We start from the raw sequence: 72,089 nt of genomic DNA, 5'->3' as shown, positions 1-72,089 counted from the left end.
GAGTTGAAAACCAAGACTACATAGATAGACTCGATCACCTTAAAGAAACCATAACAAACAGGAACCACCCAAAGAGTGACATTCAAACAGCCTACACCGCTGCAACCAAACTTGATCGAGCCGAGTTCCTCAAGTCCCGCCCGAGGATCACAAGAACAACAATGCCTCTTCTTACTACTAAATCCTCAAACGCGCTCCTAAACGTGAATAACATCCTCAGTAAATACTACCCAATTCTCACCAGCAACAAGAAACTTAATAAGATTTTTGCCGACCCTCCCAGAGTAGCTTACAGACGCAACACTAATTTTAAAGATCTTCTTGTGCACGCCAAACTAAAGACAAAGAGGAAGTTGGGAAACAGTCCCTGTGGCTGCCCCAGGTGCTCTACACATAAACATATTCAATCTACTACTACAGTAAGAAGTACAGTGTCGAATTACGTACACAAGGTAACTTCGGCTTTCACCTGCACATCAAGCAGCGTAGTCTACTGTCTAGAATGCGCCGCTTGTAGCAAACAATTCATAAATGAGACTTGACAACAAATTCATACAAGACTCAACAGTTACCGAGCGGACACAAAACACAATTTACCTAAAGCAGTAGCCAGCCACATTAATGAACATGGTCATATATTTGACAAAGCAAGACTCTGTATAGTACAAACAAATTTCCGCTGCCCTAGCGAAAGGAAATATACGGAATCATACCTCATACACAAGTTTAATTGCCTACACCCAACGAAAAATAATTTGGCTCGTGGAAACTTAGAATATTTAAAAGCGGTAACTTAAATATGAAATTCTCATATCATCAACCAAGACACAAAACACGTTATGCCACCAGCTAACCTTAATTCTTAACCTCACCTACTCTTGCATTTCGAAAATTTTTTCCTGCCTACTACTCAATTTAATATACTCTATCAGGTTTTTGCTTTTATATCAACTGTACGACTTGCTTCTCCTGTTTGCACTTTCCCCCGCCCACTTCTGCGTACGTCGACCTCCTATTTGTTATTTTGGTTTCGGTCCCCCCCCCCTCTCTTTTCCCTTTTTTATATATATTTTTTGAAACGCCCTCACCAACACATTCTGAAGTCAGTATGCCTTTTTCGGTGCCTCAACCAAGGGTATCACCATTTCTGGATGCCGCCGTAACGACACCTACGTTGAGCGACTGGGCCAATGTCCCTTGAAATACCATGCCGCTGCCTTTCAGTCACCCCATACACTGCACCGCAGACTCCTCGTCACCATCTTAACAAATTCAAAATTACTCGACGTATTGCTGTTATGCTACTCAAGTCACTCTTACAACTCATGTTGTTTTTGTCTTTTGTGTTACTCGCGCACTGACCGCCTGACCGACTCCTCTAATGCCACAAGAACATGCCGCCAAAGGCACCCCTGAATGCTTCCTAAACTCTCGCCTCCCCAACGCGCTCCCAGCCCCCATCTTTCTTGATTTTTTTTCTCTTTCTTGTTCTTTCTCTCCTTATTTTTTTTTTGTCTTGATGTCGCCCTGGGTTGTTCTTTTTCTTTGTTGTTTTCCTCTGCCTTTCTTTCTTTTCTTTTCTCCCCGCGTTCCCACTCTCCCGCTCTTGTCCCCTCATCTTGGGAACGAAGCTCACAGATGTCGGACGACAGCGCTCGTTACCTCTGAAGTCTCTCCCTTTAAAACCAGCCGCCAGCGACAACACCTGCACGTGACGTCACTGCACTAACACTTTAAAACTAACATGCCGAGGACGACGAGGCTGCCTTTGACGAAGAGAGGTCCTCCTATCGAAACGTTGGCCAGCCTTGCTGACGCACCTTATCCCTGTTTACAAACTTTGTACCCTAGTGTGCTATTCCATCTGTCAGCCCCTTTCTTGATTTTTGAAATTTAATTTAGTCTTTTTTCACGATCTTTACCGACATACGTTTGACACCGCTCTGACCACCTAAATCTTTATACTTAAGCAACCTACCGCAAGCTCACTGGTGGTTCTAGTGCTCTGAGGAGAAGGCCACGGGCAATTGAATGAAGTTAACGAGAAGCCGGCTCTTGCCGGTCTTGCGAATACCCATGCTTCACGAGATGAAGGAAAACATTCCGTTTCCGCGACTGAATGCAGCGTAACGTCACCGAAGGGCGCCAACAAAGTGTACTACTTTTTTTTTCTCCAACTTTCTACCTGCACAACGGAGCTTTGCGCTGCATTCATGTCATCAAGTTGGACCAACATACCAAAAATCACTATTACAATTTAACCCGCGTCATGTTGCAACACAGCTGCGCCACATGAATAAAGTTACTCTCACTTACCGGTCACAGGTTTTCTTTTGTGTGTGTGTGAAATCATAGACGCAACTAAGCATAACTGTCTCGCACCTACACCAACTTCGTTTTCAGTTACATTTGATAGTTTTTGATGAACGAGAAAAACAGCGAAGCTTCAAGGACTTTATCCTACCGGCGTTGCTTTGCTTGCTTCCGTACGTGGAGCGGTTGTATGCGTCTACATTTATATGAGGCCGATGGAGTCGGGGCGCCATTTCGTACACGCGAATCTCGACGTTCCTATATCGTCCCGCGCGCCTGGACTGTCGCGACAACATCGGCGGCTTGCGGTTGAGTTCACCTTGAGAGGGATTAGCGGACGGGCGGAGCAGCTGCACCCACGAAACTTAGCGCAGCGAGGTACGATGTCTCTTTTCAGACCACGCTTCCCAACCTCGAGCAAACGAGAATTGCAGAAAGGTTGTTTCCCCGGATATTATATGTCCCAAGTTATGTCTCCTGCCTGGATGCTAACGAATTCAAGCTGATTGAGATATCTCGTCGAGGCGCAACGTTATACAGGTAATCCTTAATGAAACGCTGAGGCGTGGCAATAGCTTTTATGCCCGTTAAGACCGTCGCAGACACTTGGTGGCGCCGTCGGCAGTCAAGAATGGTCAACGTGACATTACAGTACCACACCCCACCATGCGTGTGGTGGGAAAAAAAACGAGATGAAGCGAGTCGCTTCTAGAAGGAACAACCGCTGTCGGTTATGGTAGCAACAGAACGCACGCCGTTGCTGTTCAGCGGACCGTGAATGCCTAAATCTGGCTCAAGCGTAGCGGAAGCCAAGGCGTCACTGCAGTAGTGCGTAAGAGGGAGTTGCCTGTGGAGAGTGTTGATAAGTGTGGTGTGTATTGTCCTCCTTCGTGGACGAAGGACATTTATTCTAAATGAAGCAGAAGCGTGGGCCTAAACCTATTGCAGGGAGATGCATTAAGACGCAAGCAGTTTGTCAGGCGTTGATTGCGTCATTGCATTTTTAGAAGTGGCAATGTTCACTCAGTTCTGATGTCTAGACGTATATAATAAGCAAGTGAATTAGGAAATTATGAATAATCAGTGATTTGGTAAGTGAGTGTAGCGGCCCAATGTATGGTAGTAATAGAGAAAAGGAAATTTATTAATAAAGCGATGGCTTAATGTACAAGGGAATAAAGAGTTAGTGAATAAGTGAGCGACAGAGCCGGCGACATTCTCGCACTTTCACTACAGGGCTAATTTCAATGTCCCGTAACTCATACAAGTGCTCACATTAGTTTGTCACCAGACTGCAATACTGCACTTCACGTACTCGGCAACTAGAAACTGGCGCCAAATTTTATTTGTCGCACTGAAGCATGTTGTCCTTGGCACTGATCAATGTAAAAACTAGGGGTGTTCGAATATTCGTAATTTCGAATGTGGATTGACTAGTTTCTGCTACTTGACTCAAGAATTCAGCATTCGAAAATGTCATATGTTGGTTTCTTTCAGATATTGTGGCTGGAAGGTAGACAGCACGATGAAAGAGAGGGCCCGTCGCCAATGACTCCGATGTAACGGAGCTGCGGCTGCTGAGAGGAGACATCAGTGCCTGGCCATAGAACTTCTACTCAAACATTACCCGTCAGACAGTGAGAATGTCTTACTTCTAGTCAGCCTATGCACCATTTAGATATTTAAGATAATTACTTTGCAAGCTGTATTATTTCTTTTTCATTCACTTAGGAGAATGTGCGGCCACTGTAGTACCGTATTTATCACGGACAATGTTGTGGTGCCCTAGGTAACCCAAAACAGTCGACATTCATTTGCAAGCTTCCGAGTTCAGCGAATGTCGTGCAGCGAACGGCATTACACACGAATGCTAAATAATTCCATGTATGCTAAATACGCTGTGTTGCGTGACGGCTCAGTGGCTATCGCCACAACTCAGACCATTGCTGACGCTTATAGAAACAGAGCCTGTCCGTCGACAACAACTAAATTTGTTGCCCACCAGAAATGCTAATGCCTTCCACAGCAGTGCAAGCCCGGCACAATTACGCGCTAAAACTTCTCAATACGCTTTCATCTGAACAATTAAAGCGGACCACTATGACGAAATCACCCGCCATTCTCGGCTATCAGTTGTGGCTACTGGCGAACTGGCAGCAAGAGCACGTTCGGTCGCCTTTCAGTGACAGCTCGAGTGGCACAAATAGTATACAGACTGGCATAATTATATTCATGAGGTCGCTAATTAACCGGCTGTCGTAAACTTGTTTCTTCCCGAAACAGGTAATATTGCGCCACATGTCTCACGCATTTTTAATCTTTGTTTCTCGACTGAAACAAACGTATTGCGGCTCGCTGATCTCTTGCACATTCGCAAAGCACAAGCTAAAGCACACTAACGTGCGCAGCTGGCCACTCTGCTTGGGCACCGTGCTAAATTTACTAGTGCTTCTGAAGTTCTGCGCTATCACTTTGTGTTTGCGTGTCATTCAACTTGACCCCGCCGGGAACGAAACAATTATCCTTTCAGTAGCTAATGCTAAGGGATAAATGAGAATAAGAGACCGCTTCGTTCGTATTCTTAACTTGTACACGCGTAATATATTATACGCATTTCAAGTTAGAAAAAAAAACAACAACACTGATGATGCAGCAGAAGAGCAGATTATTTTGAATGCCAGCCAGCGTTTCCTAATAGTGGACGAAGGATGCAATGAGCCAACGATTCGGAAAAAGAATGCCCTCATTTGCAATTCGGTCGGTATGGCGTGACCAGAATAATTGGTTTCGGAAAAGCTGGCAAGCTAATGGGCCGTGTGGTCTGGTTAAAAACTAAGAAAAAATGAGTAGCTTGTTTGCGTGAAGCCGGAAGCTAAACTAAAACACAGGAGATCAGCGATATTTCTCGCTAAGTTTCGTGCTAAACTAAACTATGGCCGACAGGTAAGCCTGCTTTCTGCCGAGTTTCCGGGGTTAAACAAAAACGACAAGCAGACGCCTCGTCGCACTGGCCTGCTTTCCCGAAAAAAAACTTCTTGAACGTTCCGCAAATTGCCGATGCTGTTTGCAGGCTACGAGAAGGACCAGGTGAGCGATGCTTCGTTTCCGGCGAAATGAAAATACGTGCCACAAATGGCCTGCTTTCATCTAGTGAGTTCAAGATATCGCATGTTGCGCAATAAAAAAGCGGCGCCGTGGCATACATAATCATTACGGCTGAAACCGCCGGCTTTATTATCACTTTTTTTTTTACAGGCTGCGATTTTGCGTGGTGGTTGCATTCGGCGCGGTTGATGCAAATGAATTCGACGCTTTGGGACGTGTGTTACTCGGCTACGTAAACAAAAATAAAGCACAGATGCTCAACGTCGTTTGTCGCAACAATAAAAGAAGAGGAAGATCCAATGGAACGTTGGAATCTAATTGACATGAAGGTTGTTTGAGTTAGCCAGGCCGCAGCCGTGGTGGATGACGCGAGCACGGCACCTACGATTGTAGCATGTTAGCTGTCAGCATCATGAGGAACAAGGCGACGCGTGATGCTTGGCCGAGAAAGCCGCATCATCTACACGTCTAGGGTAGCAAACTGCGTAAAGTACAGCAAAGTATAGTAGAGTTTTCTGTATTTGCTTTCTCCTCCCACTTCTATAAGACCACACATGTCAGCGAACTCACCGCAATTTCCTTCTTTCCTTCCCTTCTCTCTCTCCCTGTTACTTTGTGTTTCCCCTTTCCCGTTCCCCGGTGTAGGGTAGCGAACCGGACGTTATTCTGATTAACCTCCCTGCCTTCTGCTTAACTCTTTCCCTCCTTTCTCTCTTCGAAAGAAAATAATGTCCGTGAGAGGTGCAAGTGCACACATAGGTATGACATACATTAAGATACGTGTAATGCGTCAAACACCCCCGTGATCACAGTGGTACATCGGTTAAGGGGGGGCACATATCCACTAGCTCACGAAAACAAGTCACACAAGTCGTTCTTACTACAGGTCAAGCAGCAGCCCGTAGCAAGCCGTCAATTTGGTCACACAGCGAACGACTCCAGTTGTCTACTCGGCCAGCCAGCAGACAGCAGATACCCGGTGGCCAAAGTTGTCTACATAGATATCCAGAAATGTATCCGACAAGGAAACGGCGACGAAAGCCAAACCTCTGAATTAGAAAGCTTCGCTAAAAAAAAAAAAAGAACATCTGACGGCACCGAAGCAAGTATATTTGTGAATGCAAAAGCATTAATGTCCAATCGAACGCTGCTGGGGGGTCCTTCGTTTTATGAACTCTTAGCGGGGAGCGAGCGTGTTGAGACGCCTGGCACGTTTTAGTTTGGCTTTACCGACGCACAGTTACAGCGCAGGCGAGAGCTCGCGCAGACAAGGAACGCGCGGATAGCACAGGCTTCACAGAGTGAGGATGACGTGGCGTCGTGACGCTACCCTCTCCCCTCACCCAACACCTGGTGCGCCATCGCCCTTTCGCCCGCTCTGCTCTGTCGAGGCGCGGTCGTTCTGTGGCGTCGCAGCCAATGGGAATGTAGGCGCTGTTTTTCGCTCAATGGGCCATTTGATGGTTTCGCGTGAAAAAAGTGCAGATGCGTGCTATTGCTCTAGTGCTAGACTCAGCATTACTCGGCTTGGTATTAAATATTCGTTATGGCTGTTAGGTATGTCTCAGTACTTCAGATCATGCATGTGTTAAAGACGTTTGGGTTTCTTGTATGCACTTACGTACACACATATCCGCTTTCAATATGTAACACAAAGACTATTCAAGCTGGATGTCTTGTTTTAATTCCTTGAACCTACTAAGGTACACTAGCTTCGGTGCCACTTTAAGTGATTCGCACATTTGCTATTTGTTTACGGAGCACACCACCAACGCAATGTTCGGTCAAACTAATGCTCATAGTGTCACGTTGTAGTGACGACGAAGAAAACCGTCGCAGAACTGTGAACGACGAAACCAACTTTTTATTTGACCGCACCTGTGCCGAAGATAGCACGTTACACTCAAAGCACAACGATAACCACGAATACAGTCGGCGATAGTCGAATTCCGATCTGCGAGCTAAGCGCGTCGTCCTTTGTACACGGAGTCATCGAAGCTTCCAGAGTAATCCCTGGGACCCGCGTGTCTTCTAGAAAGTTCTACACAATTCGCGTCGCACGCATACGTGCAATAAGATTACGCAACGTTCGGCGACAACTGACTGGGCATAGAACCATCGATAACATTCGACAAACTTCCGATACATGCAGGCGCGTCCTGCACTGAGCGATAATCTTTGTTAGACGGTGAAAAGCGCTCACCGGAGAAAGATAAACAAGTACACGTGGCATTCTGGGATCATTAGTTGTTAGTATAATAATATAATATTTGGGGTTTTACGTGCCAAAACCACTTTCTGATTATGAGGCACGCCGTAGTGGAGGACTCCGGAAATTTTGACCGCCTGGGGTTCTTTAACGTGCACCTAAATCTAAGCACACGGGTGTTTTCGCATTTCGCCCCCATCGAAATGCGGCCGCCGTGGCCGGGATTCGATCCCGCGACCTCGTGCTCAGCAGCCCAACACCATAGCCACTGAGCAACCACGGCGGGTATTAGTTGTTAGTGAGCAAGAATAAACTGAGGGGTGACAACAAGATATCGTGACCTGACGCAAGGTCGCGCCTGAATTACAGCAACGCTTTGCTATGCGTTTATGCAGACCAAGGCAGTTCTTGCAGTTCATTGAACATGATATCTAATATTGATTTTATTGCTTTTAGCTTAACTAGGTTCCATAGCATGCCAAAAGTCATTACCCAAGGAAACGGGCACCTTCTATCTTGTCTCCAACTGAGAAAGAAACTTGATGGATCGTAGGATGGAGAACTTCAATATAAGTGTCCTGGGCTCCTTCTATTATTTTTTTTTTTGCTCCATTTCATCGTTCTCAATTTATGCATCCAAGTCGCTCCCCCCTCCAAAAATAAAGAAACAGCAGATACAAGAAAGCACCGCGGGAAGGCGCAATTAGGAAATCGTCTCTCAGTCTAATTTCCTTTAGATTAAACGATGTGTCATTATGCAAGTTCCCGAATTATCTATTTCAATATAGGTCAATTGCTACAATGGTTCCCTTTCCTTGGCATCTGCTCTTTTTTGTTTCGCTTCCCGTGGGTTCGTCCGTGCCCACGAAGAAATCAGGCACGAACACTTTGTCACGCTTAGAGTCGCTTATTAATCTAGATGCGTCCTTCATATTCTTTTCGGCGCCCAATAACACAGTGACATCGCAGCTGTTTCTCTTTGCCTGATAAATGCGTTAGCATAGGAGTACAGACGAGGTCCCATTTCAATCTATTTGCATAAAATCACATGACAGTGACGCGTGCTTGAGCAATGCAGATAAGAGGTTTATTGCCCATTTACCACGGGGTTTCCTTGCAACTCACCATATGCAATCACTGAAACATGATACTCCCTATATTTTAAATGAAGGCCGCTATACTGTAGACTTTACAAAGTACGGTGTTTAGTGAATTTGAACTCATAACGAGTCTGTCTACCGTTTATAACATTTGATATGGTATGTGTACACGTATGGTAGGTAATACGAGATCATAGGTATCGGTTACACAATTTGCGATATGCAAGTCTCTTTAATGGAATATGCATTTTGTACGTTACTTTTATAACACACCTTCATGTCCATATTTGCTGTTCTGTATTCTGTTCTGTTCTGTATTTCCTGTAGCTTTCGTTGGACAGCGTACATAGATTTTCTGGATCGTGTTAATCTGCAGGGAGCAGGTTTCAGTGCACTAAAACGTGCTGGCTCAGGCACATAGAGGTACACTGAGTTAAATATAACTTCAAAGATTGCAATTGGGAGGATAAAGTTTAAAAAAAATTGCTGAAACTCACTCAAAGTGAAAGATAAAGAGCATAATTTTTTTTATAGTGCTCTGTCCTTAAGACGAATTAGGGGATCCCGTTGCACTCAATGGCTGTTAAACAGACATATACTGCACCTAAGGAACTGGTGAACTGAAATATTAGATGCATTAGATTGCGTCGAACATAACCATGACAGCGTTTATAGCAAGAGTAGAAAATATGTGTGGCGCTACTTATCAACCATTCTAGTTAACAATGTAAACAGATAAGTTAGATTACAGTGGAAACATATTGATGTAGTTAAACAAATAGCTAGATAAGTGTAAACAGAATTGAAACTCTGACATCAGAATTGAGAAATTGCCAAACGGCCTTTGAAGAATAGGTGGTATATTGGTTTAAACTTGAATGTTCACTGCACCCATTCTTTTCGGGCAAAAACTCGGTGTTCGACTCGTAACAATATTCACTCGCCAAATGTACCTGCTAATGCTAATACACAATGAGTGCTCTTTCTTTCATTTCAATATAAAATTCACTTGTACGTACATAAATGAAGTAACTGACGCTAACAATTTTCCTATTTAATAAAGAACTGCTACATTCAGGCAAGGTTTTTTTAGCTGTCTGTGTTGTTGATGACATTTATGCCCATCGGTCATAATGTTCATTGCTACTTTTCCCCTGTTAACTTCATCGTTTAAATCTTTATGATCTATACACCGTATTGCTTCTTACTGCATTATGCCACGAAAATCTACAAATTGGATTTCCAACTTGTCGACCTCCTCCAGCGACCAACTCCTCCTCCTAACGTTACTCGTAATTAGGAACGATTGACTGCATTTCAAATTAGGCCCAATACCACAAAAACTTTCCAGTTTTGATATTCACGTGTGAAATTATTCCATTTATTTCGCTCCTCTTTTTTTCTTTTTTCACAGGACAGATATAGCCGGGCTGCGATTGGCGCAGGCTGCAATGCGCAGACGTCGTCTCCTCTTCCAAGGAACAGCCGCCGAGAAAGATACCGGAATAAGCAGGTCTTTCCATTTATCTTTTTTCTTTTCCTCTACACGGCAACCACGACCGCAGCACTTGCAGCGCTTCTGCTTCAGTCACTTGGGATTGAGGCTGGACATACCCTACACCAGAGCCGACGAAGCGGAAGACCCAGGCATCTGGCTTGGAAGATGCATGCCGTCGCGGCTTGGCTAATTTATGTGGTGTCATCACGCACTCACACCACGACAGCGAGTCGGGGCTGCCAGTGGTTGCTGCAATTTATATCCTTTCTTTCTTTTTCTGATCGATTATCGCAACCTGCATCTGACGCCACCCTTTTGTTCTGATCGACACGCATCCGTGTCGATAGGCAACTAGAAATTACCTTTTCAAACAACCATTACAACGGCTGAACAATGTGGTTACGACTCCGACAGCGAGTCGTAAGGCGAGGGTTGTCCCTTTACTTTTATTTCTTTTCAAGTTGGACAAGTGGTCCCACTTCTCCCTACATCATCCTTTTCTCATAAAAATTGCGCAAAAGGTTTTATCATTGACGTGTGTATGCAATAATCAGAATGCGTTTATGCTACGCAGTCTCCTGCGCAAAGCACTAAGAGATATTTATACGCGCATGATTTATGCCTGCGCGCATTGGATGCATTCTGCTCTTAGTTCCAACAAAGCGGGGTCGGCTTCTTTCTGTTAGCAGAAAGTTGCGGTGCTCTAGTTGCCTATGCTTCCTGCGGCAGCACGAAACATTCCGAGACGAACTAACGACCCTTCAAAGGCTCTTTGTCGGCATGCTCATCGTTCCAAAGGTGTCATTACCGCAAGCATGACTGAATCTCTGGATAAGCTCGTTGCGAGTCTCCTCAGCTGAGCGGAAGACGTCCGCGAAGGAGCAGCGTATAAGCAAGGCGCATTCCACAAGCAGCAGCAACCGCTGGGTATCGCACGTACAGATATTATTATTAAAGAGCGGCGTGCACGAGTGGACAGAGATTCGGCCTCGGGAAAGTAGGTCACAAGACTTTGGCCCGAGTACGACGGCTTTCGTCGGCCGTATCTCGTGCCACGTTGGCCCGCCGCTGGGCCACATTTCCTTTCGCTTTGAGAGGGGAGGGGATACGTACACGAGTGTTGCATAGAAATGGCCTGATCTGTTTGAAGCGTAACGCAGTGAGCGCTGCCTTTAAGGGGAAAAAAAAGCTTTTCATTTCTGTCCGTGAGGTATTTTTTGAGTGCGATTCTTTCGTATTCTATTTTTTCTTCTTTTTTTATTGCGATTTACGCTGGAATGACCATAAGCTGGCGCGCGAAATGTGCTGGTGTTCTTCTTTTATTTTGCGCCAACGAGGAGGCAATCTGGCGTAGCAATCGAATGTCCAGTTTAAATGTACTTTTCTTTTTTTCGTTTTCGCAACGCAAGGAGTAAGGATGCATGGTTGCACGAGTGAAGATTGAAGCTTATTTTTCACAATGAAGAATAAAAATGAATAAAAGCGTTGTTGTAACCACATTGTTCAGCCGTTGTAATGGTTGTTTGAAAAGGTAATTTCTAGTTGCCTAGCAGCGTCTCTTCTCAATAACACCAGCTCAGAGTCAGATGAGTGGCTGAAGTACGCTGAGACTGCTAACAATTTCATTTTTTCTCTGATATCTAGTGTGTGTTCTATTATTAGACAACTGGCGCTTAGTCGGGGCTGTTTAGCCGATGGCGTAAGATTTATTGTGTAAATACGAAATTTCGTCTTGGTGTTCGGTACGGCAGACTCCACACCACGAAGAATGCAGAAAGACTGTGCAGTAGCGCAGGCCTTGCAAGGGCCTTGGCCTTGCGTGCTTGCTATTCCTGCAATCGCTTCTACATCCGAGCGAAGGGCTTAATAATAAGAGTCTGTGCGCATATATAGTATACATTTCTAAGTGCGCAGCAAAACTGCCACCGCTTCGTAGAACACGCGTTCTTCTTTCGTGTCATGACCGATTCCCTCTACTTTTTAAGTACGACTATATATATATATATATATATGTGGGGTTGGGCTTCTGAGCATGAGGACGCAGGACGCAGGGCCACGGCGGCCGCTTTTCTATGGGTCGAAATGCGAAAACACCCGCGCGCTTAGATTTATGCGCACGTTAAGGAAACCCAGGGAGCCCGAATTTCCGGAGTCCCCCACTACGGCGTGCCTCGTAATCGGATCGCGGTTCCTGCACGTAAAGCCCCATAATTTAATTTCATTTATCTGGCCGCAATTGGAGCGCTGGCCGTTTTCATGGGCCTGTTGTCATCGCGGTTGACGGCAACCTTTCATCGCACTGAGTATCCCCGCAAGCTATCGAATGCCATACGTATCCGTTTCGGCGAATAAACTTTCGTGGCTGACTAGTTTATTTCGTCTTCCCAATCATCGCTTCCTGACGGTACTTTTGTAAATAGAGCTTCATAATGTACCACGCATTGTTTTAGCCAAATAAAGCAGCTTTCAGAGCCACCACTGGTGTAAATATGAAACCCATCGCCGGACACAATGCCGCAGAAGTAATCTCGACAGAGAAGCCGCGCCCGCCACAAAGTTCGGCGCCTCTAGCTTATCGCGCCGCCGGGAAGGAGTGCCCCCTAAAGTAGCCGCCGTTGCGGCTACTTGCGTGGCGTTGCCTAAAATTGAGAAGTGGTGGACGCAGGGTACATGTACTACTACGAAAGATAAGGTGAACGTTAGCAAAACAGCAATCTGGAACCAGTGTTCGTTCCCTTCGCAGTGCCGCGGTTTCATGCCCTGCGGCCATCCGCTGTTGTGCGCGACAGCGCCACGTTCTGCACTATCGGCGATGCACGTCAGCAGCAGGGCAACCGAAGGTGCACTAGAAGTTCAACATGCATGACAAGACCCCACGGGAGAGCGAGAGTGAAGTGTGACGTCACCCAGGGCACTGTCGCGGTCAGCGCGCCGAACTTGCGAGGCGAGATGCCATCGCCGGGGCGTGGCCCCGCAGCTGCTCCGGCCACCTAAGCCGTGGTCTGTTTACTTCTTTGACCGACAGTGTATCTTCAACCCGTGTTTGCGATTAATTTCAACGTCCTGCACCAGTTGCCAGCCACAGATTCTGCGCTCGCGTAGTTTGGTTGAGATCTTAGAATAGCCCTATTTCTGCTGAATTTTCGGTTAAAATGTCGCTTTCATAATCTACTTAAATTTATCTGAAGGTAAGATTCTCCCGATAAGAATAAACGGCGCGAGAGAAGTTATTTTACGAGTAAATGAAAGCACACTCCTATTAGTGCATCGCATTCAGAGAGGAAGCTTCATTGCCTTTGCGAGCTGAGAAATAAAGAAGTGCATTTTGTCAAGGTCGATGACTGGACCTGTTGGTATAACATGTTATAGGTTGGATTACGCAACATTTATATTTAAACCTGCATTTTGTCATCACGTTGCTGACAGTGAGTTCCGAAACTACTCCGTGTGCCGTCGTTCACCATTGGTCAGCTGTAGCAGGTGACTGTCGCCGATGAGCAAGTGCTCCGTGAGACGTTGTTCTTCGGCCGCGGTGGTGGGCATGACGTTGCCGTGCTAACACCGAGGGGCGCGATACGGAATCCCGCCCAAGGCGGCTGCATTTCGTTGGGGCCGAAATGGGAAAGCGCCTACCTGCCGTGCATTGGGTGCACGTCCCAGAACCCTCGGGGGCGGGGGTCACAAATACCCTGAGTCCACCCCCTATACATCGGGACTTATAATGGTATCGTGGTGTTGGCACGTAAAACAACGAAAACACAAACTCATTTTTATCTTTTCCCCTAGAAACGAAAGAGTTTCTGCGTTGCAGTTTCGGGCCCACTTGTTTTACGAAGTTAGCAGGACCCCCAGAACACTTTTCGTGCGATGGCGAGGAGGGCTCGTGGCGCCGCAACTGGCATGAAATGTCAGTCGGCAGCCGGCATATAGCCTGCGTCGGAGCCCTACATTTGCTTTGAGATCGTGCTCATCTAGAATAATAGAACAGATGTTACCTTGCGTCTACCTCACTCGAATAGAGAATATACCTTGGCGCGATTCATCCTAGACACCAATTCGTAATGTTTGTTTCTGGCATTGCGTTGCACCGTCTGCACGGTGGAGGTCAGCCAGGAGGCACCCTCATTTACAGGTATCTTGTGGGCATCAGATCTGAATCTCAGTTTCTGCGGTCTATTTTAGAATCTGTTCTTAGGATAAAGTTCGTGCAGCACCGTTTCCTTTTACAGTGAAGTCTTCCAGGGGGGTTCCACAGCGGACCTCGTCCCGGGTCGTGGTCGGTATCAAAGAACAGCCAGCGATGAAACCTGCTTCGAAGCGCCGACACACCCTTACAGGCAAGGGAACCGGCGAGAACGAGCAGCCGGAGGCCAGTGTCGTGCAAGAGCCATCACTAAGAAAATTCAGAAACGCAGACCCAGACACCGCTGGCACGCGCTGCCAGCCAGTGGTGTCGGTTGAACAGGGGCAGCGTGTAGGGACATGCGTCACATATAACGAATAATACAGGCGTACTAAGGTCGGATAGAGCGAAGCATCTCGAAGCACTTGGGTATACCGAAAGAACTGCACCAAGTTTGGCGAACGCGTTTAGAAAGCATAGCGCACATTTCGCTCAGTGGGCAAACAGATTCCCACGACTTCGGAAGGATGTGAGAGTTGTATGGGTCGAAGTATGAGTTGCTCGAATTAGCACAGATTTTCTAAGGACTTTGTGGCGAAATCGACAATATGGACACTCGACACGAAATTCCGCAGCGGTCGTGCCCGTCTGCGATGGCGTCGCCTTCATTTTCCATATAAAGTCCAACTGCGATGAGATCGCGCCTCACACGCGGTGTGCTTTGGGCGAGAGGGAGGGAAAAAACGTACGAGGGTTGAAAAGGATAGTGGCTTGATTCGGTCCGTCTTCCGTCGCGCCCGCAGTCCGATGTCCCGTGACCAAATGCGTACAGGGTGGCGAGGAGTGTGGAGGGATCGCGCGGTGATTTGATCAAACACGTGCGGCTGGCGAGTGCGCGTTCCCTCTTCTACTGCGCTGCTGAGAACATAAGCGCAAGGTTCATAATGAAAAGCCTCAAGGTAGCGTCATTCTTTTACCCAGCCGCCGTCCTCTTCGTCTCCCGCCATTTTGTGCTGTGACCTGGTCTTAGCAGTAGTGGGCGGAATTTGAATGAAAATTTTTAAAATTAGGTTACGGGGTTTTACGAGCCAAAACCACGATCTGATTAAGGGGCATGCCGTAGTGGGGGACTCCGGATTAATTTTGAGTTGTGTTGTGTTGTGTTGGGCTTAATGGCGCATAAGCAACTGAGGCTATCATGCGCCAAACGCAAGGTCAAATTTCTTTTTAAAAAGTTGGGTCACCTCAGCTACGATCCTTGTCTGGGCAAGGATTTCGAGGATCCCAACAAACTAAAGACCTCAGTCTTCTTCTCATATATGAGAAGGTGGGTGAGGTGTATATCAAGATGAAGTTGGGAATAGGCTCATTTATAGTTTTTCAATGATACCTGCTTCTCTTAAGAAGCTAATAACATGTGTGGTATCCACAAGTGCGTCTTCGCCTAAAATCAATGCTGGGTGAAAGGGAATGTGCTGATTATAAAACGAAGTAAAGTATTTTTTCCTTAGTGTTTCGAGTTTTACGCACGTTAATAAGATGTGGTTTACAGTAAGTTCATTTCCGCATTTTTCACAGCAAGGCTTGTCTTGTTTTGTCAGGAGGAAGTTGTGTGTAAGGTGCGTGTGTCCTATGCGAAGACGACATAAAATTACTTCGATGAAGCGTTCTTGGTGTGAGCATGTCTTCCATTCTTTTATTACAGGTTTTACTAGGTGTAGTTTATTGGTTTCTTCATTATTCCATGTAGTCTGCCATTTATTCCTCAGTTTATGGTTCACTAATTTTATACAGTCCTTGTAAGGGATTCTTGTTTGGGTGATTTTTTTATGTCGAGCTTTCGCTGCGCATTCATCTGCTTTTTCGTTGCCACTGATTCCGACGTGACTGGGCACCCAGCAAAATTTTATGTTGTGTCCTTTTCTAATGGTTTTTCTTATGTTATGTAGGATGTCGCCGATAAATGGTGTAATTGCATTTCTAGGGTGAAGTGCTGTTAGTACGCTTAGTGAATCTGTGTAAATTATGCTGTTTTCAATGTTCTCATTTAATATTTTTTCTACAGCTAGAGAAATTGCATAGCACTCTGCAGTAAAAATGGATGCACACTGAGGTAGGCGTACCGTTTTTTCCCAAATGTTTTGTATCGCGGCACTGCCAACGTATCCTGCCGATTTGGAGCCATCAGTATAAAACGCTGTGTATTCCACGTATTTTTCGTTTAGTGCTAAAAATTCTTGTATTATGTGTTCATGTGGTGTTTTTTTTTTACGATGTGTTAATGTGAAGTCACACACTCAAGGCTGGCAATACCAAGGTGGGAGTGGATCGGTTTTCGGGCTATCTGAGGCAGTGTGTCCCTTATATCTAGTTCTTGGCATCTTTCCTCGAAGCGGAGAAGTGGTCTTATTGCTTGGGGTTTGTTTGTAAATAGTATTCGTGATGGGCACCTTGTAACTATTGGGTAGCAGATGTGTTTCGGCAGTGAACGAATTTTTAGGATGTATGAGCATGTAAGCATGGTTCTTCTGTCGGAAAGGGGTGGTTCATTTGTTTCTACATATAGACTGTGTATAGGAGACGTCCTGTATGCACCAGTTGAAAGACGTAAACCTAAATTATGTACTGGGTCAAGGCGGTTCAAATATGACTTCCTTGCTGAGCCATACACTATGGACCCATAGTCTAAGCAGGAGCGTATAACAGAACGGTAGATGTGTAGCAGGCATACCCTATCAGAACCCCAGTGTTTGCGTGAAAGGACCTTAAGTATGTTCAGGGATCGAGATGCTTTCTTTTTCAGCGCGTTGAAGTGCGGAAGGCAGGTGAGTTTTTTGTCAAAAATTATGCCTAGAAATTTGTGCACGTTTTGGACAGGTAATGTGGCTTCGTTCAGGTGTAGGGTGGGGTCTGTCTGTACTCCTCGTTTGAGTGAAAAGAGAATGACCACGGTTTTCTGTGGAGAAAAGCGGAAACCATTTCTGTCTGCCCATGTTGCTAGTTTATTTATTGTAAGCTGTACCTGTCTTTCGCATGTTGATATGTTTGATGATGTGCAGGCTATCTGAAGATCATCGACGTATACTGAATACATAATGGACTTGGGGATTATTTTACTAATGAAATTCATTGTGATTATAAAAAGTGTTGTGCTTAAAATACACCCCTGAGGTATTCCATTTTCCTGAACGGAATTTTTCGACAGGGTTGAGCCTAGGCGCACATGGAACGAACGGTTAGACAAAAAATCTTTTATGCAGTTCAACATCCTGCCGTGGATGCCAAGATCGGCCAGATTTTTAAGAATCCCGAACCTCCAGGTTGTGTCATATGCCTTCTCTAAATCGAAAAAAACAGCAAGGCAGTGTTGTTTGTGTATAAATGCTTCTCGTACTGTGTTTTCAAGACGAACTAGATGGTCATTAGTGGATGATCCCTTTTTAAAAACCACATTGATGGATATCGAGCAGCTCACGGATTTCTAGCACGAAGGTTAATCTAATATTCAGGACATTTTCGAAGAACTTCGCAAGGCAGCTGGTAAGGGCTATAGGCCTATAGCTACTGGGGGAGGTTGGTGGTTTTCCGGGTTTCAAAAATGGAACAATTATAGCTTTCTTCCATGCTTCAGGTATCTTCCCCGATATCCAAATTTTGTTTAAAAAATTTAAAAGGGCTTTTACGGCATGTTCAGAGAGGTGGCCCAGCATTTGGTAATGTATTCTATCGGGGCCAGGTGCAGTTTTTTTACCAGCGGACAGTACCCTATGGATTTCTTGAATTTTAATTAAAGTATTGTATGGTTCATTTCTGCTGCTATTTATCGGTAGTCTTTGTTTCTCAGCTGTCTTTTTGATTTTTAGAAATGATTCTGTATAGTGTGATGAACTGGAAGCTGCTGAGAAATATTCACCCAGTATATCTGCCTGTTCATCTATGCTTGTCTGTATACCGGGGGCTGTGAGAAGTGGAACTGTAAATGGGGAATAGCTGTTATTTAGCATTCGTACCTTCTCCCACATTTGTTTTGATGTGGTTGAGCTGTTTATAGAGGACACGTAACTTTTCCATGAATTTTTTTCAGCACTGCGGCGGATATGTCGAGCTTTTGCTCTCGCTTTTTTAAAGGTTATAAAGTTTTCTGCCGTTGGGTATCTGCGAAATATTCCCCAAGCTTTGTTTTGTTCTTTTTTCGCTTCTCTACATTCTTGTGTATACCAAATTTTCTGATATTGTTTTACTATTCCAGACGACTGAGGTATAGCTATGGTTGCAGCATCAATAATACAGTTTCTAAAAGCTTCATTTAGTTCGTCTATGGTGAGATTATCTGACACAATTTTTTCTAGGCATGCTTTCTCTTCAAAAAGGGCCCAGTCGGCTAAATGGAGCTTTCACCGTTGTGGTTTTGTCGGGATTACTTCCGGTGAGGATTTTAAGCTGATTTGTACAGGTAGGTGATCACTTCCATATGGGTTATCTAGTACGTCCCATTCTAATTCAGTGAAAATAGAGGGTGAACAAAAGGAGAGATCGATGCAGCTCATTTTTCCTGAGCTAGGTGAACAATAGGTTGGTTTTCCAGTGTTTAGTAAACATAGGTTATTACTCAGTATAAGATCCTCAATAATTTAGCCTCTTTTATCGGTTTTGTCACTACCCCAAAAGCTAGAGTGCGAGTTAAATCTCCGACTACCAAATATGGCTCGGGTAACTGTTCTATAAGGTGCTCCAGTTCATCTATAGTTAATCCTAGATGTGGCTCCAGGTATAGACAGCATAATTTAATTGTTTTAAATGTGTGCAGGATGGCTGCCACAGCTTCTAATTTAGTGTTAAGATGGTGTTCTTTAGCTGCGATCCCCTCTTTAACTATCATAGCAACGCCACCTGAGAGCCCGTTTGCGTGCTCTCGGTCGCGGCGGAAGACTTTATACTTTTTGAGTATGTTTTTATGTTTGGAACCTAAGTTTGTTTCTTGGAGACATAGGGCCACGGGTGAGAGGGTGGTCAGTATGTCTTTTATGTCATTTATGTTATGTAAAAGTCCCCTGCAATTCCAGTGTACGAAAGCCATTTTGTATTATATGTGTGGGGTGAAAGAGGATCTAAGTTTTGTTTTCAGGCCACTTGATTGGGAGCCTATCTTTATGGTGGCGATCCAAGGAGCCCCGCCGTTCACCCGACGTCGACGGTACAGGGTTTCCTTGACTTGTGTCCATTGTATCCTCAGATACGCTGGACGCCCGTGCCGAACGCACGGTTTCGTTCAAGTTGGGCCTCGCCGTGTGGGGAGGGACCCTAGAGACTGCTGACCTGGGGGTCCGCACGACTTGTTTTTGACGTAGTGGCGCAACGCTAGTTGCGTCCACTGTGGGCACTGGAGTCTCTGCCCGAGCCTCACTCTGTGTGACCTGGGCAGGCTGGGAAGGCCGCTGTGTTGCCGCGCCCTGTTGCAGCACAACGGAATAGCTTTTTTTTTGCACCAATGAAAGTCGCTTTCGCGCTTCCCTGAAAGTGATATTTTCTTTTACTTTGAGTGTGATGATCTCTTTTTCTTGTTTCCATGTTGGGCAGGCACGCGAGTAGGCAGGATGATTGCCCTCGCAGTTTATACAATGGTGTAATTCAACTTCACAGTTGTCTGAAGGGTGATCATGGGAAGCACACTTAGCGCATGTCGTTTGGCCCCGGCAGCTCTGTGAGCCGTGGCCGTACCTTTGGCATTTGAAACAGCGTCGCGGGTTGAATATGTACGGTCGGAGTTTCAGATTGGTGTAGCCTACCTCCACAGATTCAGGCAGTGTGCTCAATGCGAACGTTAGGACGAAGTGCTTTGTTTCGATTTCCTTGTTTTCCCGTCTGATCTTTATTCTGTACACATCTGTGACATTTTGTTCTTTTAGTCCGTTAAGGAGTTCTTGTTCGGTCATATACTTAAGGTCATCGTCAGAAATGACGCCACGAATGGTATTCAGTGATCGGTGAGGGCTGATTGCTACGGGAATGTCACCAAAGGCTGTTACTCCTGAAAGTTTCTCGTACTGATGTTGGTAGAACAATTCCAAAAGAAGGTCCCCATTTGCTAGTTTTTTTATTTTATATCCTTGTCCAATGGTGTCGGTTAGGGTCCTTGTAACATTGAAGGGAGAGACATATCATGCAGAAATTTCCGAATACTCGCTATGAACCACGTGGAATTTGGGAAAGTTGCTTTTGGTTTTCGTGAAGAACTGGGCAGTGACATCGGTGCGCCCTCTCTTGTTAGGAGGGCGATCGCTTGAAGCAAAGGAGTTGGCCATAAAAATTGTATTTTTCGGTCGCGGTACCAGCCGCCCACCACGGAGCCCAACGAGGGGACGGGACAGGAGCTTGCAAGCAAGCCCTGCCCACACCAGCTGTATAGTGCGGCTATAACCCAATATGGCGTAACTCAGGGTAGTTAGCCACACAAAGGTTAACCGTAGCCACCAGGAAAGGAAGGAACAAGAAGTGAAAAGAAGACAGGAAAGATGGAAAAGTGGGAGAGAAAGACGAAGAATGGAGAGGAGGACAGGAAAAGGCGACTGCCGATTTCCCCCGGGTGGGTCAGTCCGGGGGTGCCGTCTATGTGAAGCAGAGGCCAAAGAGGTGTGTTGCCTCCGCCGGGGGGCCTTAAAGGTCCAAACACCCAGCATCGGCTCAACCTCCAGGATCCCCCTTTCCCCGGACACGGCTAAGCCGCACACGGCTACACGCGGGAGGGTCCAACCCTCGTGTGCTCGGGTACGTGGTGTCGCAACACACCAAACGCCTGCTGACGCAGACGCCCGGGGGGATTAATTTTGAACACCTGGTGTTCTTTCACGTGCACCTAAATCTAAGTACACGAGTGTTCTTGAATTTTGATTCCATCGAAATGCGGCCACCGTGGCCGGGATTTGATCTCGCGACCTTGTGCTTAGCAGCGCAACACCAAGGCCACTAAGCAACCACGGCGGGTGCGTGGCATTTCAATGCGTGTAGCATGACACAAACTAGATCATTGTTCTGTGCACGCGGGTTGAGAGGGTTGCAACCATTTTAGGGATGTTTGTGGCGCTAACTGCAGGGGGATTATTAAACCAGAAAATGGAGAATGGTACTGGCCTGCAACTTACCTAGGGACCTCACATGAGGTCCTCGCGCCCGGCCTTGGATATAATGTATGGTGGGTTTGTAAGCGAGGCAAGCCGCGATGGCTGATGACTTCATGTAGGCCGTCTTTCCACACGTCTATAGCGCTGGATTTTGCTTAATCTGAAGCATCGGAGACGCGTTGACGCGAGATGCAGCACAAAGCATTCGCCAGCCGCTGCCGGTGCTCTTCATTAGGTCAGCGTAAGGTCAGCGACAGCTCGTTGTCGACGAGTGACATCTGTTCATGTTTGCCTCTTCGCATGTGGTAGCACGCTTGTTAATTTATATCCTTAAGCCATATTCTTTACTGCAATATACGTGGCCCCGAAAACTAAGAACTTTACTCCGTGTAGTTGTGATATACTTTTCCATCGTTATTTGCGGTTCGCGTTTCCGGTGAAACTGCGACTATTCCTTAAAAATGAGAGCGTCCACGCCGTCTTTCGCCCAGAGCGGTCATCAGCGACGGCTTCGGGTGTGTTCCTTCGCTAGGAGTGCTGTGTTCACAAGGGAAGAAGTGGGACCTGCAATGAAGACATGCACCCTTCGAAGCAGCTTTACCATCGGTGTTCCGACCGCCGCGCACCATTGCGTCTAAAGGACAGGTACTCTTTCTGGCAGTGTTGCGCTAACGCAGAGACCTGCTGCAAACGTACTTACAGACAAAAGGACAATCGCGGACTACGAGGCTTAGGATCTGACCTGCGCACGAGCTCGAAGAAACGTGCCGTGTGTACAACTCGTTCATGGCCTTTGCTGACATTCTGGTTTGCTGTTCACGCTGAAGTGACGAACGCAAGAGTAGACATGGTGCACAATAGGGCGGCAAGGACAAGAGCCCTTTTGTGCCCCGTGTCTACTCTTGCGCTATTCACTTCAGCATAGAATACCAACTATCGCGGTCTCACGCTGTTGCTGTTCAGACTCTAGCACGCCTGGAGGTAGCTGCCTGTCTCTCACCATCTCCTGGCTCTTCCCTTTCTACCCATTCTCATGACCGAACGCGCCGACCTGTAGATCGGCCACAAGGAGCGCTATGACAGTTTAACCGAGGAACGCCCGATGGATCATTCTCGATACGCCACAATAAACCTGCTAAATGCAAGATCGGGGATTGGATCTTGCAACTCAAGTACACGCTTGCTTACAGAAGCGAAGTGACAATGGCGTAAACAGGCGATGGTGAGACAGCGTCTGAACCGGATCACGCGGTTTATCTTTCAATCCCGACTCCGTAACCCGTGAGACATCATGCCTTCTTTGGAAGAACTCTACGGCCGTAGTCGTTAGGAATTCAACACAGCGTTTGGGTGAGATGCAGTTGTCGTGGATTTTGTTTGACAGAGTTTTCTGCAGTTTCACACACCGCTAATTTGAATCCACACATATGTTGAGGAGAAGTACAGCATAAAAAGTTATCGCCATAAATAGCAAAACGAACCAGCAACATTTAAGCGACTTGTTCGGAGCTCGCTCTAGCGGAGGTAATTAAGTCAAGTTTGGACAGGTTGAGAACGGAGAGTCGACTGGCTTTATTCAAGAGTAAAAGCAAGTTTACACGGTGGCAGTGGTGGGGCCCCTGCCGGACAGCCGCTTCGGTTCGATAAGGGGGCAATGACCCCCACGACATCGAAGTGACGGATGGTTGCTACATGCTCTTTCTGCTATGAACCCGTATATATATTTAAGATAACAAATGATAAATCTAATCCATGGTTCACCACATCCCTACGCTTAATGAGAAACAGGAAGAAGCGCCATTACGAAAGTGCCAAGCGCTTGCGCACGCAAGCAGCTTGGGACACGTACAAGGAGAGCTTGAAAATTTACGGTTCTGCCCTGTCTTCAGCTAAAGATAAATACTTCACTCATGACCTACCATCTCTTTTAAAATCTAATGTCAGTAAGTTCTGGCGCATTATAGGCCCAGATCAGGACCACACTAACATTTCTTTACACAACAATAACACTCCCATTCCAGATAATCAGTGTGCTTCTACTTTAAATACTTATTTTTCTTCTATAGTCACCACAAAAGATCAGGCTGATCTGCCAGATGCATCGGAGCTGAACTACCAATACATGTCAAAAATTGAAATAACAGTTGAAGGAGTCGCATGCCTGATAAATAACCTCAAGCTAACCACATCCTGTGGCGTTGACGACATTATTTCTAAAATTCTGAAAAACTCCGTCACAGCACCTAGTAAAATTCTGTCTCGCATCTTCAGGCAATCTTTAGTGACAGGACAGCTGCCTTCAGATTGGAAGATAGCAAAGGTCATACCCATATGTAAGTCAGGTAATAAACACGCACCGGTAAAATACCATTCAATATCATTAACATATATGTGCAGTAAAATGTTGGAACATGTAATTGCATCAAACGTCTACAGTCACCTAGAAGCCAACAAATTTTTCTTTTTCAACCAACACGGATATCGGAGGAACTTCTCTTGTGAAACGGAATTACTAGAATTAACAACTGATTTGCGTGTTAACATGGAAGAGGATCTCCAAACTAATTGTGCTGTTCTAGACTTCTCAAAAGCGTTTGACCTCGTAGCACATTGCCGTTTGACTTTGAAATTATCTGCTCTTGAATTAGATTCTCTTATGGATTCGCAACTTTCTTTCTAATCGTCAGCAATTCACAGCAGTTAATATTTTTTCCTCTCCTCTTTCGCACGTTACTTCAGGTGTACCACAAGGCGGCGTTCTTGGGCCATTACTATTTCTAATATACATTAATGACTTACCCAGTAACATTTCCTCACACGTGCGCATTTCTGCAGATGGCTCCGTTGTTTATCGTTCCATCAAATGCGCCGATGATCATGCAATCCTCCAGAAAGATCTTGAAACTTATTTTTCTTTGGTGTAAGACTTGGCTAATGAAGCTTAACGTTTCTAAATTTAAAATTATCTCTTTTAGTCGCAAGCATACTAAATCTACGTTTCCTTGTCACATAACTAACATCACTATTATGCATGATACTCAATATAAATATCTTGGTGTTTACTTAACTTCGACCCCTTTGTGGTCACTGCACATTGTACACATATGCGCTAATGCTTCAAGATCATTAGAGTACATAAGACGCAAGTTGCAAAATTCTACCAAGGACTTTCGTAAACTAGCTTACCTAACATTTGTTCGACCTCAGCTAGAATACGCCGCATCCGTCTGGTCTAACCATCAAAAATACTTGATCGAAAAACTCGAATCTATCCAGAATAGGGCTGCACGTTTTATTTCACGTTGTTATGACTATAACAAAAGCATAACACAAATTAAACTCGACCTCTCACTACAGCCCTTGAATGATCGTCGTGATATATAGCCCTGCTATCATTATTTCACAAATATGCCCATGGCGCAACACCATCTGTCCTGCCTCTTGAACCTCCTCATTACAGGTCACACCGGCTGTATAATCAGTTCAATTTCATGCGTATCTACGGAAAGACAAATTCATTTAACTACTCCGCTCTTCCAAGAGCTATTCGCCATTGGAACAATCTTCCTAACGCCATCGCTTATGAGAGTGACCAGGACAAATTCCGGCATCTTCTAGCAGCGCATTTTTAAAGCTCTACATAACCTAACGTGTTATTTTTTCTTGAGTTTTCTGTTATTATTTTGCTACTACTCCTAAAATACTGCTTATTATAGCCAAATATTGTACCGCTGGCTCTGTAATTCTTTTGATTATATTTTACTTTGAGAAAATGTCTTGTTCACTGACCTCTCACGTTCTAAAGCATTGGGTTTCTCTTTTGCACAATTTTTAACACTACATTACTACATATTAGCGCATTTCTTACATTGTGTTTTTTTGTATATGTATTCACATATCTATTCCAATTATTGTATATCCTTTGAGTGTACTCTCCCCGCTTACACAATGCCTTTAGGGGCCTGTAAGGTATGTTTAAATAAAACATGCGACTGCGAGGCTCTCGCATCAATCCCTGCCGTATTCTCAAGGCAACTAATTTTTTTGGGATGCGCACATCATATAGTTTCATTTAGCAATTCGCCATTTCGCCCGAAGGCGACGGATTGACAAGCGATATAGCGAGGTTTAGTGTTTCGCTCGAGCTCCCCACACGGAGTTCTAAGGATACCTGGGGGCCTGACATGGCGTGACGCAGCGCGCATGACATTCGCTACTGCGCACCACGATCGGCACTCCGAAAGCTACCAGACGTGTCGCAAACCCTGGTGCGATGAGGAACGCCAGCAGCGGGGTTTTGCGCCGCCTCGCCAATGCGCGAGATCCTATATTGATGTAAACCCGCCAGTGGTTTTTTTTTTTTTTTCAGAGGCCAGTGAAATGATTAGATAGACTCAACTCGACATTCACTATCCGTTCTGCTTAGACACAGAGCGTATGATCGAATCATGTGTCATGTGTGGCATGCACACATGACTTCGGCAGGAACGCCAATGTTTACGCATGTGCAACGCTAATTCCAGCGACGGCAGCCAGAACGCCTCCCTGGCTCCGGCTGAGCCGGTTGAGCAGTGCGCCGCGATGCGTCCACTTTGGTTTGGTCGTTTTTGTGCAGCCGGAAGCACTACGGATCTCTGGAGGCCTTCGAAGATTCCCCGCGCATGCCGCGCATGCGCAGTTTATACCAGGGGGTATTCTGTGAGAGTCTACCTAGTGTAGTGGCCATTTGGACCACCGCTGATTGGCTGGGGCCGCTCGTCTCCTCCTAGCTGGCACAGCTCCATCCAATCAGCACATCAGCAGCAGCCGAAATGGACATTCCACTAGGGGGACTCTTACAGAATGCCCTTCCAGGATAGCACGACCTGCCCAGGGCCGACGGCGCGAACGCGCTTCATGTGCCGACTAAATTGCTACCGGAATGAAATTGCCGGAGTGCGGAAACCTGGCGCTAGCGTCTCCCGGTGCTACAAGTGCGGTGGTTCGGCCAGAATGTGCGTTATCGGCGGTACACGATTCAGCCTAAACTTCAACAGTGTGGCATCAAACGGCTTTCTGACTTTTGCAGGCTTATCACTTTCGAGCCACAATTTTGCGCTACCAATGAAGCACTTCGGTATGATTACGTTTTGCTGAGAAACGTGTTGCTCACCGCCGTCTGTATAGATATATTTGCCTTGGAATTTATACAGACTAATTCATAAAGACACGGAGAAGACTGAAGCCCCCAGCTCAACGATTGTAGCCAAACTGATTTACCGATGTTCGCTCCGGCGGCAGCTGCACGATCGCAGCGCCTCAGTTGTGTGCAGTAATTTTTTTTGTCCGATGCATTGTCGAGTGCAATGAAATGTGGTCTTTGCCCGTGGTGAGGTGTCACACAAAAAACAGATGCCACGCCTTTGTTACTCTGCGTCCTGCACAAAAACAATGCGTGTTCTGAGACTTGCTTTTATTAAAGCAGGGGTAAAATGTTCCGTTCCGCCGCAAACGCTAGTCTAATCTCAGTGTTCGTATGATGTACTTCATGTACAGTGTAGCTGCACGTTTCCCGCCGTGTAGTCAAGCACAAAGTCCCAAAACTGGCCGGAGTTCTCCCTCTACGTCTCTTGTCGTCTGATCAATGCCAACCTATCTCCCCATATTGCTTGAAACGACGGAAGACATCTGCTCTAGTAGTTATATGAAAAAGTGAAAGCGATGTGGTGCGGCACAGAAGGTAGCAGAAGGGTGACAAAAAACAGCCTAAGCTGACCACGGGGAAACGAAGCGCAACAAAGCCAGACGACAGAAAGCCAGAAGAAGCCGGAAAGACAAACAGATTGCCCCAGACTCAGTCCTTTGTTTTCGTGGCCGGATAGGGATGGTCTTAACCCGAGGTCACCCGACTAGTTTGTCGAGCCTTAACCATTACCACCCACGAATCCTGGTCGATTGCATCCATAAATCTGGTTCGCTATTCAATCGGAGAAAGGCGCCACGAGTCATCTATTTTTCGCTCGTCCCAACTCGGATTCTCGCAATTTATTTCTTCCTTGTGGATGTCTTGTTTGCTTGACGCTGGCATGTAATCGACGTCTTTGTGATGATAACTGCATTCTAGCTTTGACGTCGTATTGTCCCGCGTTAGGGAAAGGTCCTTCCACTAAGGCAACGAAGGAATGTCATCCTATTGCCAATGGCAATACTTTACAACGCGGTTTCGAAAGAATGCGGCTATGATCTTGGAAATTGCAGTTTCTATTGAGTGACTAAAAATATGGGCTCCATTTCCAATGAGGACATTTTCCGTCATAAGTTTTGGTGTGCCGTGTTCGACGTTAGACAGTTGCGCAATCGTGGCTTTCCAATATTCCAAGTTGAAATTGAAACAGCACTACTACGGCGTCGCGCCTAAATCTGATGTTTATTTTTCTAAGGGGTCCAATACCGAAGGTATGTAAGTTACTTTCGCCGTTATGTTATCCTGCATTTTTCCACAACTGTGTTTTCAACACGTTCGTTCTTTTTTATCATACATCCAGTGAGTGTTATGATTTTCGTCTACGCAATATAATGCTCTGCCTTCGACCCAAGCGGATTTTGTTGCTTTCTCTTTTCGTTTCTCTTTTGGTTTCTTCGCAATTTGCTTAGTTGGTACTTTTTGTATATTCCTTTCCTGTACCCTTCTACTGTTCCCCCTTTAGGGTGATACTGGGCATTATGTTTTTTCAGGAAGCAGTTGGAAAGTTAAGATTCTTCTTATCTTTGTTTTTGAGTCGAAACAAAAAGTATTCACCAGTGCAATACGCTACGCTGGCGGGCATCGTGGATGGCAAGTAGCGTGAATGATTCTCGCTAATTGTTGATCTTTCCTGTAAGTGTGATTATACATCAAGACAAGTTAACTCGTTCATCCTACTGTGACCAAAGCAGGCTCCCATCAGCTGCGTTCAGGCGAGTGCTGATGTAACGAGCAGAAACAATTTCTTCGGGAAAGGGAGAAAATGTAGGCGCCGAGAAGGGCGTTATAACAGGCACACCGCACGTTCCACTGGCATTAACGAAGCCCTTGGCAACAGTCAAGCCACGTCGCAAGCTGAAAGCGCACACCCCCCGTACGCTCGTGTAACCGATAGCGAAGCAACAGTGAAGCTATTGCATGTGTCCCAATAGTCTCCTAAGCCGAATTTATGTCCGCGACCTCCGCCAGGGGATTCGCCTAGGCGTGCCGTTTGCGCAAGACTTCCTCTCCTGAGGATTCATTGCATCGCATGCCCTTACGGGAACCCGGCGAAATCAGAGAAAGCAGCGTGCTAGGTTACGCAGTCTTATTGAACGCGACTCCATGATCTGCTGCGCCTTGCACGAGCCACTGAGTATGGCTCGGGTCATTTTCCTTCTCCTGGGGGAAAGCGCCGCGGCTTCTTCCGTCGGTTGACCATTTCGAGCTGCTGCAAACGAGGACGAATGGTGGGGACAATAAAGACTGGCGATGCTTGCGCTGATAAGAGAGTGCAGTGCGTGCGTTAGTTCCAGAGACCTACGTGTGGCCCGTTACTCCTATTTTTCTTCTTCTCTACCGTACTATGCAAATCAAAGAGTTGAACAATGCTTTCGAAGAAATCGAATAGTTAGAGACCACGGGAAACGAGCGCTCTAAGACGATGCACAAAGAAATTCAGCTGCGCAAATGGCAGAAAGGTGAAATCGGAGTAACTAAGCAGTGGCTGAAGAACAAATTGTGGCGAGGACGTAGCAGAGCTATTGCCGTTTACCTCGTACAGAAAAAAATAGGTAAACGAAGTCATACGAGATACATTGTTTGCGGAAGAAGAAAAAAGAGAACGGTCCAGCTGTGACATGACAGAAATTGGTTGCAGTCGAACAAGTTCCAGTATTCATTCGAGCAGCGAATAATTGGAACTGTAATGGGCGCACTGAACAGTTCCGAGGGTAACGTCTCTTCGTAACCGAGGAGGCAGGCGACGCAGAGCAGGAACAGCTGGTTGCCCGAACGGCTCACACTCGTGCCAAGCACTGGCGATCCGGCTGGCCCACTGGTTGCACAGCAGGCATGGAAGAGACAATCTGGCTGGCCTTGTTCTTGTGCTGTTCTTCTTTATTACAGAACGAACTCTCGAAGAAGCCGTCAACAGACATGACCTGGAAAAATTACGTTCCCTTCCTGCATGCAGGAAGTTCGCACATACGTACAATAGGCCAGAACGAGTAACACGGGTGACGGAAACAGGCATTCCTTTCGTAGTGGTTACCCCAGATACCCGCCCCTTCAGGTGCAAGGAAATGCTTGTGCCGCATTTACGAGATTCACGGAGAGGAGAGAGAGAATCCTTACCTCTAAACCACTGTTAGTCCACGTCGTCCCTTTCGGATTCCATTTGTGTCTGCAATCTTGGTGGTGAGTCAATTTTTCGATCTGTTGATTTGTATTATGTGGTCGACAGCAGCGTCTAATAGTGCAGGCGCCGTTCTTGCGTTGTAGTGGTGGGATTTTTGAGCGAGATAAAAAGTGCGAATAAGAAAGCGCTCCTGGGCGCTCCCGGTAAATATGATGTACGCGGAGCTTTTTGCCAGATACATTCCGATGTGTTCGAAATGTGGTGTAGGATAGCATCGTTGCGTAACTCAAGTGTTTTGTGGCTCGCGGTTATACAGTGTCCTCTCTAGGGTGTTTTTGTAATGCCGATGCTAGCGGTAAGGCGTTCTTCTATTGTTTGGGCACATTACGGCGTATTTCGCAATGGTTGGTTCTGACGCTTCTGGCACAATAGCTCTCTGGCCACTGCGTTGGGTTGCTAGGGGCTATAGAATAGCGAACTAAGACTTGAGTTTGCTCCTTGCCCTCTATAACCCGATGCCTCGGGAGCCACTCAACGAAAACACGTAATGTAGAATGTTTCTGCATCTATTTCGTGAATGCGGCGCAGATATGATTCATTAGTGTCGTTTTCGTAAACGCAATGACTATCCGAACATACTGGGCTGTCAGCTTCACTGACGTGCATGAAAATAACTTCTGTTTTGATCTGAATGTCTGCGTACGCAAGAGACTGTACTAGTTCATGACTGTGGTTGATTTCGTTTCCGGGACCTTCGACGTCTGTCGAGGTTTGCCCTGAGGTAAGGGCAGCGTAAACGTAGGCGTTGGCGTGCTTAGGCTTGGCTAAGTCACCGGCACTAGCTTGTCTTCTTTTTTGCGGATAGCCCGCAATCACATTTTGTGCAATCGGGGTTTAGAATGGTTTCATTACACCCCCAGAGAGCGTTTATTCTCTCCTTGAGGTATGGTAGATACTTGTCGAACTATGTCGGCATGGTATCTTGAGGCATGGTAGACGAACTATGTCGGGTAGGTTCGGGTTCCCGTTACAATTCTTGCAGTTTCCATTCACTGTCTGAAAAAAAAATTATTTTTGCAGAATCAATGCGTAGGTAGACGAAGTAAGATGGCCAACCACCGAGATGCGCCTGTAGCTGTGATAGCTGTGATTATGACTAGTTTATTAAGTATGTTATTGATTGATTGATTGATTGATTGATTGACTGATTGATTGATTGATTGATTGATTGATTGATTGATTGATTGATTGATTGATTGATTGATTGATTGATTGATTGATTGATTGATTGATTGATTGATTGATTGATTGACGGAATGGCTGGGCTTTACGTCCTAAAGTGACTTATGCGCGACAACCTAGTAGAACGCTCCAAAATATTTTTGGCCTCCTGAAGTTCGTTAGCGCTAGCATAAATCAAACTACGCAAGTTATCTCGCTTTTTACTCCAGACAAACGTGGCTGCCAGGTTCTACAACTGCACCTGCTACATGTGGGATCAAATCAGATCAAATCAAGTTTATTTCAACATACAACTGATGCTGAGGACCGTGGACAAAAAGCCAGCAAGGCTTGATGTGGTCCATGGCCCCGTTTTACAGGCAGCAACAAATGCAACAAAGAATTAGCACAGTTAAATGCAATAGTAATTGGAAAATAGGATTCCCACACTAATAACTACTAAACAATAATAATGATAACTATGAGCAAGTATAAGAAAACACAAAAAGTAAAGCTTACATGATGAGTATTTCTCATAAATACAGCTAGTCATGAAATACATCACAAAATACACAAGAGATAATAAAACAAATGCAGCACTATGTACATCGCTATTATGACACAATATTGAAAAATCTTTTATACAGTAACGTATACAGAAGGATTCGATACGCACAATAAAAAAAATTATTATACAAGAATTGAACCTGTTCAAAGAACATTCATACGTCTATGTACATATTCGTATCTACATATATGTTTATCCTAGCATAGAAATAAGCATTACTTTATGTTTGCCTTGTTTAAATGGTAGGGTAGTCGAAAACGTAGCATTTGATAAGTATAATTTGTTCTAGGCCTTAGTAGTTCCCATATTTCAGAACACCTTGTACTGACCGCCTTATGTTTTGCTGTTAAGTTGGAAATACGTTTTATGGTGTCGTTTCTTTTAATACTGGTCATATAATTTCGTAGTAACATGTTTTCATAAATGTTAGGCATTGACAGCAAATCGAGCTTTTCAAATAGAGGACTAGTATGTGTTAAGTGAGGGACATCGAGTATACAACGTACAGCCTTTTTCTGTATTCTATGCAGTACATTGATGTTAGACAGCGTTGTAGTGTCCCAGACAAGATGGCAATAGTTTATATGTGGTAATAACAGTGATTTGTACAAAATAAGTTTAATACTTTCTAGAAGGAAGAGAAAAACGCAACTTGCATAGTATTACAGTCACTCGAGAGAGCTTACCAATTACCATTTCCACGTGAGCATTCCACGACAAATGTTGCTCAAGTATAACGCCAAGACACTTAATAGAAGGAACAATAGGCAAAATGGTGTTGTTAAGCTGTAAAAAGGTACGAGTGTCAATATTTCTATTTTTCGGCCTAAAAAAGTACAGCCTTTTTTTTATTAACATTTATTGTTAACGAGTTCGCGATACTCCAAGATGATAATTTTGACAGCACCTCGTTGGCTTTAATTATGAGATCTTCAGCATTTTTTTCGGTTACAAGAATTGTAATACCGTCTGCATATGCAATAAATTTTACGTCTTTGTCATTAGTCACTGGATGATTAATATAGATACAAAAAAACAAGGGGCCCAAAATGCTGCCCTGTGGTACTCCTGCGATAAGTGGTTTCAAATCGGACGCGTAACTGTTTGTAACTACGTGTTACATGCGGTGTTGGAGATACGATTTTATTAACTTCAAAAAAAAAACACGTCGGAAACCATAATAGTTAAATTTTTCTTAGTTGGGTAGCATGAATAATGCAGTCGAACGCCTTTGAGTAGTCGATAAGAATACCCAATGTACATAGCTGACGTTCGAAAGAATCTAATATAATTTCCTTTTGTGTTAGAAGGGCAGTTAAAAAAATTATGGGGTTTTACGTACCAAAACCACTTTCTGATTATGAGGCACGCCGTAGTGGAGGACCCCGGAAATTTCGACCACTTGGGGTTCTTTAACGTGCACCTAAATCTAAGTACACGGGTGTTTTCGCATTTCGCCCCCATCGAATTGCGGCCCCCATGGACGGGATTCGATCCCGCGACTTCGTGCTCAGCAGCCCAACACCATAGCCACTGAGCAACCATGGCGTGTTTAGGGGCAGTTTCAGTAGACTGGCCTCTCGTAAATCCAAATTGCATGTTTGTTATTAATTTATGCTTAGTTGTAAAGGATGTAATGCGGCTGTGAATAATTTTTCCAGAGGTTTTGAAAAAATTGGCAAGGCGCAAATTGGTCTATAGTGAGTTAAATCGTTTTTATCGCCACCCTTGTGTAACACTATAACTTTAGCAACCTAGAGGCGTTTTGGAAAAGTACCATCAGATAAAAGAAGGTTATAAATGTGTGTCAACGCCGGAGTGATTGCATCTAGTACGAACTTAGCAGGCCCAATTTCTAGACCATCGGCCCATTGCAACATTTACTATTTCTGATAGATAGGAAAGTGTCGATTATTTCCCTATCTGTCGTAGGAGTCAAAAATGCAGATTGGCTGGTCCTTGTAGTTACATATTGCGAACAATTTGGATCGTGAGAACTCTTTACTAAATTGGTAAAATACTTGTTGAAAGATTCGGCTAGTTCCTTTTCTGATATTGCATTGCCATTAATTGCAATTTCTATAGTAATCTCAATACAACTGCTTCGTCCAAGAACTGTGTTAATACGTTCCAAACAATATCTGTCTTTGTCATAACGTCAACATTAAATAAATTTTGTAAGTACATCCTTTTCTCGCGGCGCAGAAGACTGTTTACTTTATTCCTTTAAACCCTAAATTGATGCAAGGTTTCTTCAGACCGCGTTGAAATAAAGTTATGAAATAAGATATTTTTGTGCGTATTTCCTTTAAACACTGTTTCGTAACCCATGGCTTTCTACATTTGCACGTAGGTTTCAATACCTTGTACCTGGAACATTTCTCGTAAGCAGATTTAAGCTTTTCATAAAAATAATCGTAAGCTGTCTCGGGGTCTGTAAGAAGCAGTAGAGGTGAACAGTCCACGAGCAATATTTTATTGCGAAAATTGTTTAAACTACGTGCATTAATGTCCCGTACAGTCAAAGGAATGTCGTTCGTGGTTCCAATAGATGTGTTAAGTTTAAAAAACAAAAAAAAATTGGGAGGTGATCGCTGCTGTGAGTGCCTACAACACCGGATGAGACATTTGTATCTTCAATGTTCGTTATGAAGACGTCTATTAGCGTACTTGAGTCAGCTGAAATATGAGTAGGAGAGTTTACTACATTTGTAAAACCATTAGATTCAAGTGTCCTACAAAATTCATCACGCGGTTTAGAAGTCTTCAACAAGTCAATGTTTATATAACCTGCCATGATGAGCTTGAAACCTTTATCGTTAATCCAGCTTAGGTACTCATCTATAGAGGACAGAAAGCTTGATATGTTTGTACCTGGAGGTCTGTATACAACACAATATACATTATCATTGCATTTAATTGAAAGCACTTCATAATCAATAGTAACAAAGGAGAACGACTAATCAGTTGGCACTGCAGCGTGTTTTTTACCATCAACATAACACCTCCTCCCCTTCGAGAGGGTCGATTTACAAAGACTGATTTATAACCGGGCAACTTAAGAACATCTATTTCATTTTTATACCAGGTTTCACTTATCATGAGCACATCTGGGGTGAAACCAAAGGAGGCAGTAAGAGCAACAATTTGGTCTTCCTTATTTCTGGCTGATTGTGCGTTAATGTGAATGAAAGTTAATGAATTCTTGTTTTTTGCATATAAGTTACCTACTTCGCAAGGCGAGAGAAAAGTAGGAGAAGAGGTGTTTGTAGGTATGACGTCATCGAAAGAAAACATCCTTTTACTAGTCGATCTTATCAAGATCCGAGATGCAAGCTATACGCATTGCTCGGGAACACTCAGTGTTTCTTGCGAAAACTTTTCCGTCCCTTGTCCATGCAAAACGCCAATTTTCTTTCTTTCTTTTTCGCGATTGTCATGCCCAGCAGCTTCTTTAATTCGAAACATAAGTGCTCGTTTATAGATACTGGGGCAGACTGTGCGAAACCAATATCAGCCGTTGAAATTTTTTTCTTTCTAGCCTTTTCTAAAAGTGCATCGCGTTTCATCTGCTGTAAAACTGCACAAGAATGTTTGGCTGCGATGAGCCTTTTGTTGGAATCCTGTGGCATACTTCAACATCGTCCTGTATAATTGATTCACCGACAGCATGGTCAATGTTTTGCGAAATTTTCGGGCGATTTTCATCCTGCGAAACTGCAATATTTTTGATTTCTAGGTTTTTATTTCTTGAGTATTGTTCTAGTTGTACCATTCTTAGTTCATTCGCTTGCACCTGCTCTTTAAGGAGTGCACAACTCAGACAGAAGACAAGCATTCTGAACCTTAATATCTGCGTTTTCCTTTTGGATGGCTATCATGCTAACTTTCATTTCTTCGAAACATTGGTTAATCAGTTCCATGCTAGCTTTTACGTCTCTGTTTTCCTTTCTAAATTCTCGTTCCAGAGAAGCGCGCATGTCACGAATTTCCTGCTTCATTTCTTTCAACATTTTTAACATTTCAGGATCAGGTGTCATGCTTGGAATAAGAGAATAGGGTGACAGAAATCAGAACGACAAGTCAAGATATGGCAGCGGCAACAGCAATATCTTTGTACTAGGCGTGTATTTTAATAATCCAGTACGTATTTTGGAATTCTCATGTTGTAGGCTACAATCCCTGAATGCTGATGGCCAGCGCTAGCTCGACGAAGACGTTCTCCAAATTGCAATGCCAGCTGCTGCGGCAGGCAACGTAGCTCTCACAGGCGAATGCCATAGGTGCAAAACGAGCCACACGAAACCGAGTCCTCGGGCATCGTATGACGTGTGGGAGCGGCAGCTGAACGAGCGGCTCAGATCAGATTCGAGGCGTCACATCGCACACTCGGCCGTAGGGTTCGGGCTTTCGCATCGCGTGTCCGACATAAATTATAGCATCTTCCGCCAGAGAGCCCCTCTGTAGCGTCGTAGCATAAATTACGGCATCGCCCCACTTCAGACCATCTGTGTCTGTCAAAAAGGCTACCTACCGTACTGTAGCGTGGTGGCCACAGGCAAGACTGATGAGCAGAAGGCTGTTTGTCTCTAATTTCCCCATACTGCTTCTGCGTCGACACCACAGCTTTCTATAGAGGATAATGCAAGCACGCAGGCAAATGTTAACGGACGCTGGAGGTACACCGCGTAGATCACTCGTGAAGGAAAAGAAATTAGCTGGCAATACAGCTGGCCGACAACTGAAGCATGCCTTCGTGTCGTACATCACTTGTAGTGCACAACCAATAAAAAAACTTCGAACCGTGTTGAACATTTTTTTTTATACATCGAGGAGAAGACTATCAGCGCAATACACCCTCCACTCACGTTTTTTCTCCTTGTGTGGAGAGATCATGCACAATTGTCTTCTCAAGGCGAAAAGCCCCTGCAGGGTGGATGTGTGACTTGGACGACGCCGCAGCAAAAAAAACTCTCTTTTTGAAGTACGTATGAAGTCACCTATATTAAGCTATCGGGGCGATTCACTTCATTTTCCTGCCTTAGTTCGACCCTAGCACCTAAGGTGTCAATCAGGATTAGGGTATACGTATCTATTGTACATTATGCATAAATACGCTTGAACTTTTGTTAGCGAAAGGTAGATTAAGCGTGGCTTCAGATCTTAGGGGCCTATGAAAACATAATGAAATAACGAAAGGCTTTCAATGCACCTGTGTCAGGAAAAAAAAAACTTTGCAAGTTGTATTCTACCTTTAATTTAATAATTATGGGGTTTTACGTGCTAAAACCACTTTCTGATTATGAGGCACGCCGTAGTGGAGGACTCAGGAAATTTTGACCAGCTGGAGTTTTTTAAGGTGCACCTAAACCTAAGCACACGGGTGTTTTCGCATTTCGCCTCCATCGATATGCGGCCGCCCTGGCCGGGAGTCGATCCCGCGATCCCGTGCTCAGCAGCCCAACACCGTAGCCAATGAGCAACCACGGCGGGTTACCTTTAACTTCCAGTCGTATACATTATGTTATCTGTCGCGCTGCTATTCAATTCTACATCATTGTTGCACGTCTTGACAGGGCCAGATTTGGCTTCTATAATCAATGTGTTCATTTTTTTTTCATATCCGAGTCTGGTCACATCTTCACGACGCGGATGGCGTTGCAGGTATCTATATATTTGTGAAAAAAAAGTATTAGGCCCAACCTTGACATTGCGGGTGAAGTCAATATGCCCCAATGAGAAAAATACATAGAGTATATTATAAGCAGCCAGCTCTCCAGTCAAAAAGAGCGGCTTATAACTTATAGATTAAGCTGCTTTTTTGTGTTTGTGTTTGCCGCTGAGGGGAATCAGGATGGAAGAAAACGATCTGGACGGGACAGACGCTGCAAGGGGCGTGGTTTAGCGGGATAACAAAAAAGCTTATCAAATAACAACAGGCTTAAAATTCGACGTGGACAGGAAAAAGTTTGTAAGTTTCGTGCTACCTTCAATTAAGATACGCTGACGTTACAAATGCTCATCTCTCCTGCCCACTTCATTTCCTCCCTTCCTTATTCCGCTCAATGAAACAACATCATGAATCAACTGGCCCAAGAGTCAACGATGATTGTTTCTCCATTATTTTTTTATATTCTCTCGCCTTTTCTTCACACAAATGCAATCGTGGGGAAAACAGAAGGTGCCAAGAGCTACGTTGGGGAATGTGTTCGGCCCAATGCTGTAGATAGATTTCGCTTTCCATACGGTAATATATACTTTCGCTCTATTATAATATTATGCTAAATGGGAGTTCCAAATTATTATGCTAAGCCATAACGTCGCAGTAAGGTGCCATCGCAGCATAAATAGCAAGACATGTCAACAAGTGTCAATTGCGTTTACGTTACGAATTATGTGTAGGCTTTGCTCGTGCGCGAATTGGTAGCACGGTCTGTTGGCACACAGTAAGCAATTACAGTATAGCAGTCGCGAAGGGGGGATGAAATTTCGTTCTATCCCGCCATCTTTGTTGTTGCGGCTCTATTTTCTCTTCCAGTGTGCATAGTGCATATAAGCCTTATGCTTACCTTTGAAATATTTTAAATGTTGTTCATTTGAATTATTACATTTCAATTTAAGCCGTTATGCAGCCGCCCACTTCTCCCCTAACAAAGCGCGCCGTAACATCAGGGTTCTTGCCCAGTCAACGTAGTGGTTCATATACAATTATTTGAGAAAGAAACGGGCAACCAAAAGAAATTACCAAATGAGTTGCTCAGTCTGCACTCATGGTGAATACTGCTCTCGCCGTAAAAATGAGTTCAGAGCCGGAGGAATTTCTGTATTCTGCTGTCGTTCGTTTTCCTCCTCTTGTAGGTGCTAGTTTGCGCGTGTTGAAACATCAATTGTATTATAAATATAATTTTATTTCATTATAATGTTCAGCTTCTCAAGAAAGCTTATTTTCACATATGAGTGAGATGCAGCAGACGGAGGCGTACTGCTTCCAGTCATTCAAGCTTGACCCCAAATTAGTCGTATACCGGCTTCTACTGGTGAGTGGCGTATTCTTTGAAAACTTTCTACATTCCATTTGTTTACCTCCTCCTCCTCGACCATTCCATAGTGTAGGGTAGCAGACCGGACCTTGCCTTCTGGTTAACCTCCCCGGCTTCTTCCCCATTTCTTCTGTCTCTGTCTCTGTCTCTGCGTCGTTCAAAGCAATTTCATTCGTTGGTAGGAAGGCTAAGGCTAAGCACTAAGGCTAAGGCTAAGCACTTGGCTAAGGCTATAGCACTGCAGTGCTATAGCCTTAGCGGCTATAGCATTGTGGTACAGTGCACGAGCTTGGAGCCTTGATTCCCTGCCAGAGAAGTCTCACTCGAATGCGAAACCGGATGCGCGCTTATATTGGCCGGCCTGTTGAAGAAATCCAGTTGGCTGCAATTCAACTACAGCGTCTGCCATAGCCCATGAGCTCAATGCGGACGCTAATCCTTGTAATTTGATTGGATATGTTTAAAAATAAAAGCAAAGGCCTTGCAGGACGGTTACGATTTTGTAACACGAATGTTCCGGCTTTAGCTGTGGCGCGGAATAGGCGTTTTCACTCATAAAGTTGAGGTTCCTGAATCGATTGGGGGAGTGGGGCAAGGTCTGAAGTATGACGGCGATGGTGTAACGAACGACGATGGCTTGACCGCGACTACATGACGACGATGGCACAAAACGATCGACGAGGGCCCGACAACGGAATGATGGCTTTGGCAGTAAGTAACTTTCCTTTTGCTTTCGTAGCCCAATTGCGTCCGACTTTGGCTTTGCACACGGGCTCGGATCGTAGCCTGCGCCGACTTAAACATGACTTCGGTTCTCTCCGTGCATGTACCCGTACTGTGCCCATACTTCCTGCAAATTGTAGTTATTGATCCCGATATCTCGAATCGACTTTCTCGTTTGACCGAGTTTTGACGATCAGTGCGCCTCTATGGTGCCAAATTTCTATTAATCCGCTAAGCAGAACAAATGAAGCGTCCGCTCGTGAACGCGGAAAATGCGATACAAAAAAAAAAGGAACCGAGGTATGAATGCGAGGATTCAGTAAAAAGAATGCATTTGGAGTACGTGGTGGGTGGTTCATTTGAATAAATTATGGTCTTCGCACACGCGGGGCTCACCAGGAAGCGCTTTCCTTGGAAAAGCAACCGGTATTGCTACTTCGTGCGGGAACGTTTCTTATATTAATATTTTGGGTATGCTTACCGCACGTAAATCCTATGTTTTATGCATACAGATAAGGTAATGGAAGGTGAACTCACTTGCTCCTTCTTTCTTTTTTCATCCTAGAAACAACAACACGGGCGATTCATTTCCTGTTTATAGGTTTTCTGTGTTTCTTCCTTTTTTGGTTCCGCTTCTCTCGTGGCTCCTTGCTCCTATAAACCCCTGTATACAATTCTAACACACTTGTTTATCGAACTTTACATACATACATAACATACATATACAGGATGATCGACTGCAAGTTTTCCGACACTTTTAAGTTTCACCTGATGCAGATAACATAGTTCTAGTCTTAAGCTGGATTAATCAGACTTGCGGACATTTGTTGCACAAAAAATCGAAACACAATACCAGCTAATTAAAGAAAAACTCATAAAGAAAACGTATTCAATAATTAATTTACGGCATATATTGCAACACACGAATGGTGCCAATGAGCTTTGAGGGCGTATTCACTTGGAGTGAATTTCAAGAATTACGCAGACTTGGAGATTTGCGCCGTCAAATCAGCCGTAAAAATGCACTGTTGTTCCACTTTCTTAGTTTTTTTTAACGAAACGCTCTTTTATGCATTTAAACACAAATGCAACTGGAACACCCATTTATTTCGCACCGGAATTCGGGAAATATCCCAAAACTGGTGCCATCTTGGAGATTCATTTAAAGTGCATACGTCTTGCAAACTGACGGACTGCATTTCGTTAACTGCAATCTATGCCATAAAGAAAATAATCAGGAAAACATATAGTTAATTGTTTTGCCAATTAGTTGAAAGGTGTTTTGCTTTACCGTGCAATTAATGCCCTGCTCTTCGAATAATCCAGCTCAAGGAGAAGAATACTGCCATCTGCCACATCCGATTTTCAAAAATTCTAGAAAACCGTAAAGTGACCACCCCGTATACTATACATCTGGTTGCAAATTTTACACCTAGCAGTTTAAACAACACTGAATAATAAATAAATTCCAATCACAAAATCGCAATCGCAAAACGGACGAGGCAAATCCTGATGTCTTAGTCGTGATGAACCGTAACTCTGGAATCCTCGACATTAGGCTTGAGGAACACTAAGCGGGAATATAATATATATAGTTCAAGTTTGCTTAATAAATAACTCTTCTGCATTAGCAAACAAATGCCCATATCGCGAAAGAAAATTTTGTAAGCCAGAAGAGACGCGGAGGCGATGGAGGTTTTCCGTGACGGCATAGATTCTTTATATGTAAACCTTTTGTGCACGCTTGTTGATATGTGTTCTCGTTTGTTTACATGCGAATCAATCTTTTGGAGATTAAGAGATTTAGTTTATTTTACCACATCATTATATTTGTACCACAACAGAATCGACGATACTTAATCGAAAATGAGACAGACAGACAGACAGACAGACAGACAGACAGACAGACAGACAGACAGACAGACACAGACAGACACAGACAGACAGACAGACAGACAGACAGACAGACAGACAGACAGACAGACAGACAGATAGATAGATAGATAGATAGATAGATAGATAGATAGATAGATAGATAGATAGATAGATAGATAGATAGATAGATAGATAGATAGATAGATTACAAAAACTGTTTTTCCAAAAAAAAAAAATAGTTGCCGCAAACACAGCTACACCAATACGTTTTATTGATCATTCGCTTGGGAACAGTAGAGCTAGCGCGGTAGCACTGCAACAGGTTTTACAGCAATACAGCCCCACATTTACAAACAGGCCGGCCTGATTCGACATGGGGTCCGCTGTGTTCGGAAGGCGCGCCTCTGACATTGTCGCTGAAATACGTGCGGAATTCGTCCTTTCACGAAACACTCCGATGACGCCACAGAAAGTTCCCATAAGAAACAGAAGCTCGAGAAATGGGACCGAGATGAAACGCGTGCTTAATGTGAACGAGGTGAGGCACTTGCCTTCTTCCTTCAATAAAGGAGTCACACACGCACCATAATCCAAAAAAAACAAACTAGGGCGACGGACTTCGGTGCGCAACGTTGTGTAGCGTGTGATCTTTTTTTTCTGTCTACATCGGCACTACGGGGCTGGGGAACGACTGGAATGCGTGGTCATTACGCCGCGAGAGTTCCCATGCATTCTCCATCGGGCACAAGCTGAGTATTTCCAGAAGAGGAGTACCCTCTCGTCCCCGGCGCTGTAATTAATCTCCCTCGCCATCTCACCGTCCATGTGCTTGTTCCTAGATTGATGCGACATTGCTGGCCGCGTTTCGGCTCGCTTCTATTCGCTTTTCTAGTTCTCGCGTCACGGCTTAAATACTTCCTCTTGCACGTGCAAGGAGCCGACGTATGACTTCTCGCAGCAATCTAACTAGTATAGCACGTCTTCCCTGCGAGATGCGTCGATTTCCTTTCCTCGCCCATTCCTGCCTTGTTCTAACCCATTCTAGGGATGGCTTCGCTTAAAACGACGTTGCTTCACTTAGCCTCACTCCAACTTCCTCATCCTCACCCACACTGTACATCGTGGTGTCGTTGACGTCAGGGAGAGGAAAAAAAGAATGGAACGTTTGACTGCTTTTTTAATACCATCTTTTCGCGCATGGATGGATTGTTTGATGGTCGCTTGCAGCTGCTTATTGCACGGCTTTATTAAAATTTCGCAGGTGTGAGTAAGTTCCCTTGTTCCTACGCGTTCTCTTTTCGCCAAGAGTCGTGTCTGCTTCTCTTGGCGTTTCCGCGCGCGCCGGTTCCCTGCATTGTAAACCGTTTTTTTTCTTGCTTTCTTGTTCTGCTTGGTTCCCAGAACACCACGCTCAATGTGCGCCAAACAGCCCAAGTTCCAGTGCTTCTTCGAAACCCCACACGCAGGGCAGCGACAGGCTATGGAGTTGAGTTGCCAGTCTCGGCTCCGTGTTTTAGATAAGGGAGAGGATTGCTCGCACCTTCATTCGTGCCCCTAATCCATGCGTGAAGGTTCCATTTAGCCCGCGACGTGTGGAGGTGGGATGGGACGCTAGCAGGGGAACAGCCTTTCTTCCTGTCTCTTTCTTTAGTTTTTTCTGGTTTAGCTGTTCCAACCCATAGCTTCTCCCTGCAACTCACAACGTTTTGTACGACTCGGCGTACGTTCAATTGAAATCCCCACTCATGTCTATCCGTTCTCGAATCTTTCAAGCCGTGTATATATGCGGGCTGGACGTTTTCAATCACACGTTCGTGAAAGCACTGGAATGCTAGCTCTCATCACGCGGCGGCTGCGCTTGCCTAATGGTGCAAGGCGTCGTAGAATGGGTAATTAAGAAGCAAAAGTTTCGAGGCCTCTTCAAAATAAAAAAAATACTAGCGAATTTCACGCATTTGCAGATACGTTCGAGCAAGGCTTTCATTGGTTTTCGCAAAAGAAAAGAAGATGGTATTGTTGACTTTAGTACCCTTTGCCTGTAGGGAGCCCATTACCAAGATGGACAGGTGTTCACCCAAAGAGGCTCTCTTAACGTGAGGTTGTAGGGCTCGAACATGCGGACGAAAGTAGCATAACTTTAATTCACACCTCCTCCAGTACCTCTAACATTACGGGGATTATGACACCTGAGGAACATTCAAACGTACATACCCTTCCCATAGGTCACTTTAGCATTTGCGGTTCCGTAATGACGTGCAGCAGTCAATGTGCTACCTGCGTTTCCGCTGGCAACCATTTATAACTGTCCACAAAGTAGACGATCGTTGCATACGGTTGTTCTTATGCATCACCGCATACTGAATCATGTTTGCCGAAGCTCTGGGCGAATGAATTTCCGTCCGACTCAAGAGAGAGACAGAAGAAAGGGGAAATGCAGGGAGTTTAACCATATGCGTAGATCCGGTTTGCTACTCTACGCTGGCGAGAGATGGGAGGGGGGGGTAAAGTAATAGCAAAGTAGAGATAAAGAAAGAAAGGAGCATATACATACAATCATAGTCAAATACTGTCACCGTATACCGTCACCACACAGCACAGTAGCACTTGGAGGACTACAAAAATCTGTTCAGGCTACAGCCGCTTGTCCAATTCTGTCGCCCTTAAAAAGTGAAACAGTGCCTTCGTCGCCCTCAGCTGCGATGGATTCTGATTTCGGCATTCTAAAATAAGTTCGTGTGTTACAGGTCTTTGGTCGAAACGCGCTATCACGATTTCGAGCGATCGTCTCTGTAAATTGTAGCTAGGACAGTCACAGAGAATCTGTCACAGATTTCTTGGCATAATAACTTGTAGAGATCTCTCATGGAGCCCGCACGTGACCTACTTAAAGCTGCGTCTGACAGCAATCTCCCAGCTTTTTAAGTTTCTGGGCGGAAAGACTTGGGGCATGTCAGTTCATGAAATGTTCTAATTATACAGGGCTCTCTTTCTGAGCTTCTTGAGATACTGTTTGCCCGTACGGACCAACACTTGCCAGACAAATCTTCGTCCTGTACAGGCTATACAAGCTCGGACTCTCATGGTTTGTCTTGGTTTGCCAAAATGCACATCGAGAGTGGCGACTATTGCAATTGCCCAGGACCATCCCATACAAAGACACATTGCGGTGGAAGTGTTGAGAGTGCACATTAGGCCCATTGCCCGTGCCCGTTCCCATCATCTGGCAAAACTGCCGTTAGAAAGGCCGCAGGTACCACTGTGTGCAATGATTTCGGATTACTAAATCCGCCTTCCATCAGGCTTCACCCCTGCAACTAGGCCATCGACTCCTCCATGGAGTTTGGCTGGACCTGCATAGTACCTAACCATACCAGGAATCAGGAAAAAATCTGAGCTGTCATCACCTGCTCTTAAACAACTAATTCTGCTCATTTAGCACGAGAAGTACGCCAACCATTTACACATGTAAACTGATAGATCAGAAACTCCCCAGTGTTCCTCTGGAGCCGTGGTTTTCCCAGGGAAGGCCACCACCATCAGTTTCAAGACGTGTCACCCAACGAAACTGACGGCTGGCGAACTTGCAGCTCTTCGCTCTCCACTTCGTCTTGTCAGCCAAGAACAGCCTCGAAGATGGTCAGTATTCAGTGACTCGAAGGCAGCACTGCAGTCTTTGCTATCAGCCCGGCGGCGTGGACCACACGAACTACGGGTATTCGAGATTAGATAACTCATCCATACCTTGCCTGAGAAAGGACACCACGTGACATTTCTGTGGCTTCCAAGTCACTGCGGCATCATAGGGAACGAACACGCCGATAAAGCTGCTAGAGGAGCTGATACCATTATCCAGGGCAGATAGATGGATGGATGGATAGATGGATGAAAAACTTTATTAGGGTCCTTTAGGGCGCGCCCTAATTTCAAGGACAGATTCCGCTAGAAAACTTCGAATGCTCACCCATAATATCAGGCCTCCTTGTGGAACGCAGGAAGTTTTCAAAACTACCGGCTGCACAACCTAGACTCCTCTCTACGCCTTTCCATTCCAGCTGGCCTCTGCCGTCGCGAAGCTATCCTGCTTTGTCTAATATGGCTAGTGGTGGCCTTCACTAAGTCCTCTGCATTGCGAATCGGATGGGCCGACGACGCCTCGTGTGATGACTGTGATAGAGAGGAGGCTCTTCGTCCGAGCCAAGTTTCTCGCTACGCAAGTTTGCATACCCTACGCTGTTGGATAGCGACAGCCAAGTTAAATGAACACCAAGAAGAATATTACGTTTGATTGGCACGTTAAGCTAACAGAACAACAAAAATGACATTCTTACTCCGTGGGGAGACTCCGGAAGAGAGAGTGAGAGAGAAAGATAGCAAAGGGAGAAGGCAGTGGTAAAACCAGAAAAGCCTGTGGTTGGCTACCCTAAGCTCGGGATAAGAAACCGAAAAGAAGGAACGACGCGGCAGGCACTCGTCTACGTGCTCAGACGATGAAGTTCAAGGCCAGGCAAGAACCAAGAACAAAATACGGGTGGAGATGCCACCGTGAAGGTCCGCGCTCGAGCTCTTCCTGACCTCCCGAATTTCGATATCATCCTAAGATAAACCAATTACTCGAGCTTTCCGGCACGCCGTTGGAGTGTGTGTAGGAATAGTAATTTAAAATTGGCAAAAGAAGTCTCAGAAACCAGTAGTTGTCGCGGCCTGCTGGTTGACGTTTTCGTACTCCGGATGTAGTGTGTGAGATTGCTGTACGTAAGTTAGCTTTTATTAGGTACAGCCCACTTAGTGCTTAAAATTACAGTTCGTATATTATTAGACGCCTACACTTTATTCTACGTGTATTACGAGGTAAAGAAAGTCCAGGCTAAGGAGCCGCACGAACGTCCCACAATGCCTGACGAACGCACACGCTGTCGTAGGCGCGCTAGTTTGTGAGTAAGTACCCAGAATTGTGCGGTCTCCCGACGACAGACGAAATGTCATCGACCAGTGCCGTAACTTGGTGTCAGCGCTGCATTATTAGCCCCGTGCACACGTGGGCATACAACGGGAGGAACTGCGAATGACGTATGATAGGGTAGTTTCGTTTTGGAGAACTTAGCTTGGCTTGGCTAAAAGACATCCTCGACTGGTTAACGACGAAAGCAAGTCGATAGGAAACCGCAAAATATACGTAGCGATTTCTATAGAAGTAATCGAACGCTTCGGGAAGCATGAATCGCGGGAACATGGGCTTGATAAAGAAAATAGTAATTTTTCACAACAATGACCCTACACTACCGCTTGCCTTCCATCAATACCGGCGTATGATAGCTATCACGCTCATTAATCATTGTTTTCGGCATGCTTCCAGTGAACGATTACGTCCCCACTGTATATAGAAGAATTCTAATAAAGAAGGTACCACAGCATTTTGCGAGTTATCATTTCATGAGGATACACTCTGACAGGAAAGGTTTTCATTGCACTAGAGAAAAATGGGCACCAAGCAAATTGTTTGTGATTTCCAGCAACGGCGAACAGTTTGATTACAGAGCGTTCGAAACGAGCAGAATAGTCAACCTAGCCAGGTTGGCGAACTTTCCCAGCACAATTGTAAAGACGCAAAAATGCTTGCAGAAACGCGAGGCCACATTAGGTTAGTGGTGCCGCCGCTTTAACTTGAACTTCAAGAGAAAAAAAACCCGAGCCTACATTTTCTCCACTAGTGTTTACCTCATGTTTTTTTTTTTTGGCAAATAAAACGAAACCAGCACCTCGAAATTCGTACCTTACTAACACAAACGCATGAACCCTTTTTTAACGCCACCCTCGAAACACCACTACGCGCAAGCACGCGATATGCATGTCGTTTATAACGTGCACATTTCCTTTCCTTAGTGCCATCCCGAGACTGCACGTTCTGCCAGCAGCAAGCGATATGGATAGCTTGCTGTACAGCACGATGCAAACGCTCGGCGCGCAGCTCACGGAAGAGGTTGTTCTTAGACTTGCGTTGCGAGCGCCACATTCGCTCTGCGCTGTTTGCCACGCCAGGCACGTTGATTATAGTCACGCTGCTTTCCCTCCTCCTCCTTCTCGGCGTTGCTTGGAGCTTCTATTCTTGCAGCGAATGCTTTGCCTCCAGAGGCGTGCAACGGTTACGCTGTGGAGAACCACTGTCGGGGCATTGCGGCATGCACTGGAGGCCATTTCTATAGGCTTAGGCAAACTGGGAGCTTTTTTTTTTGGGTGTCGGCACTCGAATACCAACGTGGCGCTGGCGTGCTTGCGAAACACTCCTCGTTCGTTCGTATGCCCCATTGTGCCACGTGATCCCCGATTTTCGGGCGTTCTGAACGCGCGTTTCCGTTGTTCCTGCTTCCCGGTGCGAGCGACGACCCGCTGTTTGACAGGGCGTGCGCCGTGCACGGTAGCGTGGGTCGCCTTGTTGCGAACGTCCTGATGCTGCACACATTGCGAAGCCTCGTCACGTGTTCAGCCCTTTCTCTCCAACACTGCGCCTGCAGCAGGCTCTGCTCAGTTACCTTCTCCCTCTCTTTTATCCGCGCGCGATGGCTTTTGGACGCGTGGCTTGTCAGAAGATCTAAATGTAGAAGAAAAAAAATATTGTGTATACCCCACGCGCTGCGGGAATTGGTGTAAGCGAAGCTTTCAGTGTTGTTTACTTTGATTGACCATAATTAGTGGTGATGTTGACGACTAAGTTGAATTTATGCAGCGTTTAGTCTAATACGAGAGAGGTGAGTTGATGATAAACGTTACCTTTCGCGCACAACTACTGTTAGTCTGCGTAGTACACGGGACACAAAAGCGAGGCGTGTTTCCTTGAGACGACGTCACGCGCCATTGTTCGTAACCTCCGCGAAAGATAGCGTTGTCATTTGCTTAGGCGGCACATCGCATCGTGCCAGAAGTGTTCAAGGTTAATTACAATATTATGCTGTCCGTGCAAAAACAACAACCGGATCATAAGGCAGGCCGCAGTGGGGCACTACGGATTAATTTTGAGCTCCTGGTTTTCGCGCAACTGGATCTATGTGCAAGAGCGCTATTGTGTTTCGCCCTCAGCTAAATGCGGCTGCCGTGGTCGGGATCGGATCTGCAACCTCGAGCAATGCCATAACCGCAAAACTACAACGGCAGGCCAGAAGTGTCCATTTGACTTGAGACCGCTTCCGCATTGTCGCCTAGACGCTGCGACGTTTCAATGCGGCTGTGCACCTCCACAGAATGTGTCAGTTGCCGGCTTGACACATTTCCGTGGTGTTTATTTTTCATAAATATAAGAAACGTAGTGTACCGTACCTTGAACCTAAATCTATCCAGTTTGTCCGCAACCGCTGACGCGCGTCTAGCAGCCTTTTCACGCCGCCTATTCCCTCTAAACCCATCCCACCATGTGTGGGAACTGCGAGCGAAGAATGGCAAGGCTTTCATTCACTCGTTTCGTTACTGCATCGGTTCTACCTATTCTCTACCTCGTCTACCTACATGCACTTTACCGTTCTCTTTGCCTCCCCTCTGCACTCTTGCGCCTGAGTTGAAAGGTAAGCGCTGTAGTTTATGAAACGTTTATTCGGGGGGTGACGGTTAATTACAGCTGTAAAGAGGGTGTTGTCACAACGCACAGGGAGTTCCAAAGAGCGTTGGGCCCATGCAACGCGATGGAAAGATCCAAACAAGTTTCTTCCGTCGTCTTTCCTCTCTGCCTTCTTCCTGTGACGTATACACACGATCTGAACCACCCCCCGACATGGTGCGCCAGACAGCAGCCATGGTGGCATAAAGTCGAAGGATGAGGAGGAAGAAGCTTCGCTGTAAACCAAAACAACAGTCGCTATTACTACGCCACGGTTTCCTGAACAAGGTTCATACGACAGCAGTAACAGGAAATAATTCGATCTTGTCTCGACGTGAGGCAAAGATTGTAATGGGAGCATCAGATACTCGCGGAAGTGGCTCGATGCTGCAGATGGCTGGAGGAAAAGGCAAAATAAAGATTCTACTTCTATACGTAAAAAGAAAAATAACAAGAAAGTTGCGGTGCTTATTGTAGCCATGGTGATCGTCATCATCTTCGGCTGCACAGTCGTCGCTATCACCCACAACAAAACCAACAGCCACAATAATCAATCTGTGTCCCGCTGCAGGAAAAAAAAAAACCTTCGCCCGACAATGTCTATTTACGAACGTCGTGAGTCAGCCGACTGTACGATAGCGGCGGCAGATTTCATAGGCTTATCGCTCTGATTAACTACACTTTCCTTTTATTGACACCCAATCTGTTGCTCGAATCGATCAGCGCTTACGTGCTCACTGTGTTGGCCTGCCCGGCCGCAGTTCTTTGTCTTCATACATGCTAGACTCTAATCCACCATATTTTGCCACATAATCCATCCGGATTTTCATCCGGTCTGGTTGCGTCAAAGCTGTATTTCACCATTCCATCGCTCGTTGTGCAGTTCTTAGCTTTGCCGTACCCCAGATCAGGGTAGACAACCAGGCGGATTTCTGGTTAACATACCTGCTTTCTCTCTTTATTTCCTCCTCCTCATCCTCGTCCATCCGTCGAAGGCGCCGAGTAGAATTACTACAAGAATGCTAGCGCCAGCTAAAGCGCACAGTTAAACCTATCGACCATAATGAAGAAATTACCTTTGAGCAACGCTCTTGGGTGTTAACTATGACGAGCAGTCTCTGAGAAACACCCCATCCGTTCAAACATACGGTTAGACTTTGCAAAGAAATCAGGGAGATCCTTTGTCAAAGTGGTTGTGTCGATTGGCCGGGGTTGTCACCTACTTGTTATGTTAACTTGAAATATTGAGTGACCTTCTAGCATTCGGCGGTATATTATGGTTATCATGTTTCGTTATAGATTTATCTTTATGCACTGTTCTTCCTTTCCATAGCTCACACTTCATTTTTAGAAGGTGGTTTCGCGGCCAAGGATACGGAGGAATGCATTTCTTTGTTTAGAGAGTATTTTTTTCGCTCTAGCAGTTTCCAGCATGTCAAAAAATGTTTGTAACGGATACCCGTTTATTCACGACCGGAGCTTACCGTTGCCATAGCAACATCATTACTCTATTCCCGCTTCTGATGTCAAGGGTCTGTAATGTTTTAAGAATAGGGGAAGCAATATAAACGCGTCTGTGGAAATATTAGGAATAGTACCAATGACATTTACTAAGAAATGTGCATGTGCTTCAGAGAATAATAAAAACGATGTCCTGATCTGGGATTCCGCAACGCCTTCGGAAACATCAATCTCTTGCGCAGTCACGAGCAAGATAAATTTCAGATTTCATAGCAACCATGAAAAAAAGTGTTTTCAATTCATTTAACTGTAAAATTTCGCACAAACTCTTGCTTAGTTGTTCAGAAAGTCTCTCCACTTCGTATACTGTATGTGGAGCTTGAAAGTACCTTTCAACCACTGCTTGTCGCCGTTCTTATATTGTTTTCATTAAAGCGCAATCATCGCAAGCAGGATGACAATGTTCCGGCTAGGCTAATATCTGCAACCCTGATTAGCCTGTCTCAGTCTCTCTCACAATTTCGGCATCCGTATCTAAGGCGAAGAAATGAAGCTAACCTCGTGCTGGGTGTTTGTATTTGGTGCAGTTGAAACTGAATCCTTTGTTCGCTACTTTTCGCGCGCAGTGCTCGAGCATGTTCAGGAAGCGATAAAACACATGCTAGGCGTAAAGTACACTCCATAAACTACGTTGTAACCTCCACATTCACGTTAGTAAATGTTCTGCATTCACCACGAGTTTGTTGTACCGACCCTGTCAGCGTTCTTATTCGCACTGCAACCTGCCTTGAATGTTACGTTGTGTTGTCGCTCTGTACTTATTCAACACCACATGCTCGTTTTCTTCCGTAAAAAAAATTTATGTGTAAGCGTGCGCACTGGGTGGTGTTTAGTAGAAGTGGATTTATTAGAATATTACCTGCGGCAGACAGCGCCGTTCTGTCAAGAAAGCTGGAATGCTGGAAGACGTCGACGTTCCTTGAACGACAGACGGCAGTGCGACGGCAGCTGAGATAAAAAGTTTCACAAATTACATTAGACTTGCTCTTTTTAGGGTACAATTTCTTACTACGGGGTCTGAATCGGAGCGGTAACGAAGCCATGAACGTTAGGCGGAAATCTGTGCTTAAGGCCCAATTTGAGAAAAAAGTTCTCAGAATGATTGGCGAAATGCGTCGATGTTCTTGATCAGACTTAGCGGAAATTTATTCTGCATCACCCAGCGAGACAAGGGATTGAGCAGAGCGCACTGTGTCAGTGCGTTAGCACGTCCTTTGTACGAAGTAAAGAAAAACGATGATCACGTGACAAAATCATCCTTGTCATCATCCTTATCAACAACAACGACAACCTAGAAATCATCATCTTCATCACTACAAACACTGCAATCAGCACTGCGATCCTTTAACGGTTCGGAAAGCAAACCAATTCACTGCCCTGGTGTGATCGGTCAAAATAGAGCTTTTGGTTTTACTGACGAAAGCGCTATTCCGACCAATCCCGAAAGGGCAAATTAGCGATTCCATTTCCAAATTGCTGCAAGTTCGCGCCCCGGCATCACTACTAGCCCCGAGAACAGCAAACAGAAAAGAAGATGATAGCAAGATCATCGCCCTAATAGCAATTATTAATGTCGTGGCCATCGTCAGCATGCTAACCATAATCACGACCACCACCATCAACAACAAAACGGCAAGAAAGCTTTCATTTTTTTGCGATTTACGTGCCAGAACGACAATGTCAATATGGGACACACCGCAGTCACGAGTTCCGCAATGCTTTTGGCCACCTGAATGTTTTTGGCGTGCAGCCAATGCACGGTAAACGAAAACTCCCCCCTCCCCCCCCCCCCCCCCCCCCCCCCCCCAGCCACCGCATTCATACCGATGATTTCGCTCTGAGCATAGCAGCGCGACAAGCACATCGCTAGCGAAGCGGGTAAGAATGCGAAGGATAACGGTGCAAACGGCAAAACATCATCATTATCGTTAGCAACGTCATTACAACAGCAGCTACAACTACTACAAGCAACAAAGGCGGGTTTCTTCTTTGAATGCTGGTTTCAGCGATGTTAATTGTGTACACATTGTCATCGCCTTAACCCCCCCCCCTTTTTCGCACGGAAGAGAAGGTCCTCTAATGGCGGATTTCATTAACTAAAACACACCCCGAATTCGCTTTGCTGGCATCCCCCCGATCGACGCACGTCGAATTTAACGCGATTCTCCCTCTGGTGTTGCCTACAGTGTGTCCCTTCTATTTGAGTCTCTCGACGTGGTTTAGTTTTGTTGTCTGTGCTCGTGCCTTGTGAATCCATAAGCCGATTACGTGGCAAATCGGAATCAAAATCAGAATAGTTTTACGGCGAAGTTGTTTATGGCTAGGTTCTGGCTGATCTACTCTCAGTGGACATGGACCAATAATTTTTCATACGTGGGCCCATCCCGAATATAGCTAAATACCGGGCCGACCCGCGGCGGAGGGTCAGTACGCCATTGAGGGGCCCACATACACAGCTTCACTGGTCACCCTTCTGCACAGAGTGGAAGGGCACTGAATTTTTTATTACGCATAAGATATGTTACTTGTACATGGTATATACAAGAGGAGGCACCATACTCATAGATTGAAAGGGGGACCTCTTATAATATCGAAATTAATTATTTATTTAGTGCAGCGTCCGCGGTAATAAATAACAAGAAATAATAACGTGTCACTGCTACTTGATAAACACGGAATTCCATAAGCTCAAGAATCAAGCGCGAAGGTTGTACTTAAACACATTAATAGTGCAGGATTCCTTAAGATTATGCGGTAATGAATTACAAATCGGTGTAGCCGCAAACCGTTCAGGCCATGTAGGCAATGAAATGCAAGCAATGAAGACCAAGGGCCACTGTCTTTCGGCCGGCATTAGCGGAGTGCATGTCGCGCTTTGTTTCAGTTACAAACTTTACTCGAGTTTAACAGCACAAAAAAAAGTGGCTCGACACTGTATGAAGCTACCTACGCCTTTGATTCACGTGTGCTGAAAGGCAATCACGTCGACTCGACAGTTACGAACTAAGAGCACTATAGCCATATCTCGTGCTAACGCTTGAGCGTGCCACCATCAGAACACTTCGTCAAGCACGCGCATTCTGGGTAGCACATAAATTTCTCTAAACTTTCGGGTATTTGACTTCGAAGGACGTACTTTTTTTTTACTGGCTGATCTGAAATGCCAAATTTAGTATAAGTCGTTTTCAGCGTGTAATATATCCGCAGTCGAACCGTTTTCACGAAGATAAAAAAAAAAGGCAAACGGGTTGAAATGGCCGAATAATCACGCTATACGGAAGGAAACGTTGCCTAAATTAACGTAGCGTGTGCGTGGGTAACCAGAAAGCATGTGCCACGCGACTTCCTTCTTTATGTTCTTAATATTCGTGCCTGCACAAGCACCGTGGCGTCTACCATGCAATACTTTCGTGCTTGGGGAAGGTCCAGAATAGATTTCCAGGGGCCAGAAACTTGTGGAATTTGCTTCCGACCATGAACTTAGCATTATGAACGATGGCAGTCCGACGTACTTGCGTGGTTCGAACTACAGCAGTTGCTTAGACTTGACCTTGGTGTCACGGCAACTTGGTCAAAATGTTCGATGGTTCTCTGACATCGAGGCTCATGGTAGTGACCATATTCCCACCTACTTAAGTATCACTGCATTTAGAAACTTCTCCTCCTGTACTTCCCGACAATCATATATAAGGTGGTCAACGTATAAGACAAAGGTGGAAGAGGCATGCAAACAAGGATTTACCGGCACCATTGAGAATCTTATTACAAGTGTACTGGAATCGTCTAAGTACACATTTACATCCGCTAAAAAACGTATGGATTTTGACATGGAACTTGAGCGACTTCGAACGATTCGCAGAAGAGCCGAGAGGCGATACAGGCGCACGAAGTCAATTCATGACCTTAGAGTCGCTCGACGTATACAGAAGAAAATCCAACGTCGTATGGACAGGCTGGAGGAGCAACGGTGGAAGACGTTCTGCGAATCACTTGACCCCCGCAAGCCGCTGTCTATCATATGGAGGACGGTGCGCGGCCTTGGCTCGTCTCCTTAGCAACGACACCCATTCTCAGCCCTAGCCCTCTATCAAGGCCGCTCACAGGTAGATATAGCCGAAGACTTCTGTGTGAAGATTGCGGGCAGTGTGGTCACCATCAGTAGCGAAATTCTGGGTGAGGTTCCTGCGACACGCTTCCCAGAATTGAATGTGTCCTTCTCACTTGAGGAATTGGACGCTGCTTTGGCCTCCTGCAGACGCTCATCGTCGCCAGGACCAGACGGCATCACCTACGCTGCTTTATGCCACCTAGGTGAAGATGGCCGAAGCAGACTACTGGAATGTTATAACCAGTCATGGAATGATGGCGTCGTTCCTGAGCGGTGGAAGTCCAGCCGCTTGGTACCACTCCTGAAGCCTGGAAAGTCGCCACTTGACCTAGCATCCTACCGAGCCATTGCGCTGTCCAGCTGTGTTGGGAAGGTCATGGAAAGAATGATTCTCACCCGCCTAGAATGGTATCTTGAGCGCCACAACGTATACCCCGATGCCACGGCTGGTTTTAGAAGAGGCCGTTCCTCTATTGACAACGTCATCGACCTAGTCACGTCTGTACAACAAGAAAAACACCACAAGCGTATATCGGTTGCACTATTCCTCGACGTGAAAAGCGCTTATGATAATGTAACGCATGAAGCAATTCTTGATGCCCTGGAAAATAACGGAATTGGTGGACGCATGTTTCGGTGGATTCGGAGCTATCTATTCAAAAGATCCTTCTTTGTGCACAGTGCAGATGGCCGAACTGCTGACCATTACACTTACCGTGGCGTCCCTCAGGGTGGGGTTCTTAGCCCCACTTTGTTCAACCTTGCAATCCTTGGCCTTGCCGACGTTCTACCATATACAGTAAACTTTTCAATATATGCTGACGACATATGCATATGGGCCTCGGCAGTTACACGTCTCCAGGTGCGTGCACGGCTCCAAAAAGCAGTGACCCTAACATCATCGTACCTGAGTGCGCAAGGCCTCAGCATTTCGACCGAGAAGTGCGCCTTAGTCGCCTTTACCCACAAGCCCATGACCTGGTACCCCATTTCTATTGACCACCAACCAATTTCCTACGCAAAAACTCACCGATTCCTAGGCGTTATTATAGACAGAGACCTTTCATGGAGCCCCCACACTCATACTTGAAGAAGAGGCTTACTTCTATCTCCCATATACTAAGGTTTCTTGCCGGAAAAACGTGGGGCACATCCGTGGCATCTATGCTTCAACTATACAGGACGCTCTTCCTAGGATACTTGCGATACAGCACACCGGTGCTGTCCAATGCTAACAAAACTAACATCCATGTCCTACAGAGCATTCAAGGCCAAGCCCTTCGAACATGTCTGGGGCTACCTCGCAATGCTTCAACCGTGGCAACAATTGCCACCGCGAGAGACAACCCAATAAGGACCTATATAGATATCGACGCACTCCGGGCGCATGTTCGCTATATTTCCAGAGTCCCTGACCACCATCTCGCTCACTTGCCTGAGAAAAGACCCAAGGCAGCGTTCTCCAGATCAATTGCGGCTAACCGGCACTCTTTGTCTTTGAGGCACTCACCCGCAACAAGAACGCCATCCCCTATGTGGTGCTTGAAGAAGCCTCCTGTGTACCTCGCTGTTCCAGGAATAGTGAAGAAAGCTAGCCTGACCACCGCGGCTCTCAAGCAGATCACATTGGAACTTCTGCATTGTTCATACGCTAACCGAATTCATGTTTACACGGATGGTTCCGTCTCGGAAAATTCTACGGGCGCCGTTGTTCTACCATCTCAATCGGTCGTCATCAAGTTCAAGACTTCACACGTAACGACATCTACAGGTTCCGAACTGGCCGCTCTTCGCGCTGCTGTCGAATACATTGAAAAAGAACCGCCCAACAAATGGGCAATATTTTGTGACTCGAAAGCAGCCCTCCAGAGCTTGCGAAGTTTACGACGTGGCAATTATGAACAGCTGGTGTCACAAATCAACGAAACCTGCCATTGCGCATCTGAAAGAGGACATGATATCATATTTCAGTGGCTGCCGGGACACTGTGGCATCGTTGGTAATCACCTCGCCGATGACGCTGCCCGACGTGCCCAGGCTGGCTCACCGACACTCCTTATACCTTTATCCAGAGTCGACGCGGCAAGAGAGCTTCGCAGTCTCGCTCGTGCAATCACGTTAGGTTGCTGGCATACACCACAGAACTCTAAGTGTCGTTTACACAGCCTCGACCCATCACTGAAACTTACATTACCAGCGAACCTTCCACGACGTGACGCAACACTGCTGTGTCGGCTGTGGGTAGGAGTAGCATTCACCAACTCCTACAGCTACCGTATTGGAATGGCGGATTCACCAATGTGCGCTAAGTGCAAGTGTGAGGAGACCATCAGTCACCTTCTGTGCCACTGTTCTCGCTTCGATAATCAACGTGAGACTCTCCAGTGTGCCTTAAATAGACTGGATGACAGGCCATTTACGGAAGCGAAGATCTTGGGAGCCTGGCCTCACAGTTCATTGGCCCAGAAAGCCGTTCGAGCGCTTTTTCGCTACCTGAGGGCAACAGACTTGTGTGCCCGACTATAGACGTCCTACACTTAAGTTCTCTCTCTTCCTCTTTCACTCCCCATACCCCTCCCCACGTGTAGGGTAGCAAACTGGACTCAGTCTAGTTAACCTCCCTGCCTTTCCGTCTTCCCTTCTCTCTCTCTCTCTCTTTCGTGTCGTTGATGTTGATGTTGTCAACGTTGTTGTTGCCTGACAGGTATGGTGCACTGCATATAGGGCATGCATAGATTCACGCTGTTAGTATACCTTCGATATATCCCTAACCTCGTTCACTCTATCAATGGTGTACCGTTATCGCTGTACGTATTTTGCACCGTTCCCGTCATGCAACACGCTCGCTTCTTTTTTTACTTCACCCTACAACGTCACGTGATGGCGAATTGGCCACATGCCAATGACCTCGCTGATGAGGAGGAAAACGAAATACGAAATGACAAGAAGAATCACGAGCCCGTTGGTAACACCATATGGTTATTCGGTGCTGTTAGGAAACAGATGAGGATTCAACAGTAAACTTGTTATCCTTCACTGAGCCTCTGATTCGGATCATATATTTGCCGATAATGAGCATGCGCACGCTGAACGACGGCAGCAGTAGTTTAGCATAAAGGAGAGCGAAGTGCCAGACGTGCTTAAAAAGAACAAACAACAGTTCGCTTGGTCTCGCTAAAATCCATCTGAGCAATCCTCTTTAAGAAAATTTTTCAGCGCACGGTTCGTCCTGCACTAATAACTAATGAGCGATGCCTTCGTTATTCTAATGAGTGCTTTACTTTTATGTAGTTTTTATCCCACAATATTAAGAACACTAATCGGACAAACGTAAGTTTGAGGGGAGGCAAACAGCCTGAAGACGACTTACCTTGAATTACCCTAATAAGCTATAACTGCACCTAACTTTTGAATTGTCGCTGCGATTATTCATTCACCATAACAGACAAGCACGCGTTAGTTATCCTGCTTTGTTTATTTTATTAATCCTAACATACAAAAGAAGATATATTCTTCCAAAAGATGGAAGATTTTGGTATATAGTAAGAAAAGAAGGTAATATTTAACATTACCTTTTTTTCTTTCTTCTTTTCTCTTTTTCACCTTTATTATTTCAAATATTCCGCTGTTCTGGAACCTTTCTTTTTTATTGATGGTCATGTATATTTCTAAGTTTTTTGTTGTGTCTATTGCTGCATTAACGGTCATGTATATTTTGAAGTTCTTTCTTTTTTTGTTCTTGTTTGTATTGCATGTTGACTGACTGAATAAACTTTATTGAAACCAGCAAGAGATGGTGGCTGCGCCTAGGCCTCCCACGTGGGGACGTCGAGGTGTTGCCTCTTCGCCGCCTCGCAGGCCTGCTGAGTCGCCCAGAGTTGGTCGTCAAGGTTAGGGCTACGCAGGGCAGCGTGCCATCTCGACGAGAGGGTCGTGGGGTTAGTGTCGGGGTATTGGTGTGTACTGTCCCAAAGCATGTGTGGAAGTGTGGCTGGCTGTGTCTTGCAGATATGGCACGTGGGATTGGGGTAAATGTCTGGGTAGATCTTGTTATAAAGTTGTAACGAGGGGTAAGTATTGGTTTGTAGCAGGCGGAAAGTTGTAGCCTGCGCTCGGGATAGTTTGTTGTGTGGGCCGGGGAAGGTTCTACGCTCTAAGTCGAAGGACTTCACAAGATCATTGTAGCGTGTCAGGCGATCCCTACCGGGGGGGGGGGGGGGGGCAGCCTCCCCTTCTCCGGCGCGGTTAACTAGGCCTCGCGCTAGGGAGTGGGTAACCTCGTTGAGGTTGGGGAGGTGCGGGTGGACGGTGCCTACATGAGCCGGGAATCAGACGAGTGTAACCTGATGGTCGGTTGAGCGGGGTGCTTATTGCAAGATGCGCAGGGCTTGGTGTGAAAATTTTTGTCCTTTACTTTCAATTTCGTTTAGTCCATTTAGTTTTGCTGCATTTGCTCCTTGCAATTATATAATTTCCTTCGTTAGATTTATTGTAGCTGCTAATCTTGTTTTGCATTCTCTAATACTTACTTTCTGTTTCCTTATATATGATTTTAATGTAGTGCCCCTCGTTGCTTTAGAAAACGCATATTTATACATAACAGGAGGTCCCTATACAGTCTTTGACTATGGGACCTCCTTCTGTATATTATTCCTTTTTTATAACCTGTAATCTATAATGAATAAATCAATTGCAATTCAATCAATTTTAATTCTATGTATGCCGAAATGGTAAAAATGGTCATGCACGTACATTTAGGCGCACGTTAAATAAAAGTAGGCTGTCAAAATTATTCCCACACTATACCGTGCCTAATAATCATACTGAATTTGTGGCAATTAAAACCCCGGAAATTGCTGAATTTATTTACTCTTACTTTATACTGTTTACTGCAAAAAAAAAAGCACAAGCGAAACGCAAAAACGCCCGTTTCCGCTGCATTGAGGGCACGTTAAACATCCCCTCGTGGTCAAAATGAATCCGGAGTACCCCACTATGGCCTGCCTCATAATCAATTGTTTATTTTGGCAGATAAAACCCAATAACTCAATTCAATTCAAATACGCTCAAGCTGCCCTTCAAAAAAAAGTATTCTCAGTTGTACCGACGTTGAAGAGCAGGACAGTGACAGCGCTGAGTCGCGAATCTAACCCTTGGTTGGGCGAACTGGCGCCAAGAAAGACAGGTGACTCTCGAAAACACGACAGCGGCGAGAAAAATCATGGGTCGTCGAAATCTGATCGCATGGGTCAAGTCCATGCGCGATTTACGCAAGTCCATTACAGTGCATTTCAGAATATTCGGTCGCACTACCATACGACAGAATTGCCATCGCTTGCGCAATATGACTGGATAATTGCCTTTTTGCTACAAAATCCGCGATAACATACCAGAGTTTTAGAAAAGACGCGGATAAGCGACAAACCTATAGTAGTGACAATCGAGTGGACAAAGGTTCTTCATCAAAATGCAAAACAGTGCATGTTACAGTGCTCAGCGGTGATTCAAACGCGATGCTTGAGCTCATGGCTGCCGTAGGGAGCCTGCCCCTAAGATACTGGAGCCTCGCGCGTATCTAGGCGTCCTAGGCGCTGACATAATGCCCCCTAAGTCACCTGAATGTAGCCACAACAGCCAGCAGTGCCTCATGGTTTCTGCCAAGAGAGAAATTCATTTGCGGTAGTGCTACGAGCACGGTTACACTAAGCGTTTACGTGACAGTGGGCGACCAATCCGGGAGTTCGGTTTTCGTTTAAAGTCGTTCGATCCTCTCCTTTTCCGTTTTCGCGAACAAACGTAAACGAACCCGGCAACTCTAAAACGAGTTATCGTCACATCCAGCGAGAGAGAGAAGGGAGGAAGGAAAGGCAGGGAGGTTAACCAGGCTGAGTCCAGTTTGCTACCCTACACGTGGGGAGGGGGATCATTAAGTTACATTTTATCAAAAGGCACGTCCGTCTACGAGCTGCTCCTGGCCGGCAAGATAAAAGACTTGCGCAACATTTAGGAAATCCAGGGGCTCCAGGCTGCTGGCACTTCTGCGCCGCAGGTTAGCGTCTGGGCGATGCAGTCCCGAAATGCGTTCACGATGCGCCAAGAAAGCTCTCGCTTATCATCATACACCACGATGTCTCGTGGATCAATGGATGTCTGCTATTGGCGCCCCCTTTGACGCCAGCTCGTGGGTTGCGCCAGCAAGCTCTTGGTGGTTGCGCCATCATTGGATCGGAGTCTCCCGCGCCCCATCGGCTGCACACACACAAAAAAAATATAAATGTGCCACCAGCCATGCGGTCTCAGTTGAGTGTAGCGTTTGAATCGCTGAGCACAGTTTACGTAGGGCGTGATAATACATATGTCCAACTACTTCGTTGCCTCCGCCGCGTCGAGTTCCTGTCTTTCACAGCGCCCGTTGTTGCGCAGAAGTTCATGCAGCGATCACGAGCGTTGTCCTGTCTCTTGTTCTTTATGTCACACTAGACATTTGACACTTTTTATAGGTGTAAAGATGGTGTTTGTTGTTCCACGGCCAACACACTCACGATCAAGGAGCAAGATCGAATTGCTGGTGGGGGGCGAAGGAAATGTTCTTGTTCGTCGGAATTTTCAAGGCAAGGAAATAATGATCGCAGCTGTGACACGTCACGAAAAGTGCATTCAATAAACTTTCGAAGCTATCGCTGTCAAATTAACAAGCCAGATGATCCTGGCCACCGATAGTGGTCGCAATTATTACACAGTTTTTAACTACGTCTTTTCTCATCGCACGTGTAGGTAGACGTCGCTGTCTTGCTGAATAATTTTTTACAGCCCTAATGATAGGCGCACTGCCCCTGGCACAAGACATCACCCGCAAAGGTGTGAGATTTATGTAATATAGATTCGCCCCTATACCCTCGGTGTGTATGGGAAAGAGGGGAGAGAGAAATTTGAATGATAACTGGATAGGACCCGCCGTGGTTACTTAGCTGCTATGGTTTTGGGCTGCTAAGCACGAGGTCGCGGGTTCGAATGTCGGCCACGATGGCCGCATGTCGATGGGGACGAAATGCGAAAACACCCACGTACGTAGATTTAGGTCCACGTTAGAGAACTCCAGGCGGTCCGAATGATTCCCGAGCCCCTCACAATACGGCGTGCCTCATAATCAGTTCATGGTTTTGGTACGCGAAACCTCATAATTTAGTTTTTTAATAACTGGATATGGGTTAGTCTGTACCTACAGGCACGATATGCTACGCCAGTTGTAAGGAAGAATGAGAAGCAAGGGAAAGCGAGTGAGAGATACGAAACCAAAACACAACGCGCGTACACTTATAAATAACACAGACGCGATACAAGTTATGAAAATAGTTTAAAGTCTCGTTGACGCCCATGTATTCCGGGATCGCTCTAAGTGCCTTAGTACCACTGGAAAGTAGAAGCAGGGAATCGCAACGGTTAAAAATAATATCCTGCAGATGAAGTCACTTTTGATGACGCCGTTTAAATTATGGTTAAGAAATCCTTTGAGATAGCTAAGCGTCTGCAAAACAAATTAATTGTCTGCGTTCTGACCTACACTGCAGGTTGCAGACCAGAGGCCACTGAACAAGTCAACTGAAAGGAAAAAAAAAACTCTATTTTAAAGCGATAATAGTGAAATGTATAAGATGTGTGAGAGGGACATAGAAGTTGTAGTTAGTTACAGTAAGTAGTAAGTAATTGAAGTGGTAGTTGTAGTAACAGTATAGAGATAAAAGTAGTAGCAAAATTTGTAGCAGTAGCATAAATAGTCGTAGCAGTAGTAGAAGTAGCACAAATTGCAGAAGTAGTAGTAATAGTACCAGAAGTAGAAGTATAAGCAATATTATTGGCAGAAGTAGTAGTAGCAGTAATAGTAGAGTAGCAGTAGTCGTAGTAGCAGTAGTAGTAGTTAATAATGGTAAATAGTAGCAGTAGTCGTCGTAGTAAAATTATTGTCTTCCCTTGGGACAAGATGGCACGTACCCTTCTTGGTTGTTGGCCAAGTGCCACTAAACACAAGAGCACGAAAATCCTAGCCACCAGCCGAGTTTCTAATTGTTTTAATCTTTTTGTCGTTGGCCCCAAAATGTCGTCACGTTGCAGTGACTGTCCGGAATCAGGCAATTGAGCGTCGCGAAACTGACTCTTTATTGGGCGAACTTGTGCGCTCAAATGTGAGGCACGCTCACACACAACGACAGTGTTCAGCCCCGGCATCGATCGCCGAAATCTTGTCCAAGGGACACGTAGTTGCCTACAATAATTACTAGAGGGAATTCTGACGCTGCGATCGTTCAGCCGCCATGGCAATGATGGGCAGTACATGGATTTGTCCTGTATTCGAGGTTGTGCATTGCAACGTTCTTGTGGCTTCACGTATTACGCTTCATCTCTCTTCATTGGCCCAATGTTGAAAGCAATCTATACTTTTACTGCAGAAGTGGTAGCACTCGGCAAGCACGCATAACAGCTGCTGATTGCAACGGTTCCGCTTGTCCACGGGTCCGTGACGCAATGTTTTCAATATTGGGGGTTCTGTGCTAGAACTCGTGCGTACGAATCTTGCCGTCGAGCAATTTCGGTAATGTTTACTTAATTATGTATAAGGCACTACTTTCTTAGAAAAGCGTCCCTTTGCAAAGCCCCGAAGCAGTTTAAAGTTATAAGGACGGAGTTCGGGCAAATCCATGTGCATGCTGCACCTCATTTCCACGCTGCCTGAACAGCCCTGCTTGCAGCTCCCATAGACAGTAGCGCCAAAGTTCCCTCTAGTGATTATTCTACGCGACTCTATGCCACGGGCCGGACACGTCGGCTAATTATGCATGACTCGCAGTAGATTGCAGCATAATCGCTGGGGCTGGCGTGTATTCTAGACTCCCTAACACGAATCCCATTGCGCGTGCAATCTAATTACACGAGGTTCCGCGACAACAGAAGACAGCAGATGGAACAAGCGGAAAAGTTTGAGAAAGTTTCGATAAGGCGCTTCTTGGGTCGGACGATAACACTGAATCAGCGGTTAGCCGATGAATAGTATATATAGTCACTGGAAAAACAAAGAATGTATACGCGTCCACACTACAGCGATAAAACACGAAAAGAAAAAAAATTGGCTGCGCGCCTCATCGGCACAGAACGAATTTGGGGAGGACTCTGTTCAAATTCAGTTCGCTCTCTAGCCACATATCAAAGAACTAAATGTGATGCAAACCAAGGTAATTGTTATTACGTTGACTACCAAGGTGGTTTGCTTGGACGCATCCTATTTGGCGTGAATTTGGGCCACTTGGTTTTTTGTAACAATGCGCTTCGCGCGAGAAATTAGTTATGATGATCGGAAGCCGGCCCTGATAGGTAGCTATGGGACTACCTGAGATTCCGCTGGAGTAGTCAGAAGCAGCCTGTTTCGGGATGGTCAATTTTTCTTGTAAGGAAAACAGAAATGAGCATAAAAATTACAACAAAGAAGACTCGCCAAAGGACAACATGTGAGCAGGTTCTTAGAAGAGGGGAAAATAAAGGGCAGTGATAGGGAAAAAAAGGCGGAACAACAATGAGCGCGATAAACCTAAAGATATGTTCTGTAATATGTACTTATCAAAAATTAAACCAAGTCGTAATTATTACACGCTCTTCTAAGTCTCCACAAAGGCGAGTTCTTTCTGTTCGACCACCATGCAAACGTGGCGTGGGAAGTCGCAGCCTCGACATCGCACTCTGCAGCCGGACGACACCGACATTCAGCCGCGACGGCCGATCCGAATGGCTTTCAGTGTGGACTCAGAGCGCTGTAATCTGTACGGCTGCTAGGCGTATAGATGTCTGCTCTCCCGTAAAATTGTCTTAAAAATGAATTTGCACACACAGCTGGTTTCGTTTAGCTCGCATTTCGCAGAAAGGTTGAATTTTTAATAGTCCGGTTCAACGAACATAGCGCGTGGCAAATGTTACTCGCATGGTTTGTCGAGAAAAGAAAAAGAAATATAATTTCGAATTTGCCTTTGTCTGCACCCCTCACAGTCCCTCAGTGATGTCGTCTGCGCCCCTCACGGCCGTTATATAACTTCTGGCGTCGGCGGTACATACGAAGAAACATGGCCTCCGTGATTGCTTTTTCATTCATCGCTCGGGGCCGTGCGTATTCGAGAGCCGCAGTCGCAGGCCAAGTGGCGGTTGTTTCACAACGAAGCTTTCTTCGCGAACGATCATTGGACTTTGCTGAGCGTGGTTGCTGAGTGCTGCGGTCTCAGTGAAATGGCCCCCAATCGAAGAAAACTTGAATGACGTGCCAGACGTCGGCTGGTAACCTCGGTCAACCAGCACCGCATGCCGATGGCCTGACCGCTAGACCACGGTCGCGCGTATACAGCTATCGTGCCGACACCAACTAGCTTTTCTTTTTTAGATTATCTCCACGCGCATCGCCAACGCAACGTGGGCGCGCGTGCAGGTTGCCTTTACACCAAACACACAGGAATGAAGCGGGCAAACTTATAGCCCTTGATTAAACAGTTCATTAAAAAAGCTTCGCTTTACGTAAATTCTCAGACGGTGAGTGCAATATGCAAAATGTTCTTTTTTTTTTGCCAAACGAGCCAACGAACAGTGTCAAGTGCTATACTGAGACATTCGGAGCACGAAATATGGTCTCGCTGCAAAAAGTGTGCTCAAGAACTGAGCAACGGGAAGTGCTAAATCTTTTTGCTCAGCGATTTGAGGAGAAAAACAAGTCCTTGTAGAAGGCATCAACCCGGAAGCCACGAGAAAATAACAAGTAGACAGCATTTTTGTGGTGTCATGCACGAGCTCCAGAAGTTGCTGCCGCACACACACTATGGTCACGTGCTCTAAGATGCATCGCTCGCGTGCCCCCAGAGCAGCATTGCCACCACGGAGTTGTGTGCATATGATGCGAACTGCATGTCGGCTCGATGGGCGTTATTAAAGGAAGCGGGGGGCGGGGGAGGGGGGGGGGTGGAGTGCCTTGAGTTATCATAAACAGATTACGGCTCTCTATGACGCAGCCGCGAAAGTCGCGATACCAGCACCGGGACTTCCTGCAAATGCCATATTTTTTCCGGGGCTCCGGCTTTAATTATAGCCGAAACGGCCGCGACTCTAGGAAGTTGACCGCAGGCTGCTCGCTAGGCTGCGTAAAATTTTTTTTTTTTTTTAATCTCGGGTCCCCTGCCCATAACGAATGAGGCCAGCCCTCGATGTACACCGCCTCCTGGGATGCGCGTATAGTCCCAATTTTAACGGTGTTTATTTACTGTTTTGTGCAGGCGGCACTCCTCCGTCCAACTCGGGTCCGATATACGCCACTCGGTTGAATCAATAACTCGATTAGGCAATACACGTGTACGAAGCACGTTCATTCTATGCCTCTGCTGTTTTCAGAACTTGGGAAACATTTTGCAGTAATCAGAAAAAAATACTGTTTTTTTTCCTAATTCAAGAAGATCGGCACATCGACAGTGAGTGGTTAGATGGTTAACCTACAGGCCAGAGCAATTTTCTTTTTTTTAGTGGAACGAGCACCGACTGACACCCTTGTTTCTTGCGCAGTACTTCCGGTCCATCTCCTTAGACAACCGGAGGCCAAAATCGAAATAAAGCAGAAAAGTATAGGAAAAATAGTACAGTACAATATTCTTTGGTTTCATTATAGATATAATACTAGAGCGTAAGTTTAGTTAGAAGTTGAGTTACTGAAGTGTCTAAAATAATTAGAAAAACCAACAGCAGCAAGTCAGGTTTCGTCCTCTTCCGTATTGCTTGATTGAGAAGGTGCAGCTGATCGCAAACTTAAGCCTCGTTCAAAATAAGGTAATTTTGTCCCTTCACGCCTTCCTTTACAAGCTTCGTCCTTGAAATCATTGCCTTTTGAATTTGTGTAATAGTTATCGCGTCTAGTCTTGTCTTGTGCGGTCAATGGAATATCTTGCATTTGTGCTTTGTTCCCGCGCCGTCTTGCAGGACATTAAGGTATAACAATTCATAACACGGTAAGAGACACTGTAACTAGGTGTACCTTTCTTTATTTTTGCTCGATCCTCTCAGAAACCGCTCGATATTTCAGACATCGGCAATTGCTCGACATGCCACATTACTAGAACAAGGTGGTGTGAAACACAAACACATGCACAGCCATATTTCAGCTCTACACGCTGTAATTGTAGTTCAGCGCAGAGTTCTCCCCGTACGTCTCGTTAGCCTGCTGTGCAGTGCTAACTATGGTGGGATAGCCTTTCGATGAGCACAGGCTTGCCAAACTTTTTTTTTTAGCTGTAAAAATACAGAGCATCAGTTGCTTCGAGGTCCACCCAAAACAGTGTCACGTCGATGTACTATTGCGCGTACCTACGCCAACTACTCATTCCTATTTACACGCATTCTTTCTTGACGAGTCAACGTTCAAGTCAGAAGTGCGGCATCTCACCGCGACACAAATTACCCTATTTCGTAGACTGTGGTATACAGGGGTGCTATAACGTAAAACTATTCCAAACTTTTCTATTCCGATTCTGCTATCAGCCCTCCACGATTGGTCAAAAGCTTTTTTCGACCACCCCCACTTCACCTGTCTGTCACGCGACGTCACGAAAACCGCGATACCTCCCCATCTGATATGATGTGTACACACTGATTATGTATGATTTGACAGAAAAAAGAAAAACAGTTATTTCTGATTCGACCCCTTTTCTCCATTAGCCCTCGGCTATTGGTAAAAAGTTTTCGGGCTGCACCCACTTCACCTGCCTGTCACGCGACGTCACAAAACCGCAAGAACTCACCGCGTCAAAGTGACGTGTACGCGATAAAGATGCATTATTATGCCGAACAAAACTGAATTTTCTTCGGAATAGCCGCAGGCTGCCCCGTTCCGAAAGGAATAGAAGATGGCTGCCGCCGATCACTCAGACGCTGGCGACTCGCACCTGCCGGTGAGCATGGGTGTATTTGCGTATAATAAAACTTCTTGCGTGGCCGTGTAACGTTTTCGAGCACTTTCGGGACGTTTACCCCCTCATTCTGCCAACTCTTCTTTGCTGAGGGTACGTTTAAGCGTCATTCTTGAGCTTCCGTTGCATGCCGCCGCGATTTTCCACCAGCCACCGCAAGCTAAGTAAGTGAAAGCCGACCAATCGTAGACGCCGGCACCACCCTCTTCATCCGGTTATCGACTTTCAGTGCAGTGGCTAGGCCCCATCGAATCCCTCTCCACTTGAGCATTCTCCTCGCCTATTGTCAGCCAATTAGATACGACAAGCCGCTCAGTGCAGGCAATGTTATTCGTTTTTCAAGCAAACAAAAGTGACCTCCTATGAAAGAGGAGAGCGTTTGATTGGTCTGTTCAGACAACACTGCGGGTGACCGCCCGGTGCTTGCGTTGGTGGTTACGCAGATTTGACGTCAGAAGATTGGAATAGAAACATATTGGAATAGTTTTACGTTATAGGGCCCCAGGTTATAAACAGGGATAAGGTGCCTCAGAAAGGCGGGCCAACGTTTCGATAACGTTTCAAAGGCTACCAGCCTTTTTGAGGCACCACATCCCTGTTTATAAGCTTTATACCACAGTTTGCTATTCCAAATGTCAGCCCCATTCTTGATTCTGTTCCGTAGAGCATCTTTTGCAGTCACCGCAGCGGTGCGGCCACGTTAGTTCGCATACGCACTCTATTGCACGCAATGGAGAGATCACTAAATTTTGCTGCCTGTTATCATAGGTCGTTAGGGATACAGTGGTCTATCGAAAACTGGTTTCCAACAATTATTTTGATCTTTTTGTCTTTACATCCCGTCACGTATCTCAGGGCAACATAGAATTGCTTGCTTGAAGGAATTTAGAGACTGAAACCTCGTACTTTTGCCAATGCGACACAGCCTACGTGCACTGAGACGCAAACATCAAACCTCTAATTCCTTGCCTGGAAAGGGTACACTGTTGACTACATCCTCTATATATGTGTAGATTCAGACACACTGCAACGTGGCAGAAACTGCCATAGCATTCTTGATAAGTTGGTCGAGGTCGCCATTTGCTGAGGGTGTAGACAGGGCACCGTTTAGCGTAAGTGGGAAGAGAAAGTTATTGCAATTACGCCCTGTCACTCAGTAGCGGTAACTAACTTCCTGCATAAGAAAATGCAATCGCACGTGACGGACGGCACTCGCATTTGTATAAAGCTGATCTCGAATATCGCTGAGGCTTTGTGGCCTGCACTGCATATATTTAAGGCTCATTGAGAAAAAGAGCTCCGATCACTGTACAATAACGCGAAGAGCTCGCTTCGGGAAAGTTGAAAGCGGAAAAAACAACAGAAGAAGAAGAAGGCAACCAGCTCACCGACAACTTTGTCCTGGAGCCCGTCAGTCCATTTCTTTTACTCGCTGGAAAGAAAAAAGAAAGCAGGAGTATCTAGAATATGAGAAACAAACTTTGCACCGACTCAATTCCAGTGGATAATTTAAAAGAAGTCTGTTACCATTGCTTATGTATCATCGTTCAATAATTTGTACGGGATCAGTCGTTCGGCAAATCAGTGTCCGGAATACAGCTGCTCCGCTTTAACTCAAGCCGCTGGTGCAATGAGTTATCGAGTACACTTCATTAAGACGAGTTCTTGGACCTTAATTCTTATATGTTCGAACGAAGTAGAATGTTTTTACTACTAATTTGTGTTTTCCGGCCGCAGTGTGTTCAAGCAGCAGTGGCTTCCAGGTACACGGTCTTCAATCCGGTTTTGTAATCTTACTCTTTCACCCTCATCTCCCTGCAGTGACATCAATATCCACTTCAACCAATCAAGAATATGGCAACGGACTCTATGGGTATTTGTGGTTTGCGTTTATTTGTTTTGTTTTGTTTTTTTTTTTCATTCTGAGAACCGCCGTACCTGCACCAGCAGAAGATTGCAGATTTAGGTAATCAAGTTAGTTGCACAGTTTGTCCGTCATTTCGGGGCATTTGGGGAAAAGTGCGTTCGCGTGTCCAAGCGTGATCATCTTTGAAGTTGGTTGGTGAAGAGGTTTTTTTACATACACTGTTCCCAAGCATCATAATGAAGAAAATACTAAATTGAGGTTTCAAACACTTAGTATAACTTCTTAACGAAATAAAGTGGTTTCCCCAAAAGCGTAATCAACTATCGTCAAGCGAGACGTGTTAATATTTTGCATCGAATGTCAGGTTTCACTTAAACTTGAAATTTCTGTCTCTGTACTCATGTGCCTCAATGGCCTTACTTTGGAAAGCTTTGCGCGAGATATTTCTTTCATTAGGTTTATCACCCTCTGTAGAGGTGGGGGGGGGGAGGAAGGATAGTGACTTCTGCGTTGCGTTTATAAGCCCGAGGGCACGGTTTAGAATCCCTGCCACGGGGGCTCGCATATCAATTAAGGTAGCGTAATGGGAAAACGCCCACGTACCACTCAATCGGTGCATGTTAAAGAGTCACACGTGATCAGAATTAACCCCGAGTTTCTCACTACGGCATTCCTCATAATCATATCGGGGTGTCGGCGCGTGAAACCCCAGAAGTCAATTCAATTCAATTGTGCAGATCATTAAAAAGGTGAATTATCGCGTCTATAGTCTCGCCGGTCACCGTTCAACTGGAGGAGCTTTTGTTTCTTTCTAATGTCATAGAACACACTGGAGACAATGAAAAAATGCCTGTCTCCTAATCCACTATTCTCAGGAAACATTCGTTTTGGTTCCACGAAGCCAATTGTTTAAATATACAGTTGGCGCGATTCTCGAAATGAAAATGTTTTTCATCTCGTTAGGAGCGGTACTGACGGCGCGTAGACGAAGGAAAATCTAAGTCAATCACGATTCCTTGTTTGTCTTCTATGGTTCTTTGTCCCGTCAGTCCCGTCTGCAATGCGCTTTAGCGAGTTCAAATTGATTATCAATTATCCTGAGTTCCCAACCTGACAAGTTTTCTTTTTTCTGTGCCAATGAAGAACGAAAAAAAAGAAAAAAATGCAGAGACGTGAAATAGTACAGAAATTATTTCACGGAGAAGTTTGTTAAAATGGCTCTGTTATTCACAAAAGACATGAAAAAATAAGCAGGCAGATTGCACGTATCAGTCCGAGTCAGTGGATTGCCTAATCGTGTTCGCTTCATATTTCTTTCCTCAGTGTATGTGCATTTCCACTCCTGATTCACTTGACGCTACTGGTTTCATTATTGTTCACTTCGCATCTTTCTCCACACTGGGAAGCTTCTGTCGCCGGCTTTCTTCACTTCTTGCCTCCTGCTTTCTGCGTACTGTATACGCACGAATTCATATTCAATCAGGGGGTTCATCAAGGATGTTCGCGTGGCTAGTTGCACACACGTACCCAGCGTTGCAGGTTGACTATTTGGGCACAAGACCACTGGCACATACTCAATCTCCCACGTGGCATGTTTTCGGATGTACCAGAACCAGCTGCACACATCCAGGGACACGTGCCCAGTGACGTAAGTTGTTGCACACGTGGCAATATAGTGTAGGAGCCTATACACCTGATGGCGATAGTCCAGTCTCTTCTTCTTTCACCGCGGTGCTCTATGAGGACTGCCCACTACAACTATAACCAGCATCCAAAACATACCAAAAGAAAAATCGGTAATGCAAGCTTATTTCTTATTACTGCGACAAATGATAAGTGTTCGAAATTAGGTTTGCCCGGTCCGTCCGTCCGTCCGTCCCGTCCGTGCGTTGTGCCACACTGACGGCGACTGTTGCCGTCATCGACGACCCACAACGAAACGCGCCAACGACTCGTCCACTGGGCCAAATGACGGGCACGCAAATTGCGGGCAAAGCGAAACGACTCGGCAACGTCTTATTCGCGCGCGCTGCGACCACGGGTGTGTGACACTTAGTGAAGTCCACCTTTGGGATCAGAGTTGCATCGCGATGGCAAAATAACAACGGCATGTTCGTCCAGTTATTGGCAACAGTAGGGACAACCTACGTCAACGGGAATTGCCGGTGGCAGGCTGAAACACAGCGGCAGTCACAGCGTGCAGCGTTGCCCGCTCTGCACAGAATTTGGCGAGTCCTGCTCACGTGTGGTTAGCTGACGGAACTCGAAGCTAACGGTGTTAATGCATTGTAAGGCGCTGTCACACACAAGTTATTTCGTGATTCGAGCGGAGAAAATCGAGTTTCCGGCCGTGCCGTTCTAAAAAGCCTAAAAAAAAAAACAGCCGTCTGATTCGTTTATCTCGTTTTTTTTTTCTTTTCATTTTCTTTTCCTTTTTTTTGCGTTGGTGAATTATGCGCCATGTTTTATTAATCTGTGCAGCTAGCAGCGTAGGCCCCCAGTACGTCTTGAGAGCTTGTATTTTGCGTCTTTCTAATTTGCGTCTTGCGTTTGGATAAAACGTACCGACGCAGGCACATGGTACAAAAATGCATGTGTGAGGCATTTTTGCACCATTTTTGTACGCCTTGCACAGACATGCAAGTGCATGTGCAAGGCGTTCTTGTGGGCAATATGCAAGTGAGATTGTGCGGACTCAAAAACATTTCTGTGGAAACGTACCATGCATATAGTGCTCAGTACTTATTATATGGCGTCGTTACTTGGCATATGTTATCGTCGTTACAGTAGCGTGCAGTCATA

Source organism: Dermacentor variabilis, chromosome 8, assembly GCF_050947875.1.
Source record: "Dermacentor variabilis isolate Ectoservices chromosome 8, ASM5094787v1, whole genome shotgun sequence".
Classification (NCBI taxonomy): Eukaryota; Metazoa; Arthropoda; class Arachnida; order Ixodida; family Ixodidae; genus Dermacentor; species Dermacentor variabilis.
Note: the sequence above shows the minus strand (reverse complement) of the source record.